General features: G+C 33.6%; 2 protein-coding genes and 2 long non-coding RNA genes across 7 annotated transcripts; 2 read left to right on the forward strand and 2 right to left on the reverse strand.

Annotated features, from left to right (window-relative positions):
• The first annotated feature begins 18,667 nt into the window (after positions 1–18,667).
• LOC135148244 (uncharacterized) lies at positions 18,668–19,821 on the forward strand. Its single transcript, XR_010286189.1, has 4 exons — positions 18,668–18,919; positions 19,002–19,120; positions 19,198–19,395; positions 19,507–19,821. It is a non-coding gene; the product is annotated as an uncharacterized LOC135148244 (long non-coding RNA).
• A 1,233-nt stretch (positions 19,822–21,054) lies between these two features.
• LOC108198296 (putative F-box protein At1g32020) lies at positions 21,055–21,714 on the reverse strand. Its single transcript, XM_017366056.1, has one exon. The coding sequence runs from the start codon at positions 21,712–21,714 to the stop codon at positions 21,055–21,057; it is 660 nt and encodes a 219-aa protein (XP_017221545.1).
• A 1,186-nt stretch (positions 21,715–22,900) lies between these two features.
• On the forward strand, positions 22,901–30,502 carry LOC108198604 (uncharacterized). Of its 4 annotated transcripts, XR_010286185.1 has the most exons (13): positions 22,901–23,156; positions 23,267–23,487; positions 23,569–23,618; positions 23,710–24,345; positions 24,443–24,502; positions 25,031–25,144; positions 26,586–26,644; positions 26,720–27,065; positions 27,196–27,273; positions 27,377–27,693; positions 28,498–29,738; positions 29,898–30,100; positions 30,207–30,502. It is a non-coding gene; the product is annotated as an uncharacterized LOC108198604 (long non-coding RNA). The 4 variants fall into 4 exon arrangements; XR_010286183.1 differs by having other exon boundaries at positions 26,720–27,429; positions 27,611–27,693; positions 29,533–29,738; XR_010286182.1 differs by having other exon boundaries at positions 26,720–27,693; positions 29,533–29,738.
• Positions 30,503–40,791: 10,289 nt separating this feature from the next.
• LOC108198681 (F-box/FBD/LRR-repeat protein At4g26340-like) lies at positions 40,792–44,008 on the reverse strand. Its single transcript, XM_017366459.2, has 2 exons — positions 42,834–44,008; positions 40,792–41,061 (listed from the first exon to the last, which is right to left on the reverse strand). Exons 1-2 carry the CDS (start codon positions 43,947–43,949, stop codon positions 40,900–40,902), a joined length of 1,278 nt encoding a protein of 425 aa, XP_017221948.1. The 5' UTR covers positions 43,950–44,008; the 3' UTR covers positions 40,792–40,899.
• Between the last annotated feature and the right edge of the window lie 27,541 nt (positions 44,009–71,549).

Below are 71,549 nucleotides of genomic sequence, written 5' to 3' on the forward strand. Positions count from 1 at the left end.
CGAGGAGAAGTTGGATATTCCTTAGCTCATGATAACAAGAGTTTATGTTTCTGCTGTTTGTTTGTCTTTGTCTTGTCTATTAATACTAGATTTCTGATGTACCCATAACTCCACATGAACATGAGATAGGCTTTTTTCTCTTTAAATAATATGGAAGCAAAATAAAAAGAAGAAAGAATATAAAGTTGGGTGATTTTAGTTCTAATCTCATACTCTTCTCTTCTAATATTATATCATAATAATTGTTAATTATGTACAATTTACACAAGCTTACCATTCTAATAATAAAAGTTCAAATCCACTGGATGAATTTGTCTCTAAACATACAAGGAGTTTATTTGGCTTTCATCTTGCAACATGTGCAAACAATTTAACATTAATTAGTCACTCCATATAAAGTTTTCATATGTAAAATATATGTTAATTATAGATACATTATGGTTTTAATAAGATAATATTTTTATTTTTGTTGTACATTTTTATATATATGGCAAAAAGTTCTATCGAGTTTCACTCTCCAGAAGTTTCACAACATTTTCCCATACTTCCAAAAAATCTATACATTCTTCACTCCATCATTACATGGTATCAAATATCTTGCAAGAATTTTCCTCGCCAAGTCTAATATTCCCATTCATTACAAAACCAATACTTTTGGCCTTCAACCCCACCTCGCACTAGACATGATCTTTGACAATCATGAGTCACGAGGGTCGGCCGAGAATGAGACTAGCCAGCCGGGGTTTGTCTCCGGCTCTTAGACTTGGGGGTTTGTCTCCGGCTCTTAGACTTAGAAAGAAGTGAAATCCCGTCGTCTTTATTTTAATCTTGGTAAAACTGTCCTCTCGAATTAATCCGATCTTGTACAATGGTGCAGTGTGTTATGTTTTGTGTTTTCTCCAAAAGATGTGTATAAGTATTTTCTAGTTCAATCATAGTCACCTTATGAAATTTTTTAATGATAAATTTATGTTTATATTCTATTTTATTCATTTTATGCAGACCTTCCCTAAATAATGAAGAAAATGCTCCAACAAGAATTTGGGTCTCAGCATTCCAGGCACAATTTTTTTATATATGCGGCGTTTAACGGTATTTTCTTTGTATTTATTCTTTTATGTAGATTATAAAAACTTGTGATGTTTGTTATTAGTTTTTTTTTTGAGTAATGTTTGTTATTAGTTGGTAATTCACAATATATGAACATATTTACGACTTAATATTTATCACTATATTCACAATAGCCTGATTCTCTCAATTGGGGGCACCTCTGCTGACCTGAGGACCAATTTAAATAATATGTGGCAACCTTTATATGTGCAGTGAAGTAGCTTGCAAGTTATAGATAAGGAAAACAAAGTGTGTAGAGTTTCAAATGCATTGGCATAATTATATAGATGAGGAACAAAGTATGAAGGACTAAATGTGTTGGGATAACTATCTCTCACTTAAGAGTGCCTCAATATCTACCCCATGTGATAACTCCAGTAGAAAAAAGATTTAATGACCCAGCTCATCAAAAATCATTGTAGTTTAATCTATTCTAGTTTATGCTATCTACTATATAAAAAGTACTAAACCAGAAACAGAAACAGGTAACTCAGTCTAGTTTATGCTGCCTATCTTTAAAAATGTCACCACCAAGATGTATAACGTTGAAGCAGTATGACATCATAATAATTTTGAGAAAACATATCAGAAATCTATTGACCACTAGGCCCTCTACATGTACATATAATGGCTAGAGAAATATTTATATAATAAATTCTAGCAAATACTAGATAGGTTCGAATTAGGTTCATGGCCTACGTGCAAAATTACAACTTAAAACACTAATAAAAATTTATTACAACAAGTGAACTGTTAAACACAAAAGTCAGAATGGAAACTCGACTCTGTGTGGTTTTTAAGTCTAATATAACATCAACTGCGCTTAGCCAGTGATACTTTGATTATGTGGACCACGACCACCTAGTTGCTGAGGAAATACAGCTTGGTTGATTTTATTCTAGTAGTAGTACTTACATACTTGACGGATTCAGATGTTAATTCAGCTGTTATTACAAACACACTTACTGATGTAATATGACAGGGTACCTACTGTCTGAAAATTAAATCAAATGATATGAACCGCTTAAGTTTTTTTGTGGACTTTCTTTTACGCTGATTTAAAATAACTATTTGTAGATTTATTATAGTGATCAGATACTTAATTAAATTTAGAGATGTGATTTTTAGCTGCCATTATCAAGTTTGGTTGCTAGATTTACGGGATTTGATGGCTTGAAATTTAAGCAGCCAATTCACAGGCACGTAAGAGCTTTGTGGAAAACAATTTACACAAGACTTCGCCTGTAGCCCCGCAAGGAGATCCTCACTTGGTTGACGGGGGATCACACATAAAATGAGGTTCAACGAGCAGTCAGAGTGCCAAGACATTTTTGAAGACAAGTCAGGCTCCAATAGGGATGCAATCATGCAATGCTGGAGCTTCTAAAGAAACCCAATCAACTGTTTGTGAACCATCTGCAGGACATGCAAGAGTCATCTTCTAGATCTGTTTGCAGTCACCTGACTATTCCAAAGCAACCAGCCCCTGAGAAGTATCAAGCTAAAGATCTAAACATTCGGAGAAGTACTTCCAAAAAACATTACACTGCCCTTGAGCAGACATATGAGCATACCATTCCGACTCGATCTTCTATCCCTGCAAGTACTCAGAATCGTCCCAAGCCATCAAAAATTGGCGGTGACAAGAAAGATACTTCAAGAATTGTAATTTCGAAACCAGACTACAGAATGGCACAGGATGCTTGTCACTGCGCGCTTTTCATCACATGATCCTTTTGGTGCTAATATCCTCGTAGTAGGAAATCTGAAGGGTAACAAACGAGTGATGAAGAAGACATTCTCGAAACATCAGATTTTTTTGATACCCTATCATTCTCAGCATCTCGAGTTAGAGAGACTAAAACAACTGGCAAAAAAGTGGTCAAGGAATTAAGAGAGCCTACACAAACTATGAAGGCAAGAGAATCTAAAGAAGCTGCCAAAAGGTTCAGTGGAGAATTGCAAGAGGTCTTTAGGCGCATTAGAACTGATTTTCCATCATATGTTAAAGAGATACATGGTACAGGGGAACTTCATGACTTGTCAGGAATTGATATACAAAGTGAATCATAAGTAATGAAAATGACATCTTTTGATTCAACAGAATCATTTGTTAGCAGGCTGGCCAATAAGAGACTGCTGGACAGGTGGAGAAGGGCTCAGAGGTATCAACATGCGAGAGCAGGTCGCAATGATAGCAGGCTCCGTGAAATGCTCTGTACTCCGGAGGAGAGGATGAAGAATTTGAATGCTGCATTTTCAAGGGGAAACATATATCGGAACCAAAGTGTAGTACATGGGAATTTTGATAATTAAGAACCAAAGTGTAGTACATGGGAATTTATTATCAAATAAATCAAGATCTCCAGCAAGAGAAATCAGAGTCTCGTTACAAACGTGCCTCTAATGCCTATGCTTTACTGGATACCATATTATTTGTAATGAGGTAGACATTCTGAAGAAAGGCTCTCCAGATGAGAGGCCTATGGTTCCTCCAATTCCAACTGTTACTGTTTCGTCTGTATCTCCTGATGCATGTTACCAGGATTCCCCTAATGAAATGTAGGTGAAGCTTTACATTTTTAACTCAAGAAAAGTTGGGTGGTTGAGCATGGTAGTAAAAATCTGACCAAAGATGAGTGAAGTCATCAAAGATCAAGTCCACACAAGATGAATCAAGCAACTAACACAACGAGGAATAAGATGTATTTAATTTGGGAGGATAGTTTTACCAAGTTTAAATGAAAGATGGAAGAGATATGATACCATGTAATGATGGAGTGAAGAATGTAAATAATATTTAAAAGTGTTGAGAAACATTTAGAAACATTAGAGAGTGAAACTCAATAGAACTTTTTGACACATGCACATATACTAAAATTTATAACAAAACTAAAAATATTATCTTTTTAAAACCACAATGTAATGATGGAGTGAAGAATGTATATAAAGTTTAAAAGTATTCAGAAACAAGTCATAAGGGTTTGTAAAATTCATTTTAAATGTTCTTGGTCTTTTGTTCGTAAATTATGAGCCTACATAAATTAAGAAGGCAATAGAATCTAAAAAAGCTGCTAAAAGGTTTACAAACCTATATGGCTTGTTTAAACCAGTATAAAGACTTCCTCCATTTCAAACCTCGTATTCTTCTCTTATAATATTATATCATAATAACTGCTTATTATGTACAATTCGCACAAGTTTACCATTCAAAAATAAGAGTTCAAATCCATTAGATAAATTTGCCTCTAAACATACAAGGAAATGAAACTTTCATCTTGCAACATGTGCCAACGATTTAACATTAGTCACTCCAATAAATTTTACTTAATATTTTCCAATGAGAAAAAGAGGACCAAAAAAATACTTAATATGATTATTCATAAGTTTTCGTATGTTCATGATAGGTACATTATCGTTTTAAAAAGATAATATATTTATTTTTGTGATACAATCAATTTATATATGTGGCAAAAAATTCTACCGAGTTTCACTCTCGAGAAGTTTCTCAATGTTTCCGGACACTTCTAAACACTCTATATATTCTTCACTTAATCATTACATGTTATATCAAATATCTTCTTTTTCCTCGCCCAAGTCTAATCCCATTCATTACAAAACCAATAATTTTTGGCCTTCAACCCCAGTTCGCACTCGATATAATCTTTGACGATCGGGAGTCAGGTGGGTCAATCCAGAAAGAGACTAGCGGGTCGGGGTTCGTCTCCGGCTCTTAGACTTAGAAAGAAGCGAAATCCTGCCGTCTTTCATTTAATCTTGATAAAATTGTCCTCTCGAATTAATCCAATCTTTTCCCTCATTCGGTTAGTCTCTTCTTAATTCATCTTGTGTCGGCTAGATCTTGGATGACTTTACCTATCTTTGGTCAGATTTGCACTGCCATACTCGTCTCCCTAACTTTTCTTGAGTTAAACAGGTAAAGCCTCACCTATATTTTTCATTCTTCATAGTTGGATACACAATTACGCCTCTGGATTAATTCAAATAGCTGTCATTTTAACGTGTTTTCATCTTAGTAGTTATCTCTCTATTTTTATTCCAAGTTTGATTAAATATTTCATTTTATGAAATGTTTATAATTATATTTAATTTAATTTATGCAGACATTCCCGAAATAATGAAGAAAATGCTCCGACAAGAATTTGTGTCTTAGCATTCCAGGCACAATTCTTTTTTATTTATGCAGCATTGAGGGGTAATTTCTTGTATTTATTCTTTTGTGTAGATTATAAGTTGTAATGTTTGTTATTAATTGGTAATGCATAATATAATAAATATATATTATACCACATAATATTTATCACTATATTGACAATAGCCCAATTCTGCATCCCTCTCAATTGGGGGAACCTCTGTTGACCTTGGCTATTTCCCCATTACTAATGTTGTATATTAAAGAGGACCTGTTTAAAAGAAAATGGCGGCATTATTTTTAAATAGTGTTGCAATGTGTTGCAACCTTTACATGTGCAGTGCAGTTTAGCTAGTAAGTTAAGGTAGCTACGCTGAGCTCAAACATGAAGGACTAAAATGTGTTGTCATAACTATGTCTCATTTAAGAGTGCCCATGTGATAACTCCAATGGACAAATACATTAGCATACTTATAGTGCTCAAATACAAACTCCTTACAGTACAAAAGTACAAAAAATTACTAAATGTGTTGAACAGAATCACTAAATGTGTGAACAGAATCACTAAATCCACTAGGGGGTCTGATGAAGAGATAAGGGGAGGGGAGCACTTACGGGGCGGCGTAGCCGTGTGGTGGTGCAGCGTGATCGGCCGCAGCCGCGACCTGCAGTGCTAGAAACACGATTGAGGGAGAGAGACATGATTGAGGGAGAGGAGGATAGCAGTGGTGATATTGTCTGCGTGTGTATAGCACTGGTCGAAAAAGACGAACAACCATCGATGGTGGCGGCGGCGAGGGACAAGGGAGGGAGGGAGGGAGAGATGACTAGTGTTCGGCAGTGGCGCTGGTGTGTGGCGCTAGTGGGTGATGGTGGTGGTTGGTGGTGGGTGGGGTGATGGTGGTGGTGATTGAGGTGATTGTGGTGGTGATGGATGTATGTATGTTTTTGTCTAATCACTAAATATCATTGACATAATCACTGCTTTGTACCAGAAGGAGTTTGTATTGGAGCAGGACCATGTACAAATATATACATTAGCATGTGTGTGTATATTGGTACATATTATATAGGTAATAATCGTAGTGATATTTATAATTTTTGATTATTTTTGCTTTATCAATTTTATCTTCTTTTTTCAGATGCATGGCCGCCTTAACGGAAATAAATTTTGTGTTTGATGAGCTAGGCACACATGTGGACTCTCTTATACTGGTATGTTTTTTTATTTATTTAGTAAAATTACACTTGTGAAATAAATTATAGTAACTTATATTTAATACAATGCACATTTTTGACATTTTCAATTTTCTTATATATTACAACTTACTTATCTATATAATTTTTGATCTAAATAATATCGATATATATATATATATATATATATATATATATATTAAGAATAGTTATCTTTATTATAAATAGGAGGAGTTATTGGAGTTACTCTATTTATCAATTTAAATATTTTTAGAGAAAGATAAATACACAGGATTAATTTTATAAAAGCGATTAACGAGTAAAACAAAAATTTCAAGTACCTACCAATTATGAAATTTTAAATATTTTTATTTTTATTAGATATTGTTATATGTCATATATTAGCTGTATTTTGGTTGTGAGAATGAGAACAATTGTTCTGCCCTTCTTAGAAAGTGTAGAACAATTGTTTTGAAAAAATTTTCACTTTTTGATTGTTGTATTATTAGTTGTAAAAACTGTTCTCCACTCAACATGACCCTATATCGCCCTAAAAAGAAAATAGAACTAGATGTTTGCTCCAGAACCCTAAATTTTAAATAGTTTTTTAGGAATTTAAACACATTCTTTTTTTCATGTTTTTTCAATGTTCTATGTGTTCAAAAATATTTTTAAATATAATATATAGATATTGACATTTTTCGTATGTGAAGTTCTGCCGCAGAACCCAAACTAATACTAAAAATAAGGCAGGGTTCTATGGGTTCCCTGTCTAATGGTTCTCTCTTTAACATGACTCATATATATATTCAAGTATAATTTGTCTTAAACAATCTAGATGTATGAGTTATTTTTTCCTATAAAGGAGTTTAAAAATCTATACTGCTAGAATAAATTATTGAGCAAATAGATGGTTACAAATTTTATCATAAAATGAACAAGTCTAGTATAGATTAGCATTAATTATGGGTTTGTGATTTTTCTAAAAAACATCCAATAAATACTTATGTTATTATCTCAAATCTTGTTAGAAGTGTCTACAATGCAATATCTTTATATCTAATTTATTAATATTATATAATTTGATTCATATGCAGCTAGAACTGAAAGTGCTTGCTAAGTAGACCAACAATCATAGAAAGCAATGCCGCAAGAAATACGAGAGGATGCTACTTTTACATCGTGTGCGTTCAGCAGTTTTGGAGATTTCACAGTCATGCATGAATCAATGTCCATGGGTGAAGCCAGTGTCAGCTCAATAGCAAACGACCTGCTGATGGAGCTTGTAACGGAATTGCAATTCCATGTGTAGTGTGAGTCATAGGACTGGAGTATATTTGTAAAACCGAAACAATGAGATAATTAATTCTGGGAGGTGAATAGAAAATTTGAGAAAAAGTGTACAGAGTTTACTGTACATATAGGAAGGCTTGTAAAGTTTTGGGGTTTTGATTCTATTGAGTTGATGATTTCAATCATATGGTGTGGTTCCTTTCATCCTCGTTTTGATATTCTATGATCTTGTGTTTATCTACTTAAAAAATAAAAGAATTTAAATATTGTTAGAGATGAGATTCTTTCTCGCCTTGTGGTTTCCAAGTCTTATCTAGTTTGGATGCTTGAGCTACCTCTATGTTAGTCTCAAGTGTTTCGGTTAACAGGTTTGCTGGTTTATGTTTGCACAAATTTCACAACACCATAGAATGCATATGGCAACGCCCAAAAAAAGCTGCTGTAGCTTCATAATTTGTTGCCACAGACCAAAAATCGATCAAAGGCAACATATATAAGCGTTGCATTTTTCGATGTTGCCTTTGCTGTTTATGGCAACACTGCATTCTTCTATGCCAACACCAAATTTTATGTTTTATTAGGCTCCAGCAGCAACGTTTCAGTTAGCCTATACCAACACAAATATCTGTTGGCGTTGCGTATATATTTTTATAAAATGACGTGGGCCCCACATGTGGGGACCACTTTTGCTACGTCAGTAGGTGTGGGGACCATAAGTGCCACATCAGCAGTTGTGGGACCCACCACTGCCACGTCAGCGGTGACAGGACCCTGATGCCACGTCATCAGCTGTGGGCCCCACATTTGCCATGTCATCAGCTGTGGGCCCCACAATGTGCCACGTCATCAAAGCTGGGGCCCAATTGCCACGTCATCATGGTGGGTCCCACCCTGCCACGTCAGCAGAAGTGGGGACCAGAGGTGCCACGTCATCATGGTGGGTCCCACACTGCCACATCAGCAGCAGTGGGGACCACAGGTGCCACGTCATCAAGTAGGGCCCACCTCTGGTCCCCAGTTTTTGCCACCATATTTTTCAGCAATTGCAACATATTTTAGCAACATTTTTTAGATAAATTTGTTCTTTTTGCCAACAATTTATAATAGCAATGCCAACAGTTTTAGATTTCAAAAAATGAAATAGCATGTTTGTAAGTGGCCTATCCATTACACAACCAACTGCATAATTACCAATACAACATCAATACACAACCAACTGTATATAGCATCTACAAACTACAATTCTCCAGAATAACCCACCAACTCCATAAAACCACCAAAAGAATCCACCAACTCATACATCCACCAACTACATAGATTCACCAAAATAATCCAACAACTACATAATATATCCCAGCCAACTACAGGAAATCCACCGAATTAATTTACCAAGTACATACCATTCAACCATAGTTAATGCACAATGTCTACGTTAGAATATTATAAGCAAAAGATAAATTCTCTAAAATAAAACAGAGATAATTAACTAAGAGCTGGTGCCACCAGTCGTAGGAGTGCCATTTTCTTGGTCACTCGAGACCGTCGCGCAAAGCTCCCCAAGATCAATGTTGATATTTGGGTTTGCTTCACCCAATTTTTTAAGCATATATGTCAAGTTTTCCTGAACTTTTTTGTTAACCTGGGCATCCATCTCTAATTGCAATCTCTCATTCACTTTTGCCTCAACTTCTTCCACCAGACTTTCCCTTATCTTGCTTGTGAGGTCCTGCACATACGTCTGTGTTGGAGCAGCGGCAGGAATTTTAGATGGCTCCACTGATCTTCCTACAAGCCAAGACGAACCATGTTCTTTTCCATCTGTGATCAGCTCATCAAGGCACTCTTCCGCTGTGCTGAGCTTCTTCTTAATTTTATCCTACAAATTTAGGAGACCGAAACCAATATATCAAGTTCTAATTTACACTAGTAATTCAATTACATAACATTTAGTTAAAAAAATTAAATTCTTACAATTCTGTATTACAGAAGGATTAGTCATATATGTGCGTCCTGGATGTCGTTTACGAGTTTTAACAAAAATTTTCCCATCAGATGGTTTACCCGCATCCGGCATAGTCTGCTGCATCTTCTTTTGCTAGTAGAAGAGACATCAACATCGGATCATATTATCTAATACGTATGTGCAGGACCGAGTTTCACTCTCCAGAAGTTTCACAACATTTCCCCATACTTCCAAAAAATCTATACATTCTTCACTCCATCATTACATGGTATCAAATATCTTGCAAGAATTTTCCTCGCCAAGTCTAATATTCCCATTCATTACAAAACCAATACTTTTGGCCTTCAACCCCACCTCGCACTAGACATGATCTTTGACAATCATGAGTCACGAGGGTCGGCCGAGAATGAGACTAGCCGGCCAGGGTTTGTCTCCGGCTCTTAGACTTGGGGGTTTGTCTCCGGCTCTTAGACTTAGAAAGAAGTGAAATCCCGTCGTCTCTCCTTTAGTCTTGGTAAAACTGTCCTCTCGAATTAATCCGATCTTGTACAATGGTGCAGTGTGTTATGTTTTGTGTTTTCTCCAAAAGATGTGTATAAGTATGTCTCACTTAAGAGTGCCTCAATATTTACACTAATTTTGTCAATAAAGTCCGGGATCACCTATATATGGTTCATCTGAATGAGTTTCTATTTTTCATTTGTTAGGTGCTGAAGCAGGATCCTGAGGAAGCTCAAAGGAGGTTGACCCGAGTAAAATTTTAGCTCTGGAAATTCCTTCCGAAAAGGATGTGTCATTGACCTGGGTGGTAACAATTAAGTTCTTGCCCTCTGATTTTTTTTGCTAGTTCTAAAATTAGTTCTATGTTTTGAAAGAAAGCTTACCTAAATTACAAGCATCGGAATTAAAAGTGGTCATGAAAACAGGGACGAGTAATGGGAATTCAGCAAATCAAGAGAATGTGAAGGTTGATGTGGAGGTCGAATCAAAGGATTTGCCACCTATGCCGCCAGGATTTCACTTTGTGCCGTCTTCGGCTGTGTTAATTCTGGAGTACTTGGTTAAAAAAATTGTGGGCGTTCCTTTGGCTTCTGATTTGGTCAAGGTTAGGGATGAAGTTCAGGTTCTCGATCCTGAAGAACATAAATTTGGTGAGTTTAGTTTATTGATCTACCATCTGTAACATTTTTTAATAACAGTGATTTGGTTTTGGATTTACTGTGATTTATTCTTGATGTAGCTTACTTGTTCATCCATTCTATAATATAGTTTTGTGGAATTTCTAGACATTTTATTCTATTAATTATACAAACTTGCAGCTGAAGTATTTGCTTCATAATTAAAAGTGTTCATGAAAACAAATATTTCAAAATACTCATGAAAAAAAATTAAAAATAAAAATTATAGGGTGCAAAGTGTAAACCCCCCACATCTGTTAACTTTAACGGTCAATTAAACGGAGAGTAGTCAAAAGGGTGCAAAGCAAAGCGTTTTTCAAACTTTAGGCTGCATATTGCCAAAAAAAAAAATATTTGAGACCAAATCGAAAAAGCGCCTAAACATAAGGAGTGCAAAGTGTCAATTACTCTAGATTATACCATCTGGTTACTATAAATAAAGCTTGAGCTAATCTGATAGTGGACAAATTACAAGATGCTACAACTTGACTCTGCAATTATAGTGAGGTGACTTGATAACGTTGGCCATATTTTGTGAAGACCGTCTTCACATATTTTCACTTGAATGAGAAACATGTGTAGGACGTCAATTTCAATATTGTGTATATTTTGCATGAAATAGTCAGTGTGATCTGAAGTTTCCTCTCTGAATTTGATGACTTCTGTCACTTGTATTGAGTGCATTAACCATGTATCCTCCTCTTTAAGGAGTGTGGAGTATCTATGAAGTTATGTTCAGATTAATTTTTCTGGTGAAAGTCATTAATTGTTGTTAAGGAATGCAGGATTTGACTACATAGCATTGGATGTTAACGAGCTAGTGGGTTCTCACTGCTGGAAATCTTTCTACTTTGCTGATGTATTAACTGAAAGTGGTCTTTATGATATGGACACTGACACATTCATGCCAAGTTCAAATGGTGTGAATCCCTCTTGGGTCTTTGCAATATTGGTTTATCATTCATAATTTCTACTTGTGAAGTGGTGAATTTTCAAAAAATTTAATTTGCACATTAGGTCACAAAAAAGTGGACTTCTCTTGTGTGTTAAATTAAGATACACGTGAATTCACGTCTTCAAGAATTGCTTTTGGTAATTAATGGAACTTACAATGAATAGCATCAACAGATTAACCTTATTACTAGACTATACTGTGTATTTTTTATGTCTATGTTCAATAGATAGCAACAATGTGAAAGACACTAACTTTTACATTATAGGTTGATCTTTAATTCCTTATCAATGTTTGTTTAGTAATGCTTCTCACTTTTTGCAGCTTAAGTGCACTCAAGTTCCTGCACAGGGGGGTGCTGCTAAAAGAACTGCAGCCCCATTATTAACAAGGAGCACAAAAAGTCGAGGAAGTTGGTGGAAGATAGCTGCGAGGAGCACAGACCTAGTTACTCAGCAGCACCAGTTAAGGGGAGTTTCATCAGTTATTGGAGACATAAGAGATCCAACAATCATGTTGCTGTTCGGACGACCCCAAAGAGGTGTGTGAATCCCAACTCCTCTGGTACCCTCCCATTTGAGTTCCTGCACAGCTGGTATGTATCTAATTTTCTATCATTCGAGCATCAAATTCTCATCAAATTAATCATGTACGATGTACGTCTTCCTGATAGTTTTATTGTTTGACAGAATTCAGTGAAGAAATTAGGCAGCAAGCCGGCACATCTCGAGAATATCTATGTTGATTCGCATTCAAAGTGCAAGAATGACAAGGGTTTAATGATTTGTACGAAGGCCAGGCCTATAATGGTGATGAGTTACCGTTAAGCTACTCTGCATGATACTACCATTTCTTGTTGCTTCTAAATAAGGTTGAGACGAAGTACTGTGATGAGTCATCTGCACCTAAATACGAGAGGATGCTACTTTTTGATCGTATAATTTCAGCAATATCGAAGACTTCACAGTCATGCATGAATCAATGTCCATGGGTGAAGCCAGTTTTAGCTGAATTTTGTTTAAAGTGGCCAAAATGTAAGCTGAGGAATGAGCTTCATAAGTTGCTGGAAATCCAAGATGCAGAAGTCGCAGAGTTAATATCGGGAAAGGTAATAGATAAGGTGACATATTGTGGGGATCTACGAAACTCAGTTGACATGATAGGTAAAATAATGTAGAGGTTGCTGGCAAACGACCTGCTGATGGAGCTTGTAACGGAATTACAATTCCATGTGTAGTGTGAGTCATAGGGCTGGAGTATATACTGAAAACGAAACAATGAGATAATTAATTCTGGGAGGTGAATAGAAAATTTGTGAAAAAGGGTCCAGATGTTACTGTACAATGTACATATAGGAAGGCTCGTAAAGTTTTGGAGATTTAATTCTATTGTGTTGATGATTTCCATCATATGGTATATATGGTTCCTTTTATCGTGGTTTTGATATTCTATGATCTTACTGTGTTATCTGCTTCAGAAACAATAAAATTCAAATATTGTTAGAGATGAGTTACTTTCTCGCCTTGTCGTTTCCAAGTCTTATCAGCTAGTTTGGATCTATGTTACTCAGACTCGGCTAGAAGTGTCCGACATGGATACATGTCCGTGTGTCGGACTCGGTAATATTTTGAAAAATATCCATGTTTTTGGCCTAAAATAAGTGTCTGAGTCCAAGTGTCCATGTCCAAGTGTCGTGTGTCCGACACGGGTACTTGGAGGAAAACTGAAGAGTCCGAGTAACATAGGTTTGGATGCTCGAGCTACCTCTATGTTAGTCTCAAGTGTTACTATGACAAGTAACACCCTCATCAAATCTGAGCAGTAGGTAGCAGTTGAGAAGTCAGAAGAGTACTATAAAACATCACTGAATTTAAAATGGATATAGCAGAACAATAGTTCAGAATTTCTCTGTACTCTATTTCATACCAGTCATACTAGAGTTTTATCTGTTAGAGAAGAAAACTTCCCAAAAAATATATTTTGTGTTATTCTGTCAATATTAAGTTTCCATGTAGAATTTGAATGTGCTGATATATACACAAGGGAATACACAACTCCAGGGAGATTGACACCATCTTACATGGTATCAGAGCTAACTCTAGCCTCTAGCCACCAATTTTTTTTCTCAGCCTTCTGAATCTGTCGTCTTCACAGAACACAGAACAAAATAAAAAAATAAATTTTACAAACCCATATGGCTTGTTTAACCCCTGTAAAGACTTCCTTCATTTTCAAAACTCATATTCTTCTCTTATAATATTATATCATAATAATTGTTAATTATGTACAATTCACACAAGTTTAACATTCAGAAAATAAGAGTCCAAATCCATTAGATGAATTTCCTTCATTATGTGCAAACGATTTAACATTAGTGACTCCACATAAATTATACTTTATATTTTCCAATGAGAAAAAGAGGACAAAAAATATTTAATATGCTTATTCATAATTAATTTTTCGTATGTTAATGATAGGTACATTATTGTTTTAAAAAGATAATAGCTTTTTTTTATACATCTTTTATATGTGTGGCATAAAATTCTACGAGTTTCACTCTCGAGAAGTTTCTCAATGTTTCCGGACACTTCTAAACACTCTATATATTCTTCACTCCATCATTACATGGTATATCATATATCTTCCAAGAATTTTCCTCACCCAAGTCTAATCCCATTCATTACAAAACCAATAAATCTTGGCCTTCAACCCTAGTTCGCACTCGACATAATCTTTTGGCAATCGGAAGTCGGGAGGTGTCGACCGAGATAGAAACTAGCGGGCTGGGGTTCGTCTCCGGCTCTTAGGCTTAGAAAGAAGTCAATTCCCACCGTCTTTCGTTTAATCTCGGTAAAATTGTCCTCTCGAATTGATCCGATCTTTTTTCTCATTTGGTTAATCTTTTCTTAATTCATCTTGTGTCGGCTAGATCTTGGATGACTTTACCTATCTTTGGTCAGATTTGCACTATCATACTCGTCTACCTGACTTTTCTTGAGTTAAACAGGTAAAGTCTTACCTATATTTTTCATTCTACATAATTGTATCTACAATCACGCCTCGGAATTAATTCAAATAGATGTCATTTTTATGTGTTTTTCATCTCAGCAGTTATCTTTCTATTTGATTCCAAATTTGATCAAATCTTTCATTTTATGAAATTTTTTAATGATAAATATATGTTTATATTATATTCAATTCATTTTATGCAGACCTCCCCTGAATAATGAAGAAAATGCTCCAACAAAGAATTTGGGTCTTAGCATTCACAACACAATTCTTATTTATTTATGCAGCTTTTCAGGGTAACTTTTTTGTATATATTCTTTTATGTAGATAATAAGTTGTAGTGTTTGTTATTAATTGATAATTCATAATTTATTATATTATATATTGTACCACACGATAATAGCCTAATTCTGCATCCCTCTCAAGTCTCAATTGGGGAACCTCTGTTGACCTTGAGTATATATATATTTAAGTATAATTTGTCTTGAACAATCTAGATTTATTATATTTTTCTATGTCGCGCGAATCATTCTTTTCCATGAAAGATACAAGGTGTATGAGTTATTTTTTCTATATAGGAGTTTAAAAATCTATATTGCTGAAGTAAATTATTGAGCAGATAGATGGTTACAAATTTTATCATAAAATGAACAAGTCTATAGTATAGAATTCTCGAGTTTCTTCTTATTCTAAAACACAATCAATACATACTTATGTTATTAATTATCTCAAATCTTGTTAGAAGTGTCTACACTGCAATATTTTTATATCTAATTTATTAATATTATATAATTTGATTCATATGCAGCTAGAACGGAAAGTGCTTGCTAAGTAGACCAACAATCACAGAAAGCAATGCGGCAAGTAATAAAATTTTAGGATAATATTTTCTTATAAACTCTCGGACTAATTTTCAATTCCTTGTAAATACGAGAGGATGCTACTTTTTGATCGTGTACGTTCAGCAGTTTTGGAAATTTCACAGTCATGCATGAATCAATGTCCATGGGTGAAGCCAGTGTCAGCTGAATTTGGTTTGAAGTGGCCAAAATGTAATTAAGCTGAGGGATGAGCTTCATAAGTTGCTGGCAATCCAAGATGCAGAAGTCGTAGAGTTAATCTCGGGTAAGGTAATTGATGATGAGGTGACATTTTGTGGGGTTCTACGAAACTCAGTTGACATGATAGTTAAAACAGTTGAGTGGTCGCTGACAAACGACCTGCTGATGGAGCTTGTAACGGACTTGCAATTCCATGTGTAGTGTGAGTCATAAGGCTGGAGTATATATTGAAAACAGAAACAATTAGATAAGACAACTAATTTGGGGAGGTGAATCGAAAATTTGAGAAAAAGTGTCCAGATGTTACTGTAAATATAGGAAGGCTTGTAAAGTTTTGGGGTTTGATTCCATTGAGTTGATTATTTTTATCTTGTGTTTATCTGTTTCAGAAATATTAGAATTCAAATATTGTTAGAGATGAGATTCTTTCTCGCCTTGTGGTTTCCTAGTCTTATCTAGTTTGGATGCTCGAGCTACCTCTATGTTAGTCTCAAGTGTTTCAGTTAACAAGTTTGCTGGTTTATGTTTGAACAAACCTGAAGATAGTAGTTAAGAAGAGTACTATTAAACATCACTGAGTTTAAAATGGATATAGCAGAACAATAGTTCGGAATTTCTCTGTACTCCATTTCATACCTTTCATTCTAGAGTTCAATCCAGATGAACAAATTTTCTGGGGCTATTGGGATAAAGTTCTGTTTTTTTTAAACATTACGGCACGAACCTTTTTACAAATAATGTATCTAGTCTTGCATATTCTTGCAGAATAGACCATACTCCATACTGATTCATCAATTCGATAAATATATTGGATCAAATTTCTACTATTTTTGAAATAGTTTGGTCCAAACTCCATTTATATATATTAGAATCAAGCACAGCTAAGGCAATTATAATGCCTTACTCAAATGGGGGAACCCCATGTACAAAAACCACACCAACCGAATAAGCCAAATACATAATTTAATGCTTAGGACGTGTGTATGGACACAAAAATTGTCATTATTTTTCTCTCAATAAAATATTTTAAAAATAAAAATGATATAACTTCCCAATAAAATAACTATAAGTGTTAGCTTTGTATGTTGTTATGAAAACTATCAATTATTAACTAGTAGTAAACTAGTTATAAATAAAGTTACAGCCTACATGTAAAAGTGGAGAATGATTTTAAAATGGAGAAACAACGACCGGGGAGTATTGTATTTTAAATATTAACTTAAATTATAAAATTATTATTTCTAAAATATTTGTTTTAGCAGTTCGGTTCGGTAATGTCGATCGGTTTGAAATGAAAAATTAAACCAAATCAAAAAATTTCGATTTTCTAATTACAAAAAGTCAAACCAAACCACACCATTTAGAAAACAGAGCACCGCCTTGTGCGTTGCTAGAAGCATTGAGACCATCGGTGTGTATAGCTGCAGTAGTCTGCATTCCACTATGTTCTGTTTCTAGTCACAGGGTCAGGGTTTTGAGTCTTCATTTTCTTAGCATCATCCTAGAATGCATCTTAAAATCATTCTAGAATTTTTATAGCTGAATATTCGCAATGAAATTGTGTTTATAGATCTTTCTTGAGCCAACAACATTGTCAAGATTTAACGCATCTTTTTGAAACGATTCAAAGTTAAGCATAGGTCCTTCAGCAAACACATGACAACAAGAATTCCAAGTAACACAAGCAGTATTTACAATAGCAATCGAGTGTTTACCATAGCTAATATCATTTGCAGTAACTAGATCATTCTTTGAAACTAAAGCTAAAACCAAAACTTTTGTCACATAACTACGGTGAGATCTACCATACCAACATTAACTTTGAGATGCGGGTTCTAATTTCCAACTCCAAGCATTCTCTTAAAAGGAGACATTTCTTGGACATATCATGTATATCCAAATCAGCAATAATACAGCTCAATGATGGTCATTAAGTACCTACAGAGCCACCCACAAAAACCAGTACTTCAAAACAACTAACTATACAGAGTTGATTTTTTTAAAAAAAAAATGCTAAATCAAGTGTACTTTTCAAGAAACATATCTAAATTTTATAATGTATCTAATAGAAGTTTGCTTTGATTGCAGAATACAAGAATGCATGCATTTGTGCCAGCTAAATGCGCTGATGAATTTTACATGATGTTTACTGTTGGGAATGTTTATAGCATTAACAAGTTCACAGTTTAGCCATACAAGCCAGAAACTAAGTTTCTTCCAGTACGAAATGACTATCAGCTGGTGTTTAGTAACGACACAAAAATAAAGACATTGGACGTCAATGACACTGAAATCAAAGAAAATAGCTTTGATTTCTATGGTCACGGAGATCTTTTAAGCATGTCAAAGCAAACAACTTACTTAGCAGGTATTATACTTTCCTCTAAGACAAAAAATTGTAATTTATGTTTCTAATATTTTATGTATTCAACACTCTAGATGTCATTGGAGTAATAAAGAAACTCCCAGAAGTATCAGACTTGGTTAACAGACATGGAAAAGCACAGAAGCAAACAAAGTTCTCTATCAGTGATGGAAGGTTAGATTCTGCGAATCCTTAAAGGACATGGAAGCTAGAACAAATAAAAAAATTACAGAATCATCTAACTGTTTGCAGCTCTATTGTAAATGGCACATTCTGGGACAATGATGGAGTCAATTTCTACAAGGCTGTGAAGGAAACAATGGAATATCCTGTAATCATTATCCTGGCAAGCTACTACAGATTTGATGCAAGTGCAAGATATCAAAAAACTAGACAAGGAACATAACGAGGTAAACTCTCTTACTATATTAAAGTTAAGTTTATTATCTAATGTTACTACTGCATGACTGTTGGTAAATGCAGAACACAGTTTTAGCACATGTGAAAATTAAATCTGTACAAGAAACAAAAAACTGGTTCTACAATTGCTGCACAACATGCGACAGAGCCATTCAACTGGAGAATGAGTTCTTCTTCTGTACACACTGCAACAGAATCATACCACACCCTGATAAGAAGTACACTCATAAACAATAATTTGATATTCAATGTGAATATTTTAGCAACTCAAAAATTGATTAAATGGAAATATATTCACAGGTTCAAAATACAAGTCCAGGCTTACAATTCTACAGGAGATATAGAAATTGTTCTCGGTGATCGGCACTCTGCAGATTCGTACTATAATTGGAAAAAGAGCATATAATGTCATCAAGAAGGTATGCTAGCTCTTATACATTTTTTAAAAATTTGTACGAAAAATTATTAATTGTTATTATTTGTCTTTCAATTTTAGGATGGTAATGAAGAAGCTTTCCCACAAGAGCTGAGAACTATAATCAATCAAGACTATAGTGTGATTCTAAGGATTACTGAAATTAACACTGCAAATAAAATCAACATCTACTCAGCAACTAACATATGCAAAGGCTTCCAAAAACCTGAAACAGAAGTGGAGGAAATCATGGAAACCAGTGAACAAATTGGAACTGAGGTACAGTGGCGGAACCAGAGGGGGGCCACTGCTGAGGTAAGAAGAAGATGTTTACACTTATTGTTCTGTTGCAAATGATAAATACTGATTTTTTTCCCGTATTTCTTACAGGCAACAACTTCAACATACCACCTTGACGGAATTTCAACACAAACAACAAGGACCTAAAGCTATGGTGGATCACACAGCAGTCATGATTTTTTGTCATATCTCTTTAATCTGTCTTCAAAAAATATTTGTGCTCAAGAATGTAATATTGTAAACTTTGAACTTATCAAGATCACGGCCAAAATGGTTTTTTATTGTTGATATCAGCTCTTCTTAGTGCTTTTTATGTTATATATGGTTTCACATATTGATTTAATATGTCATTAAAATATCAATGCAAGTATATATAATGTAAAGGCCCTGCACCGCGGGCACAAATACTAGTATATATATGACAAGTAAGAGTGCACCAAGTCAATTAGTAGAGTGTGTAATAAAATACCTGAGGCATTGGTTTGACAATGCTGGCACACGGAGAGCCACTGAGTAAGTAGTTCCTGACAGCACTAGATACACTTGATTCTTCGCATCCACGTGGTAGCTTCAAATGCTTTAAGTTATAGAATGGACAATGCCAATGTGCAACAATGTCTGGATTTTGAGAAAGTAGCTAGAGAAGTCATACAAAACTTGATTAAGATATTATCCAGTAAGCCTTAATATAAGTGAACTAATAATGATTAAACACAAATAGTCGGGAAAACTGGTCATCAGCTATCACTCTGCACCATATATTCCCGGGGAAGAAGAGCATTCTCAGAAGAGACAATACTTAACTTTGATCAAGGCAGAAAACACATTGCATATTGTTTTTACAAGATCAGTTCAATATTTGGTTAGTGGGTGAATATGCAAAATCAGTTCTGCAGTTACCCTGTGTTGTTTTTCGTGCGTAAGTCAGAGTGTCATCAAAATTTGGGACTCTGTACTTTGCTTTATGTTTTACAGAATAATGTGCAGTTGTGCTCTACCATACCTTGAGTTATAGTTATATTTAACCGACAGATAATAAGTAACAGAGCAAAATTTTCAAAAGATGCAAAATTTTCAGATGTTGTATCATGTCAACGACACATGAGACTATAAGAGGGATTATGCCAGAGAATAATTTTAAGTGCAAGGCAACTGAATAACATAAAGATATTGGTAATGCAAATTCCTGAATAACAATCAGTTTAGATATAAAGTTACCTGAATGGTCACCAAGTCAAGACTAAGAATCTTGGCGCTACCGAGCTGGGAGAACATAGTTTCAATCAGATCTTCATAGTGTCTCCAGGCCGTCGAGCTTAATGGAATATCCCAATATTTAATAATTGCATTCTCCAACTGAGAACCTTCATAGACCATCCAAAAGAAACCAATAGCTTCAAAATTGCACAGTTTGGGTGCCAATACCACAATTTTGTGCTCAAGTATATATACAGAAGATATGCTGACCTTAATTTTTAGATTCACCAAATAGGAGCTGGATATAACAAGACGTCGGAGATATTGCAAGGCAAAATCAATGACAAGAGTCCTTAGACTGGCAAGTGCGAGAAAGTAGTCAGTCATATCCTCAGGAAAGACCATATCAGCAAGCTGTAGAGTTCGTAAAGCTGGAAGATCTTAAACCTTTTGGGGCAAAGTGCACCGTTCCAGACATAGCGTAGTTAACATTGGCAGACTGAACAATTCAGGCAACTCACAGTATGTAAGATCTAGAGTTGTCAAGGCAGGCAGGTTCAAACATGATTCGTGAACCTTAAGTTTGTAATTAAAACGATATGCACTTCTCTTCAAATGGAGGGTTGTTAAGTTGGGTAAATTCCAACAATCTCTTTTCGTAACATCCTCAGATTCAAACGGCATTGTAAGTTTAAGCTCTTTTAAGGTCTTAGAGTTGAAGGAAGATAATGAACAATGATGGTCTGATTCAACAGTAAGGTGTTGGACATCATGTGAAACTGCGTAATTAATATACTTTTGAAACAACCAGACATTAGTACGAAACAAGTGGAGTTTGAGTATCCCAGATAGATGGTCCCGCCTTGCGAAGACGTGGTTCATGAACTTGCAATATATGAAGTCATACTCACAAAAATTGAGAAAAGGGAGAGTAGTCCAGATAAGCTTCCATCGTTTCGAGAGAACGCTGGTTTGAACTGCTAACCGAGCATCCAAATAAGACAGTATCTGATGAATCAGATCATCTGACAGCTTGCTTATTCTATCTTCATCTACTGTTCTAGCATTCTTCTGCTCATATTTTATACGTGAAACCTCCATGAATAATCTTGACCGGTTTGAGCGGTTTTAAAGGTCTAAACCAAACAAGATTGAATGGTTTTGAAAATCTAGAAACCTAATCCTAATATAAAACCAAACTGAACCCATTCTTAGTTTTTTTTTTTTTTTTTTACAAAATGCAGATTTATTACTCAACCAAATCATTCCAGATACAATTTTTAATCTTGATTGGAACAGAACTCCAATCAAAAGCACGATCAGGATACATATGAGACACCTGAGCTAATTCATGTGCCGACATATTCGCAGACCGTTTAATAAAATACAACTTAACGTTGTTATGCTCACGAACAAATCCTCTACACTCCTCGATCACCTTCCCAAGTCTAGACCGCATCGGGGTTGTACTTCTGATAAGCTGAATCACCACTAAGCAATCTGACTCGATGATCACGGTCCTATCATTCCAGTCCTTTAGCCAGCTTAATGCTTCTTTGACAGCCAAAGTTTCAGCCAAACCCATTCTTAGGGGTCATTTGGCAAATCTGAATTAAAAATATCTGATTCATTATCTTATCTGAATGAGCTGAGCTAATAAGTTATCTGAATTCAGAATCAATAATATCATTTGACAAATAAATTTGAAATATCTGAATAAAATCAATTTATAATAATCTTATTAAAAAATAAAGTAAAATATTTCTATAATTTAATAATATTATAGTTAAATAGAACACCGTATTTTAATTGGCGTTAAAACAAAAAAAATTAACTCCACTAAATGATCATTTTGATATTATAATATTATAAACAATATCGAAATATTATACATAGCCCAGTGTCTTAAATTTTTTTGATACCTGTGCTTATTTTGAATATGATAATATTTTTCACCAAGCCTACAATACATGTAGCCTTGCAAACAATGTGCTGAACCGTTTAGTCACGAACTCAAAACAGAATCACTCAGCACTAACTGATTCATAGTGCTTCTTTGAAATTTAGTGACAAACAGGATGAATGGCTGATGCGGTCAGCAAATTATTCATTAAGCATTAATCAGAAGCAAACAAATGACTTCTTAGTTTTAACTCCGATTAATGTATGAAATTTAAATATTTAAGTTTATTTATAAAAATATTATTTATAAAATATGTATATCTATCTGTATTCTATATAATTCTTAAAGTATGAGTCATTTTTTAAGGCTGGAATGATAATTTCATGTTGATCAACCCATTAAATTCTAGATCGCCTCATTCAAATTAACACTAAGGAAAAATATTTCGGATCTTTTAATGACCCGACCCGGTAAAGACCGGATATGCAGTATGTTCTTACCAGGTCAGTAGCTGCATTGAATGCAGTCTCTTCGATCAAGCCACTCATTGCGATTTCTGTTTGGCAAGTCTAGCCTTCATCAGTCTATCGAACAGAAAAATCCAAACGTGTTCCTGCTTGCTCGCATCCATGAAGATCAGGTTTTGTTTTCGCCTCCTCCTTTTTCCAATGTTTATGTTATTCTAGCCTTGCAACAGGTTCTAAAGAGATGGCATGCCGGGTGAAACAAATATGTATTCTGTATGTGCAGCTTTTGTGTGGACGAAGGCGTTGTGTTCGATCATATGCTTATACGATGATCGAGCTGTGTTTTTGCCGAATAGATATGACTGCGTTTAGCCATCCATGCGCGTCGTTCATGTGAAATTTTTGTTTCATAATTAATTTTTGGTTTGAAGATGGATTTTCTATCTCTGTCGTGCATAGCGAACCAGATTGTCTAATATCTGACGTCTCCCATTGATGCAACAGGTACTATTCTTTTACTGGTCTTTTTACAAATAGAGTTATTCAACGATGTACATCATGATGCATAAATGAAATCTACACCAGGACGCAAGCGGGTTCTGACCGGATCAACTCTCCAAATGCTTCACGTAGTTGTACGCTTGATCTCTGACCTGCACCATTTCATACTTACATACCAAAATTATGTTTCTGTAAGTTGCAAATGTTGTGGTTCTGTTTGTGCAGCCCAGCGGCGTAGGACTGCTCGGACCATGTCAATCTTCATCTCTTTGATTATTTGCATACAGGTCCACAATATATATAAATATAATTGACTGATTTCAATTTTCTTTTGTTGAATGTATGCAGGATTATAGGTACGGATGGACTAAGTTCATAACATTAGAGTAAATGAGATCATTACTACTGGTAGTGTTGTTATTTTTCCGGGTTTCATTATGTACTCCATCACTGTTTTTGACCTCAGTGCTTTGTTAACACCTTCTTCGCAAAGCCATCTCGGAACCCCAATTCTTCGCAAAGCCACCTTCTTTTGTGTTCTTCTTTATTATTCATACTCATATTCTTTGTGCTGGATTTGTCAATTTAACCTTTTGCTTTCTTCATCCTTTTATTATATAACTCGGGTTTGATATGTTTAAACTTATCTTGATACTGATTTGTCATGACTTTTTGAGATTGTAAGTGTCGAGCAGGCCACAGAATTGTTGATGGTTTAGATTCATCAACCCAAATTCGCGATCCTCATTTGGGGTGAAAGAAAATCATGATGCTCTACATTGACAAAAGAAAATTCACATACCTCAACTGTGACCATAACCTCTTGACGGAAGAGCATATACATCCCAAGGTCTTCACCAGGTATTTTATTTTGTAGTACATAGAATAAAATTCTTAAAAAAGTATTATTTTGCACCTCTGTTGTGGTAGATAGTGTAACAACCTTTTATTTTGTCAGATGCTTCTCAAACCACAAACTGAGTTGCTACCTCTCAATTCATAAATCTGACTTGGTGAGGTAAGGAATATTTATTACTGCTGATCTTTTATTAATATCCAGGTATCTACATAGCGTTACATGTGTATTTCTACTTTATTTATGGCATCTGAACTTTTTTGTTTATTATTGATTAGAGTGATAGATCGACTACAACTCTAAACTAAAAGATATACATTTTTCTAATAAATTTTGTTTGACGTTATCAAATGAATTAATGATTAGTTTGCATCCTTATCGTATATGTTGGTATCTGATTACTATTTAATCACCAACCAGGAACCAATACTGGTAGGCACTGCATAAGAATTTGAGCAAACATCACATACAAGTCGTTTTCTTAAACAATGTAATAAAGATTTAGATGTGATTGGTCTGGGTATAAACAACCTGAGTTCACTTTGGTATCATTTCGAGTGCTCTGGTCTTATGTAGTTAGATGTGATTCTATTCTTTAATGCTCAATGATATATACTTTCTGTATTCTTTTAAAACATTTAAATCAATCTATAATTTAATTATATCTGTGAATTATTTGATTTTACATAGTTCTTATCGATCGTGGTAACCGTTCACCTTTCGGATCAAGTATTCCTGTGGACAAAAAGCTTAATTTCTAGCTTCCGGCATAAAAAATACTGCCTTCTGACCAAGACTCTACTGGTACGTTGTAGTTTGTACACATGTTATATTTTTCTCCAGAGTCTTCTGTTTATCTTTATTTTATCTGGTAAAAACTATTCAACATGTATGATATCTATTTCTATGGGTTTATTAATCTTAGTTATTTGCATTTACTGATTACAGTCCATGGATCAATACTGATGAGAATATAACCTTTCGTTTACAATCCTCAGACTACAATTCCTAGATAAAAGCATAGTGTCTGTAATTTCATCAAGCTCCATTGCTTTCTTCCTTTTATACTGCTTTACTTGAGCCGTTTAGCATCCCTTTTGATATTTTTAAAAAGGTGCATAAAATCAATATACAGCGTGCATTTAACATATGCATCAACTACTTTTTTTAAAAAAGTTGCAGTAACTATAGTTTGATAATTAAGCTTGTACCCCATCCACAAGATAAGGACTTTGCTAGGAAAAGATAATATAGTTCAAATTGGGAAACCCCACGTATTCATTATACCACTGCCTAATATATACTACTTGACCAGTGTATGCTCATCCGTCCGAGTCAAATAAATTACTTATTCCTGGCTCATAAGATTATGTAAATCCAACAATAATGCAGATTGAACCAGGAGTTCCCCACTTAGTACTACTGCTAAAAATGCTCTGTCAAAAGACCAAGTCAAAATTGCCCTGTAATGAAACTTAATATGCTTTTATCAAGTGTTTTTTGCGCTCACACTTGAACTTGGAGAATAAAGAAATTTTAGTTGCTCAGCTGGTGCCGCTTATGCACCTTGAAAATATATAATATATGTACTACTACACTAATAAGATAAGTATTAAACGCAAAAGAAAATTAAATGCAGGTCTTAGCTAAACGAATAAGAAAATTAAACGGGGGCACATAAAGAGATTCAAACCGATATAAGAAAATGATGAGAGATGAATGAAGTAAAAGCAGAAAGTAGTTTAAGCAGACTAGGTATAATTAAATTATAGTTCTGAGATTGAAGCCTCCGGCTTAATATGGTGTGGTCGTCGTCTTTAGACTAATCTGTCTATAGGTATTCAGATATAGAAAGTTCTTGGATGCTAAATCTCTCACAGAGTTTTGGGGCAAAATATGTTTTCCTTCCTTAGTGCTTATAAGATGGTTTTGTGATGATAAAGTATGCTTCTGTATATAATTCTCAGGTTCCACCTCTTCTAAATAACTGTACTTTGATTTCATTTGTACACCAACTAAATTTTAAACTGCATTCCACTTCTAATAGAAATTTTAAATTTTAAATATCTATAAACAAGAGTGATTGTTAATTCATGCGGCGATATTCATATTAAAGTGGTGGATATTGTTGCACTTTATTTGGACTTCAAATTAATTTTTCATGAGACGCTTATCCATAAGGATTTGCGTTTTACCTTTTCTGCTGAAACTTTGCATTTATTATGTGTCAATATATTATTTTCAGAATCATGTGAAAGATTTGCGTAGACCAGTCCGGTGATTAATTAGTATAACCACTATCAGGTGTGTTCTATAAACCAGAGTCAATATTATGCATTGGCTTTGTGCTTTTTAACTAACGTTTCTTCTTCCTATCAGAAGGACCAGTCAATTAGGATTGCAAAGTGGTAAAGGAACCCAAATCATCAGTCCAGATTGCAATCAGTCAACCTTGATGCATCTCAAACTACCTTGATGCAAGACAACTCAAATTGCAATCAGTCAGGTCGTTAACATTTCTTTATTTTGTTGATTCCTATTTCTCATAGAAAGTACCCAGTGTATTATAATCAGCATGATTCTTTTTTAAAACAGATCATGTACTTCTATGAAACATGTATAATTAATAATTCTTCTCTGTTGTTAGCAAGCACACGTCACGAACGAATTCCAAACATCAATCATTTTCCAATATCATCACATTTTCCTAGCATTGGTTTATCAGGTTTGCTCTAGCACTATTAATTGTATAGGTAATGTAACATGTATTTTAATAGTTGTGAAATTTTTTACTGGAGTTTGATAATCGTATATAAATATCTGGGATTTGGAAATTAATGTGTTTTCTCTTTTAGCAACCACCCAAAAAATGGCGGCCACCATTAAAAACCAATCTTCAATGACATCTCACTTTGCGATGAACAGCTCATCAGGTTCTACTGCAACTTTAACTTCTTGAATATAAAATTTAATCTCTTACACACAGGTTTGGTATATTGCATTCCTAATTAAATCTTATTCTCATCGTGCTTCTAGCTTTATTCGGCTCCAGGGGCCAACTACTTTCTCAACTGCACCAGAATATCATTGTAGGTTCTCAAACCACTTACTCAACACAGTCTTATGAACCGAAGATTGCTGGCTACTCAAACCGCAATCAGTTTTATACATGCAGTTATTTTATACTCTATTTAAGTTTCATTTTTGGCTAACAACCATTCTTAATGCACATGATCCCAAATTCCTAAGATGATATATTCTTTACTGTAGATAATGACCAATACAGTAAAGTATCAACATGGCCTGCCTTATGTCATGCAACATATTTAACACCGAAGAAAATGTATCGTGAGGTTAGTGTCGAAAGTGTTTCTACTCAATATAAGACATACCTTGCAATTGGCCAGTAACTAATCAATAATGCTACAGCAGTCTCAAACGAGTTCCCATGGGTCTGGTATTAACTCTGTTTTTTTAGCATAGAATGGTAAAACATATGATCGATTTCTGATCCTTTTTTATTTGATCTTTCTTATTTCTTACTAAATAATTATTTTGTTGTAGCCCACAACATTCTTTTGTACTTTTCTATTTAAAGTGCTAGATCGCACACTTTGTCTTATTCAAATAAATTTATTATAGATATTCATTTTTATCTAATTAGCAACTTTTATTATGTATATAATATATTATTATAAGATTATAGAGAGTATTTGCCCAGATTCTCTGCAACTAATTTTTTTTTTTTTATCATAGTTCTCCTAATTTATCATAGAGGTTATATGATGTTAATTTGTCGGATCATAGAATTATATATGATGAAGATAATATAGCGTGTAAGTATACTGCAGTTGCCTTGAATTGCCTTCTTTAGTATTCTCTTGGTCTCTTCTATTTCCAAAATTTCACAAGTAGAGCAACCTATATCTTGAAGCAGATTCGATGTGAAATAGGTTCAAAAAAGAAAGGTTTTGTATCTGAATCTTTATGGTAATCATTCATGTTCCTTTTTTAATAAGATGCATGATTTTTGGTCCTAGATGCATTGCTATGTATTACTATCATATAATTATACTGTTTATGCTTTGTGTAAGATTTTTAATACTAATTACTTCTCGGTGATCATTTCTAATACAAGCATGTATGTATCAAATTAGGAGCAGAAGAAATGATTATGTATCCCTGACGTAGAAACTAATTTTTCTCTCTCTAAAAGGAGATTGCCATGGCAAGGCTACTAATTACGTAAATCATCAAGATAAATGGAAAGAGTCCACTTCAGCTATGTCCTTCCCCATATATGCATCTCTTTGACGCTATTACAAATGTAAAATTTGATGGTCAAACTACTCCAAGCTAATTTCCTCTTTATTTTGAATGACAAGGCTGTGAAAAATTGAGGGACGTTGTTTAATTATTTAGAAGATGAACAACCCAAGAAAAAGTTACAGTTATGTAGTCATGCAAGCCTACGTATTTCAGTTTACAATGCTGGGCATCACTTGAATCATAGATAAGTTTGCATTTTTTATAAGAAAGTTGCTTAGGTATGTTTCTTAACACAGTTTCATTGTTTAGAATCACGATAGGTTTTGTTGATATGTATATATCTGAAAGGGGCTTGGCTATTCTTTATGTGGAAATAACTTTTTTAGGTTTCCCTATAAGATGGTGTACACAATGCAAGGCAGCGAGGACTTCTGTGGTTTATTAGGATCTGAACCGGTTTTATCATAATTTAATTTTCTTAGAAAAATCTCATTTTATGATCGACTCGGAGAGAATACGCAGGCCTTCTTAATTAGTATTATAGCACAGATAAAATACCAAGTGTTGTGATATATTTGAACTTTTAGTTTTGTTTGAAAAATACTAAGTATTATTTTACTCCTTGCAAGATTACAAGTGCATTTTTATGTCTTTCCAAATTGATATATGTAGGTGGATATACTATGTAGAATTAATTTACATCTTTTTAAATGCAATCATGCATGGTCTAATCCAACAAGAATCCTTTAGAAAATAAAATGTGGACTAAAATTTAGGGGTTGTGCAGGGCCTTTCAGGATGAATAGATTATTGTCATTCTCAGTACAAACAACCTAGATGAACTCATTCTGCTCACACATTATATGGAATATTGGCCTTGAAAACCTATAATGAAATTCATGATGATAATTTAGAACCTGCAGATTTCTTGACCACTGATGGGGTTTCCAGAAGCAGAAGGCTTAATTTATTTGAAGTGTCATGATACAACAGAAGGATAGGTTAAAATATAGCAAGACTCGAGCAAGATTGTTAGACTCTACGAAGATCTAGGCCTCATGCACCCAACAAGACATCATAAATCATTACTGCACGTATGTTGTGACAAACAGTATGAACTTTGAGAAAGGTCAGAGATCTATAAGTTGTGCAGCATTTTATTGCCATTCTTTGACACTTGACACCAAACAAATAATTATGCTATACAAGACACAATCTGAAACCAAGTTAGCCATATAGTGTATTCTGCAGATTGAATACAAAAGGCATGATCATTCTCTGCTTATAGGTCTCCTCTCAAGTGATAATATTTGCCGCTGAGTGAAGAGCAGAAGGCGGAACATTTGAGGAAGTTTCTACTGGTGATTCAGTACGTCTAAGTTTCCTGTTACTCTGTCAGGGTCGAGCTTTTGGGCCAAGATCTGAGCCTAGAGCAGGTCGTTTTCTTGCTATCTTTGGAGGCTGAATGGCACATGTTTCAGTTGGGTTAAGGTATGATTTCAGCTAATTTACAATTTTTCTCGGACTCGTGTTGTTTGTCTGCATCATTTTTAGAGGTTGACGAGCAAACTTTTCCATCTTTCTTCTGCTATACAAGCCGTTGAATGAAAATCTCAATACAAGAAGGTTTTTGCTGCATTAGATAATGAGCAAGAACCCTCAATAAGAGGTATTGCATGTTGGAGAAGTCTGAATGCAACTGGGATTGTTAAACTGGAGGGAATTTTAAAGGAGGCAGATGAGTATAACCTGGAGATATAAAAAGGAGTCTTATGTTCTTTTCACTATTCAAGCATCAGGCCTGCACCAATTATTACTATTTGTAATAATACAATTTGTAGATTGATCTTTTCGTGTTGATGTTTCCTTAATGTCTACAAAGACGTTTCGGTATTTCTATTCTATTATAAATATAGTTGAATTATATTTTTTTCTTATAATGAAACATAAATAATTTTAAAATTATAAATATAATTGAATTATGGTAGTGTCGTGCTGATACAGAGCCTCTTTGTCAACCTCACATCATAGTGTCTTGATTGCTGCATAAATTGTAGCTAAGTTGCCATCAGGGATAAACAAATATTTAAATAAAACTATGATGAAGGAGCATATTTTCATTTAAATTTTAATTATACAGTCATTACTATTTTCATGTCTTTTATAAATATTTTAGAAAATATTACCTAATATTTTTTATTATTTAACTATACAATTAATGATTTCATAAGAGATCCGTAAACTTATAAATTTTCATTCAAAACATGAAATATTATTATTATATTAAATTTTTGTTTATATTGATGATACCAATGAAAAATCTATTACATTATAAAAATCAATACAAAATCTATTCGATTATAGATATTTATCACATATATCTTCTTATAATCAATTTTCAATATAGGCAATAATTGTACCATATAATTTTAGTAATGTAATTGAATTATGACTACATATGTATTCCTTTTGTTGATGTATTCCTTTAAGGTTAATTATTTCTTAACCTATTTATCAATTTTTTATTAAGGACGGAAGAAAACTTTATCATCAGCATATTCACCTTAATTTTATGATTAATGAATGCATGGAAACTTTATAATATACATAATTAGGTTAAATTTATAATTATTTATGTTTCCAAATACAAAGATTTATATAGTCCGTGTCGTTATAATTTCTGTTGCGTGATTTTATTTTTTCAATCAACATTCGTATATATTATCTTTAACATCTACAACGTACTGATTGCCAATAACATAACTCGAGTATTTTGACTCTTACATACATTACCTTTAATAACCTATATCTCATATCATATACTGTTTGTTCATAAAAAATATGTATGCTCTCAAAACAAAAAAAAACAAAAAATCATACCCGTGGCGTAGCACGGGCCAACATGTTATGAGCATAATTTTATTTAAATAAAAATTTGATGAATGAGTATATTTTCATTTAAATAACTTAACAATAAAATATTTTACATATAGTTTATTATAATTTTTTGTTATTTTATTTAAGATACAAGGGGTCACCGTTAGGCGACGCCGAGAAATTTTAATTATACAATCATTACTATTTTCATGTCTTTTATAAATATTTTAGAAAAAAAATACTTTTTATTATTTAACTATACAAATAATGATTTCATAAGAGATCCATAACTTATAAATTTTTATTCCAAACATGAAATATTATTATTATATTAAATATTTGTTTATATTGATGATACCAGTGAAAAATCCATTCCGTTATAAAAATCAATATAAAATCTATTCTATTATAGATATTTATCACGTATATCTTCTTATAATCAATTTTCAATATAGGCACTAATTGTAGCATATAATTTTAGTAATGTAACTGAATTATGACTACATATGTATTCTTTTGTTGATGTATTGCTTTAAGATTAATTATTTCTTAACCTATTTATCAATGATTTTATGAAGGAAGGGAGGATACTCTATCATCAACATATTCACCTTAATTTTATAATTATGAAATGGATGGAAGCTTTATAATCTGCATAATCAGGTTAAGTTTATAATTTTTATGTTTCTAAATAAAAATATTTATATAGTCCGCGTCTTTATAATTACTGTTGGGTGATTTTATTTTTTAATCGACATTCGTATATATTATCTTTAACATCTACAACATACTGATCATCAATAACATAACTCGAGTATATTGACTCTTACGTACGTTGTCTTTCATAACTTATATCTCATATCATATACTGTTCGCTACTATAAAATGTATAGGTTAACTAGATAAAAAAACAAAAAATTCATACACGTGTGCGTAGCACGGGTCAAAATGCTATGAACATATTTATTTTAAATAAAATTTTGATAAATGAACATATTTCCATAAATAGCTTTATAACAAATTTTTTACATACAGTTATTATATTTTTTTTGTTATTTTATTTAAGATACGAGGGGTCGCTGTTAGGCGACGCCGAGAAATTTTAATTATATAATCATAACAATGATCGCCAATAACATACCTCGAGTATTTTGACTGTTACGCACGTTGACTTTCATAACTTATATTTGATATTATATTGTTTGTTAATAGAAAATGTGTCGGTTAGCCAGATAAAAAACAAAAAATCACACCCGTGTGCGTAACACGATCCAAAATGCAAATAAACACATAGAATTTAATAACTTAAAACTCATAATAAATAGTTTGACTGCGCCGATTACCTGTTAGATTTGAGGTTAATCACGACACAAAGTATAGGTTTAATTGATAAAAAATCAGAGAATCAATATCCGTGTGCGTAGCACGGGCAAAAAAAGCTAGTTGTATTAATGGTCAGAGTAATTTTGATACCTAAACCAAAATTTTCAATTTTCTAATTACCAAAAAAGAAATCAAACCAAACCATTTAACAACCTGAGCATCAGCTTCTGCGTTGCTAAAAACATTGTGACCATCGGTGTGTACATAGCTGCAGCAGGCTCCATTATCATCAAAATTTGCTAGAGGCATATCTTACATAAATTACATAGAAATCCGACGATCAAACATAGGATTACAGTAACATTCTATCAAGGTCTTTTTTAGTTCTTACAGTATATCATCTCCAAGGTAGCCAGCAGTAACCGCAAGGCTGGTACCCTTAGTTGGAGAGCTTTCTGAATGTGTCATTCTCTCGACACGAAGAGTCTGCAGATCCTGTAATATACTTTTGGCCTCATTAACGCGAGAGTCAATTGCATGAAGTTCGTGAAGTGTAGTCTTTGAAAGCAAGAGTTGTTCAATATAGTTCAGAATTCAGATGGTTTATCAGCCAATTTAACTTGAATCCCCATCCCTGCAAGTCAGTAAACAGAGCCCGATACTCACAGAGCACCTCAGCATTTACCTCAGTTTTGGGGGTTCTGGCAAAGTTGTTGACTAAGGAGCACAAGGTATTCAGCTTCATTGTCCAAATTTTTTTATTTTTCGTCATCAACTGCCTAAAGGTTTCTGGGTAGCTTTTCATAATCCGGTCGAGCAGGCCTACAAACTCAGAGTTAATCTCGTGGCCCTGCCATAACACCAAATTACTATTATCCCTTACAGAAGTTGCTGGAACATTGCTTGCCACTGCAACTGGATCTTTAATCTTTTGCACCTTGCCAGTGCTATTATTTGTAATATCACTCAGCTTCTTGGTAGGTGTTTGCAAGGCTTTTTCTTGCATCACATCTTGAGCGGACAGAGAAATAGCTGGCGTCATTTGAGTAATGACATTGTCCTGAAAAAAATTGATAACTACGGTGAGATCTACCATACGAACATTAACTTTGACATTCGGGTTTTAATTTCCAACTCCAAGCGTTCTCTCTTAAAAGGAGATTTTTCTTGGACGTATCATATATATCCAAATTAACAATAATACATGGCAAGCTCAATGACGGTAATTAAGTACCCACAGAGCCACCCTTGGATATCCTGGCAACCATATCTCACGAAAATTAGTAGTTCAAAAGAACTAATTGTACGTATTCAAAAAATTATAAGAAAATGCTAAATCAAGTGTAATGTTCACTGAACATATGACAAGTAATAAACAGTGCACCAGGTCAACAAGTAAAATACCTGAGGCATTGGTTTGACAATGCTGGCACCTGGAGAGCCACCGAGCAAGTACTTCCTGACAGCAGGAGATACACTTGATTCTTCGCATCCACGTGGTAGCTTCAAATACTTTAAATTATAGAATGGACAATGCCAATGTGCAACAATGTCTGGGTTTTGAGAAAGTACCTATGGAAGTGATACTAATAATAATTAAACACAGATAGGCGGAAAAACTGGTCTTAGCTATCACACTGGACCATTTATTCTCGGGGAAGAAGAACAATCTAAGAAGAGACAATACTAAACTTTGTTAATGCAGAAAACAGATTGCATATTGTTTTTACATGATTGGTTCAGTAATTGGTTAGAGGGTTAATATGCAAAATCAGTTCTGTCAGTTACCCTGTGTGGTATCGCGCTTAAGTCAGCGTGTCATCAAAATTTGGGACTCTGTACTATGCTTTATGTTTTACAGAATAGTGTGCAGTTGTGTTCTACTATACCGATGAGTCATAGTTATATTTAAACGACCTATATAGAGTAGCAGAGCAAGCAACATATAGTTTATGACGAATGAAAGTGATTTCTGTTAAACAACATGTGAAATATTGAACCTATAGACTCCACATTTTGTTGCATTCTTGATCAATTTGATATATTTATATGCAAAATTTTCAGATATTGTATACTGTCATCAACACAACACATGAGACTATGAGAGGGAATATGCCAGAGAATTTTTTTAAGAGCAAGCCAACTGAATAACATAAAGATATTGGTAATGCTAATTCCTGAATAACAATCAGTAGTTTAGATAGAAATTACCTGAATAGTTACCAAGTCAAGACTAAGTATCTTGGCGCTACTAAGCTGGGAGAACATAGTTTTAATCATATCTTGATAGTGTCTCAAGTCCGTCGAGCTAAATGGACGATCCCAAAATTTAATATTTGCATTCTCCAATGCAGAACCTTCATAGACCATCGGAAAGAAACCAATAGCTTCAAAATTGCACAGTTTTGGTGCCAACACCACAATTTTGTGCTCAGGTATACGTACAGAAAATAAGCTGACCTTTATTTTTAGGTTCACCAAATGGGAGCTAGATATAACAAGATGGCCGATATAATGTGTGCCAAAATCTATGACAAGAGTCCTTAGACTGGCAAGTGCGAGAAAGTAGTCACTCATATCCTCAGGAAAGACCATATTACCAAGCTGAAGAGTTCGTAAAGCTGGAAGATCCCAAACATTTTGGGGTAAAGTGCACCGTTCCAGACATAGTGTTGTTAACATTGGCAAACTGAAAAATTCAGGCAACTCACAGTGCTTAAGATCCAGAGTTTTCAAGGCAGGCAGGCTCCAACATGATTCAGAAACCTTGAGTCTTTTATTAGAATGATATGCATATCTCTTCAAATGGAGGGTTGTTAAGTTGGGTAAACTCCAAATATCCGCTTTCATGACATCCTCAGATTCAGACTGCATTGTGAGTTTAAGCTCTTTCAAGGTACTAGAGGTGAACAAAGATAACTTACAATAACGGTCTGACTCAACAGTAAGGTTTTGAACCTCATGTGACACTGCGTACCTAATATACTTTTTAAGCGACAGTAAATGAAGGCCATTGGTCCGACACAAGTCGAGTTTGAGTATCCCAGATTTGTGGTCCCTCCTAGCGAAGACATGGTTCATGAACTTGCAATATATGAAGTTACGAAGTTCCTCCTTGTAATGTATGTTGTACTCATTGAAATTGAGAAAAGGGAGAGTAGTCCAGACAAGCTTCCATCGCTTCGAGAGAACGCTGGTTTGAACTGCTAACCGAGCATCCAAATAGGACAGTATCTGATGAATCAGATCATCTGACAGCTTGCTTATTCTATCTTCATCTCCTATTCTAGCCTTCTTCTTCCTATCTTTTGTACTTGAAACCTCCATGAATAATTTTTGACCTTCGATCTCTAACTTGCTAAAACTAAGGCTTTTGGTTTATCATATTTAACAGGCGTAATCTATATCTCTCGGAGAAGTTGTACAGGCATGTACTTTGGAATTCAAAGAATCTACTTGAACCATTTTGAATTTGGGCGCTGATATCTGTAGACAGATAATTTATTCTTGGAAAAGGCCAATTAAATTTATAGGGACAGTAAAAGTAACTTTGCATAGAAATGGGTAACCAAGGTGAGTCGAATATTTTCGAGTTCAATTACATAGTTCGGGCTCGAGTTTGAGTTAGAACTCCATACTTCACTGAGTCACAATTTTTGGTTTCATATGAGTTTAATAATCTCAAACTCGGCTCGAAAGATCAATTCAATTTAATTTTACTCGATGAAATCAAAAGCTTGAATTTGATAAGTTCCATTCAAGTTCTACTCAATCAAATATATAAAATTTACTCAAATATAAAGTACATATTTAATAATATTTGACTAATATATAAATATTAATAAAAGCTCGATTATTTTCATGAGTCTAACGAGTCAAGTAATGTGAGGGTCTAACTCAATTGAAAAATATCTTTAATAACTCGAGTTATGCTCAATTAGTGTCGAATAGAATTCAAATATTTTATGACTTGAATTCGAATAAAACATGATCGAACAGATTGACCAATTTACACCTGGACATAGTACAATCAATCTTTCCATATAATTTTAATTTAGGATATATTCTTTCACGTTTTATGAGTTTTTTTTTAATTTCTAATATAATTAACCTTACAAATTTTTATCTCTGAAAAAAACATATACAGTAGTATAATTGTTCAATTTGACAATCTTCCCCCCATAAAATTTGCTCTTGGCCCTAACAACCTCATTTAGCGAGATGTATGTGCTGTGCCTGTTACTAGTATTGAATGCAAACTCTGTCCTTCAAATTGTACTACTCCGTGTTCAATATTTACATGGCACGAGTCAATATAATTTTTAAAAATCCTAATTAACTCCAAATTCTTAAAAATCCTAAATTTTTTACAGTAGCCAGCAGTGACAGCAAGGCTGGTGCCGATAGTTGGAGAGCTTTCTAAATTTTGTAATTTTCTTTTGGCATCATCAATGCTAGAGTCAATTGCATGAAGCTCGCAAAGTCAAGAAACAAAGAGCTGCTCAATATAGTTCAGATGGCTCATTAGCCAACTTAAATTGAATCCCCATCTCTGCATGTCAAGAAAAAGAGCCCTATACTCAGCCAGCATTTCAGTGGTGACCTCAGTTTTGGGGGTTCTGGCATAGGCATTTACCAAGAAGCACAATGTCTGCAGCTTCACGGTCCAGATTTTCTTGTTTTTTGTTGGCAACTGCCTAAATGTTTCTGGGTGTTTTTTTTTGATCAAGTCAAGCACAAACTCAGGGTTGATCTCATGGCCCCGCGATGACATCAAATTACTATTGTCCCCTGAAGTAGTTGCCGGAGCATTGCTTTCCACTGCAACCGGAGCTTTAATCTGTTGCACCTTGCCAGTGATTTTAGTTGTACATGTAGTATCAGTCAGCTTCTTGGTTGGAGTTTCCGAGTCTTTTTCTTGTACAAAATTTTGAGCAGACAGAGAAACAGCTCGCATCATCTGAGGAAATTTTTTAAAATATTTAATTTTCAAGTGTAATTTTCTATGAACATATGACAAGTATAGTGCACCAAGTGATTGAGTAGTGTGTGTGATAAAAAATACCTGAGGCATTGGTTTGACAATGGTGGCACCAGGAGAGCCACCGAGCAAGTAGTTCCTGACAACACTAGATATACTGGATTCTATGCATCCATGTGGTAGCTTCAAATACTTCAAGTTATAGAACGGACAAGGCAAACGTGCAAGAATGTCTGGGTATTGAGATAGTACCTAGAAAAGTCATTAAACACTTCATCACAATATGGTCCACTGAACCTTGCTATAAGTGAACTAATAATGATTCAGCACAAATTGTTGCACAACAGGTCATTAGCTATCTCTCTGGATCATTTGTTCTTGTCAAGAAGAGCACTCTAAGAAGAGACGCTACTTAACTTTGGTTATGGATGAAAACAAATTGTTACAAGATTAGTAATAAGGATTCAATTACCTGAATGGTCTCCTTGTCAAGACTAAGAATCTTGGCGCTACCCAGCTGCAAGAACATAGTTTCAACCACGTCTTGGCAGTCTCTCAAATCCTTCGAACAGAACAAATGCCAAAACTTAATATTTACAGTCTCCAACTCGGGACCTTCATATGCCATCCGAAAGAAACCATTAGCTTCAAAATTGCAGAGTTTTGGTGCCAGCACCACAATTTTGTCCTTAAGCACATGTACAGCACAGTAGCTGACCTTAATTTTTAGGTTCACCAATTGGGAACTAGATATAACAAGACGTCCTATACAGTGTCTGCCAAAATCAATGACGAGATTCCTTAGACTGGCAAGCGCGAGGAAGTAGTCACTCATATTCTTAGGAAAGACCATATTGATAAGCTCTAGAGTTATCAAAGCTGGAAAATCCCAAACTTTTTTGGGCAACGAGCACCGTTCCAGACTAAGTGACGTTAAACATGGCAATCTAAACAATTCAGGCAACTCGCACTTTTCAAGACTCAGAGTTGTCAAAGCAGGCAGGCATATCAAACATGATTCTGGAACCTTGCAGATTTTATTAGATTCATTGCTCTTCAATGTCAGAGTTGTCAGATGAGGTAAACTCCAACAATGTGATTCCATCACATCAACAGATTTAAGTTTCATCGTCAAATTCAGTTCCTTTAACGAGGCAGAGCTAAACGTAGATAATGAACAATACCGATCTGATTTAACATGGAGACATTCAACATCATGTGAAATTGCCTGCCTAACGCACTTTTTCATCAGACTTAAATTAAGGCCATCACTAGGACACAGTTGGACTTTGAGTAACCGAGACTTATGGTCTCGGCGAGAGAAAACATGGTTCATGAGGTTAGAATATAAGAAGTTCGAAAGCTTTTTCTCACGATGTTTGTTACATCCATAGAAATTGAGAAACGGGAGAGTAGTCCAGACAAGCTTCCATCGCTTGGAGAGAACGCTGGTTTGAACCGCTAATCGAGCATCCAAGTAAGACAATATTTGATGAATCACATCATCTGATAGCTTGCTTATTCGATCTCGATCTTCTAGTTTAGCCTTCTTCCGACTTGAGTCCTGCATGAATAATTTTTGACCCACTCCCTCTTCGATCCCTGACATGCTAATAGTATGATATACAACGAGTGTAATTTGTTTTCTCTCGAAAAAGTCAGGAAAACTCTATTAAATATTTTTGGCTGCCCTGACTTGTTTAATGAAAGGGTGACTAAAACCTCATTGAACATAATTTGTATTGAACATTGAACGTGATTTGTATGGAAAAGGGGAGCAGAGAGTAAGCGTAATCAAACTGTTAATAAAATTTTAATTCAGTATTTTATATCTAAGAGGGTACGATCAAGAGGCAATTAAAATTTGGATTAAACACACTAACTTGAAACTATACACATCTATGTAGGTGTATGTGTTGGAGTAGGTCAAAAATAATGTTTTCAAGTTGGATTCATAAATAAATCTCCAATCGCATCTCATTGTCAGATTGAGTTCTTTCAACGCCAAAGAGCTGAATGTAGATAATGAAAAAAACAACAATTTAATTGATCACATTCTCTTGTTTTCTGTAGGTAACTGCTCAAAGGTTCCTGGATACCTTTTCACCAGGTGATCAAGCAGGCCTGTGAATTCAGAGTTAACCTCGTGGTCTGGATTCCAGTCCTTGGAACGTGATCCGAAAGAAGCCAATAGCACTGAAGTTGCAGAGTGTAGGTTCCAACACCTCAATTCTCCAGGCGGATGCATTAGCACTATTCAAAGGGGCCTTGATTCCAGAGGTTCACCAATCGCGAACTAGATATAACACAACATCCTATATCCTCTCTTTCAAAATTTATAGCAAGATTCAAGAGACGAGTAATGACTCATATTCTTAGGAAATACCACACTGCTAAGTTCAAGATTTAATAAAGCTGGAATATCCCAAATACTTTCTGGCAAGATGCAAGATTCCAGAAACAATGTTGTTAAAGAAGGCAGACAGAAGAATTCAGGTAACTCACAATTCTCAAGACCGAGAGTTGACAAGGCAGACAAGCATACCAAACACGACATCAGAAATTACTAAGGTGTTGTTTGGAAACATGAATTTCATTTGAATCCAGAATTTTAAATCACGGATTTGAATTTCAGAATTTTAATTCCAAATTCTTAGTTTGGTAAAAATAAAAATTTCAATTCCAAGTTTTTTTTATGTAAACATTATAATATATCGAGAAATTTTTTTCTTATAGACAAATTATTAGATAAAATATTTTGAAGAAATTTATCAGAAACGGACAAATTTCTTGAAGAAAAAAAATCTCTTCTGCATACATAGTACCCACAGAGCTACCATTTAATGCTGCTCTGGCTCTATCAAACAGAAATCATAAACTAGTAATCCAAATTCCAAAGGAATTATGCATGCAGAAGAGATTTTTTTCTTCAAGAAATTTGTCTGTTTCTGATAAATTTCTTCGAGATATTTCAACTAAATACTACGTACATAAACAGTCCTGATAAAAATAAACTACATAAACTGTATTTTGTAATAATAACAATTGACTACACCTCAAGTAATTGAGGTGTATAGTATATGTGTCAAATGTCAATAAGTAACTGGTACTATGTTTTAACAATGGTAGCACTTGGAGAGCGGCCCAGCAAGTATCGTCTCACTGAACGAGATATATATGATTCCTCGCATCCACGTGGTAGCCTCAAATACTTCATGTTATAGAATGGAGAATACAATTGGTCAAGAATCTCTGAGATTTCAGATAATGCCTAGCAACAATGAAAACATACATATTAGATTATATATAAGAGTATACATTTAAAGTTTGAAACATGATATTATAATGATATAATTATAGTATTTAATTGTATCACATGATTACTTTAAATTAATTTATTTCTGGACTGATTGAAACAGAATTGCTGGATGACCATAATAACATAGGCGATGACGTAAAGAGGATTGCAGCCTAACAAGTATGTTCCTACATTCAGTGGTTATAAAATCAACGGACCAAGGAGAGCGATGATAATCGAAAAGGACAGTGCGGTGGTATTTGTGTTGTTGCAAATACATTAATGCTTCTTGAAAAAGATAAAACTGTTGGATGAACGATCTCTCTCACAATGTTAATAAGCATTGTCTATCAACTTTCCTTCCAACAATGGTATTTATAATATATTGTGTGATGTTCACTAGAACATCAGTTTTCAGTAAATATTTGTCTGACTTAGACAATGCCTTTGTCTAAAACTGTTGTTTCAAGATAAATGAATTTATCTACATACAACATTTCTACACCCTTATGTTAAAGAGTTCTAAACAACAGAGCTCGGAATAATTGTTGCCTATTTAAAGCAATGCACACAACTTAGACAATAGTCTGAAAATGACCTATAAATATTGTCTGAGGAACACCCAGACAACAGTCTTTCAAGAACAACAAAACCCCGTTTGTTAATTTGGAACAATATGACTTTTTTAACAGTTGTTTAAGTACTGTTGTGTGATTGCAAAATTCTTGTGGTGTCAAGTTGACCATAATATAAGGAGTTATTTGCAAATCACATCCCCAAACTTGGGGGCAAATGCACTTTAGTTACTATACTTCCAAATTACATTACACATCCCTGACAAAATTTTGCTGCACTGCAAACCCCTTGGACCAGCTTCCGTTAAATCTCAATGTTACTGTTCATTTTTGTCAAGACAGGAACCCATATATAGGAAACCATCTGTTTTTCTGTAAACCACCATTTGTCTGCAATTTGCATTTATGACAAATGGATATACTTATATAATATGATGTCGGGGGATGTGTAGTACAGTTATCAAAAGTAAAGTAACTAAAGTGCATTTGGCCCTAAGTTGAAGATGAGATTTGCAAATAACTCTAATATAAACGATTAAAGACATACAAAAGTTCATGAACTCTTTTCTCAAGTACACATTTTTTGAGAAGAATATCAACCCAGAAGTTAAAAAGAAGACGTGATGCTTCAATTGGTTACTAAAATACTTAACAGGGGAATTTTTTCAAGCGAAAAATTCAGTTTTTACATATGATGAATCAATTACTCAAAGTCAGCTTCTAAAAACTGCAAATATGGTTTATATGATTGTTGGAGCATAACTATAATTTTAGGCTTGGTTTATTTTGTCAATTTTGTGATTACAGATATAACTAGTTATAGTATCATGAAAGTAAACTATAATTTATAGTTCCTAGCCAGGAATTACACTTCTAATGTTTTGTTCAAAACTATGCAATTAGAAAGTACATAAAATCTGTTTGATAATCGTGTTATGCAACTTGTGCTGACCACAGGTTCCTTGATAACCTGGTCCCCTTATTTTAGAGAGCAATTATAAGTACTGCACGACTTACGTAACTTTTGACAGACCATAAGATCCCTACTGATTCCCTTTTAAGAGTAATTACAAGTTTAGGTGAACTACAAGTTATTTTGGGTTACAGGGGAACTAATAATTATAGAGTTGGGTTATATTGAAACAAAAGAAGCCTAAATATTAAAGGTACCTGAAGGATCACCAAGTCGACACTAAGAATCTCAGCACTTCCCAGTTCTGAAAACATCGTCTCAAACAGGTCTCTATGTAGTTTCAACACCCATGACGGCGTCCTTTTGCTTGGGTACATAGTTCGATCCCAAAATTTGATATTTACTCTCTTCAACTCATCACAGCCTTTCAATGTTGCCCAAAAGAACCCTACAGCACTAAAATTACAGAGTTTCGGTGCCCACACCACAATTTTCCCCTTAATTGCATTGGCATCATTCAAGATGGCCCTGATTTTCAGATTCACCAGCTGGGAGCTTGATATTTCACAATTACATCCTATATCATTGTTACCAAAATCTATTTCCAGATTCCGTAGACTGCCAAGTGCAAGGATGTACTCACCAAAGTCCACAGGAAAACGCACATTACTAAGCTGCAGAGTTAACAAAGCTGGAAAATCCCACACCTTTTTGGGTAAATTACATGACTCTAGACATAGAGTCTTCAAATTAGGCAAACCGAAAGAATCAGGCAACACACATCGGTTAAGCACAAGAGTCGTCAAGGCAGGCAAACACATCAAACAAATTATCGGTAACTGGCAACTTTTCTTATGACTGTACGATTTCAAAGTCAGAGTGTTTAAGTTAGGTAAACTCCAACAATCCAATTTCATGACCTTAAAAGTTTCAAAATTCATCGTGAGCTTAAGTTCGCATAGCGAGCTCGAATTGAAAGTAGATAACGAACAATAACGATATGATCTAATATTCATTCGTTCGACGTGGTGTGAAGTGGCGTACTTAACGTACTTTTGCAGCTTCCGTGCAGTGAGGCCAATAGGAGGATGGAGATCGAGCTGCAGGATTTGATATTCGTGGTTTCGATCAGCGAAGACTCTCTTGTGAGTGTTGTAAAAGGCCAGTTTGTTAGGGTAATAATATTTGTCGTAGCTATTGAAATTGAGAAAAGGGAGAGTGGTCCAGAGAAGCTTCCATCGTTTCGAGAGAACGCTGGTTTGAACTGCTGATCGAGTATCTATGAAGCGCATTATTTGGTGAATGAGTTCATCTGGCAATTTGCTGATTCGATCTTTTTCTTTACATCTAGCCTTCTTCGTACGCCTAGCCATTAGATGATGTTCTCCGTTCTGTGTGTGGTCTAATTAGGGTTTGATATCTCCCTCGGTAGTCAGGCTTGTAGCACGTCTACGGGTCGGGTATAATTTTTTCAGATCCAAACCCGATTCATATATATCGAAATAAACATTCAAATTCTATATATCGGTAGGGTTTTTTCAAGTTTCGGCCCTCTTGGATTCGGGTTTAATTCGAATACTTAATAAATAAAATGAAAAAATTATATACCTATAAAATATGTGATGATTTTTTTTTAAATTTAGGAATATAGAAAAAGGGGCTCATATGTTTCATCTAGTGCAATAAACATGTGAAACATTCTAAATATAGTTGTTTACAATCATTCAACTTATCGTTTATATTTTAATTATATTTTGATTAACATAATAATCAAGAAAAATGTAATATTGGTGAAATGAATGTAAATTATGTATCACCCATATACAATTAAGTAAAATATTAATATATTATATATGTAACTAATAAATCATAATATTTCAATATATATAGCATACATTTAACACACATATATAAAGACGATCCAACCCGACCCAATACTAATTTATATGAGTAAATGTCATTTTATTTTGACTTTTCTAAATTGAACTGACCAGATCATATCCTGTGCTCAATGGCGCGTCTTCGAAATCCTATCTGACTCGTTCATATATTTGTATTTCACCTTCAAGCCGTTACTTGGCGCGTCTTCGAAATCCTATCTGACTCGTTCATATATTTGTATTTCACCTTCAAGCCGTTACTTGTCCTGTGGTCTTTATTTAAGACTTGATTTTAATTTTTGATATGTATTTTCAAGTGTTTTGACAAATAGTCAAAATTATCGTTTTCAGATTTTTTCTCATCAAATATATATAATCCAAATTTTAGTTCAAAAATTCACAAATTATCAATATCACAGAATTTTATAATACTGAATTTAAAAAAAATACAAAATATCCAAAAATGGGTGTGAAAATTATACATCAAATAAAAAAAAAGAGAGAATTAAGACAAAAATACCTTAACGTTCTAAAGCGCCTAGAAGTTTCAAATAGTTATTGTGGAAGCTTATGGATGAAGTCGACTCTTTGACTTACAAAGAAAATAAATAGACCATAATTCTATTTTCTTTGTAAGTCAAGGAGTCGACTTCATCCATAAGCTTCCACAATAAATATTTGAAACTTCTAAGCGCTTTAGAACGTTGAGGTATTTTCGTTTTAATTCTCTCATTTTTTTTTGTTTGACGTATTATTTTTACACCCATTTTTGGATATTTTGTATTATTTTTTTAAATTCAGTATTATAAAATTATGTGATATTGATAATTTGTGAATTTTTGAACTAAAATTTGGATTATATATTTTTGATAAGAAAAAGTCTAAAAACAATAATTTTGACTATTTGTCAAAACACTCAGAAAATACATATGAAAAATTAAAATGAAGTCTTAACTAAAGATTTATTGACAATAATCTACAGTTAACTATATATCAACTATATATACATATTCTTCATGTAATATTTAATATATTCATTCAAATTTTATGACCATTTTAGAATGCATGGTTCGCCCACTTACTCCTTTTTATATGCAAGTAAATTCATTAATTTTGTAATTCATATATTACATGTAGGCTTATATCCAATATGGTTCATCTTTAATATTTAAGGTTTATATATAAGAATTTTCAGTAACATTTATTGTAAAAGATATTCTTTTCATAGTAGGAATACTTTTTCAGACGATGAATCTTTTATATAGCCCTTAATTATGTAAAATAGATTTATTGGTGATATTTTTGAAATAATATATTGTTATTCATCTTGATAGAATTACTTTTAAATATAAATAATAACTGTTTGATTAGTTTTAAATATGTGACTTAAATAAAAAATGAATGATAACCAAACGTTAGATATTATTGAAACACTTAATCTTTTTTAGATTTTTTTTTTAAATTTCAAATTGAAAGACTCTTGAGAACTTGAACTTGTTATCATATTATTGATTATTTGCTTGTAAAAATTATCTTGTAATGTGTTGTTTGTTTTTGTGAAACAATACGTAAAATCATCATATGGCTTTTTAAACAATATTTATCAAAATTTAATACAATACCATATAATTTTGCATATACAAAAAGAATATAATGACGTTAAAAAGTTTATTATAAATATGCTCCCTCTATCCTAGCAGGTTTTAATTATATTATTTTTTGACATGCATTTTGAAACTTTTATAGTTTCATAATATTTTTAGATTTTTTTTAATGGAAGTGACATTTAAATTTTTCTCCGAAAAATTAAAAATATTATGAAATTATAATTTATAGAGCCTCAAAGTGCAAGTAGTGAACGTAAACTATGTGTCGAGACGGAGAGAGTAAAATTAAATACTCACCCCTGTTTTGCACGACTTATCTTTTAAAAAAATATAAACAATTAAATAAAAAATAAGATACCGACCAACATGTTATATATCCCTATTTTGCTCGGGTTATTTTTATAAAAATATAATTTATTATATAAAGAATAAGATACCGACCAACATGTTAAGAAGACGAGAATCGACACAATCATTATATAACTCGAGGACAAGACTAACATGACACTCATATAATTCTTCTTAACGATAACAAACATAAAATATCATCTGTAACGCATTTTAACTCTAACATTGTCCAAAAGAACATGAAGTTAATCAATGATAAATAATTTGTTTCTAACAAATGAAGATATATAAAATAAGAAAAATGTGATTTAAAATAATCTTCAAACATATCATCATATATTGATATTATAAAAAAAATTCAGGTATATAACAAAAGTATTCGTTGTTTATATTATTGATTATATATAAAAGAATATTATAAATCAAATTTTCAGAAACACACATAATCAATGAATAAGGCGGAGTGCCAACCGTTTTAAACCAGTAACGACTGAAATATGCGGCCGTTTGGGTGAGTTTAAAATAAATGTTTCCTACTTTAAATAAAAAAGTGGAGCAGAAGTTAGAAGCAAATTGAGAGTTATAAGTGATTAAAGTTTTTGGAAAAGAAGTAGAAGCCTGAAAAAAAAGCCATACCAGCGTAGATAGTTCATAGTAGCACAATTGCCTCCCATATGTCACGTGTATCTCACTCTCTCCCTTCTCTCTCTTTCCTCTCCGTTTAGATAAGTCTTAAATGTTGATCCTCCTTCTCATTTCTCAGTCTCTCTCTCTCTGAGTAATTTCTCTCTCTCTCTCAATCTCTCTCAGTCTCTCTCGCGGAGCGAACTCTCTCTCTCGATCCATTGTTTTCTACTGCTCCTTAGTAATAATCGCTCTTGACTAGATTACTACTGTAAGTCGCACTCCCCACGTCCCTCCCAATCAGGGACGTATCTAGGATATGCAGCTTATGGGGGCAATGTATATACTCCACGTGTCCCTCTCATTTCTTTACATTTTTTTAAGACGCTTTTCATAACTCTTTTTTTAGAAATTTTTCTTTTTGATATAAAAATTAGATAATAAATATATATTCGGAAGAAAAAATTTAAAATAATAGCATTAGAACGTGTGCCAAGACATTTATATATTTGTTATGTTTTTTTATTTTGTAAAAGAGGAGAGAAAGCAGAGCTTCTGCCCATTCAATTCTTTAAAAAACGAAGTGCAGCTGTGAAGGGGGTCAAATACTATCCAATGCATTAACTTAGCAACACTAGAACCATGGGGGCAACCCTTAATTGGTGAAAATATTGTAGTGCTAATTAAAGTGAAAGAAATATATTAAGAAAGCTACGAGAGAAGAAAGATTTTTGGCAGAGAGTTTTCCACACCTCTCCTGCAATGTGTGTGGTCTTATTTATAATCATTTTGTGATATGTACAACATATAGAAAAACTTATCTCAGTAGAGATAACTCTAAAGTATAACAAACAATTGTTACAACTGATTAATAGAATTTGTTTCAAAACCACTTCCTTATCACTTATCTTTGTGCCGAGTCTCCAGTACTTCAACACCCCCCTTCAAGATGATGGTTGGACAGGGACGAACCATTAACTTGTCTCTCAACATTTGAAATCTCGCCGTGGACAGACCTTTTGTAAAGAAATCAACAGTTTGATCAGTAGTAGGGACAAAGACAATCTTTAACGAACCACGCATAACACGTTCACGGAGAAAATGGTAATCTATCTCAATATGTTTCGTGCGAGCATGTAGAATTGGATTGGAAGCCAAGTATGTGGCGCTAATGTTGTCACAATGAATGATTGGAGGATGAGACAAGGAGATCCTGAGCTCCCGGAGAAGAATGGTAAGCCATTGTAGATCAGCAGCTGTGTGCGCCAATGCCCTATATTCGGCTTCAGCACTTGAGCGTGAAACTGTAGGCTGCTTTTTACTAGCCCAAGTAATGAGATTTGAACCAAAATAGACACACAAGCCGGTGGTGGAGCGTCGATCATCTAGAGAGCCAGCCCAATCGGCATCTGAAAATCCTCGCAAGTGCTCATCGCGGGATTTACGAATATGTAGTCCAAAATGAGGTGTTTGCTTGATGTAACGCAGAATTCTTTTGACAGCGGCAAGATGAGACTCATGTGGTTGATGCATAAATTGACACACCTGATTTACTGCATAAGTAAGATCAGGACGTGTGATGGTGAGGTATTGTAGGCCACCAACAAGACTACGATACGAAGTTGCATCAACTGGGTTGCCAGCATCGTAAAGAGACAATTTAGAACCTACAGCAACTGGTGAGGAACATGGTTTGGCCAGAAGAAAATTGGCTTTCTTGAGAAGATTAAGAGCGTACTTTGTTTGACTCATTTGTAGACCAGAAGAGTCTCGGTGGAATTCTATCCCGAGAAAGTAATGCAGGGGACCAAGGTCTTTAACTTCAACACGTGTATGCAACTCTTTAATAACCGAAGATATAAATATATTACTAGAGCCAGTAATGAGAATATCATCAACATACACAAGCAAAACGGTAATAGCAGAACCTTGATAGTGAAGAAACATTGACGGATCTGCTTTGCTTTGAACAAAACCCAACTGGAACAACGTTGAACTAAAGCCATCAAACCATGTCCTCGGTGATTGTCGTAAACCATATATAGATTTATGGAGTCGACAAACATGATGTGGAAATGCTTTATCCAAAAAACCTGGAGGTTGCTTCATATAAACCTCTTCAGTAAGAATGCCATGTAAAAATGCATTCTTGACATCTAGTTGACGAATCGACCAACCCCTATTTATGGCAATAGAGAGTACAAGACGAATGGTAGCAGGTTTAACTACGGGACTGAATGTTTCCTGAAAGTCCAGCCCGTACTTTTGATTGTATCCTTTCGCCACGAGGCGTGCTTTATAGCGTTCAACTGAGCCATCAGCATTTTTTTTAGTTTTAAAAACCCATCGACACCCAACTACGTTTTGAGCTTGAGATGCAGGAACCAAAGACCATGTACGTTGGCGAATGAGGGCATTAAATTCCTCAAGCATTGCAGTGCGCCATTGAGGATGTTTTGTTGCTTCAGTATAACAAGTAGGTTCTTCATCATTACTCGTAAGTAGACTCTGGAGAGAGGTTGGTAACTGATGCTTACTAGTGAGGCATGTAAAAGGCTGTTTAGGTTTTCGAATGCCATCACGAAGCCGAGTCACCATAGGATGTATATTTTTAGATTGGTGTACTGTGGTGTTGTCATGCATTTGGTCAGTAGTTTGTAATGGTTCATTGTTCTCTGGAGTTGAGGTTTGAATAAGACAGGGTGATATTTCAGGGATGTCCGGCAAAGGTGGCGATGAGAGATTTTGTAGTATTGGTGTTGTGGATGTGAGGGTAGGAGATGGTGGAAGGAGTGAAGGTGGTAATAGTAGACCATGATGAACAGAAGATGTAGTTTCCACGGGTTCAATCCAAGCTTCAAGAGGAATATATGGTTTAAGATAACCATGTGTGAGATGTTGAGCAAATGGGAATACCTCTTTATTAAAGCGAACATGACGAGAAAAATATATTCTCCCTGTCTTAAGATCAAGACAACGATAACCTTTATGTGCAGTGCCATAGCCCAGAAAAAGACACGGGATTGACTTGGGAGAAAGTTTATCTGCCTTAGTTGCTCCTAGAAACGGAAAGCATTGACATCCAAAAGTGCGCAGTGTAGCATAATCTGGAATCTGATTGTAGAGTTTCTCATAAGGAGATTTATTTTGCAGACCCGGAGAAGGTAGCCTGTTCATGAGATACACTGAAGTAGAAAATGCCTCCATCCAGAATTTTCTCGGCAAAAAAGCATGATGACATAACGCAAGACCATGTTCAACAATAGTACGATGCTTCCTTTCGGCTTTACCATTTTGTGCAGAAGCATGAGGACATGTGATGCGGTGTGAAATACCGCTATTTTGGAGAATATCTGCAAATAATTTGTTAACATATTCTGTTCCTCCGTCAGTTTGAAGATACTTGATAGTAGTGCCAAATTGATTTTCAACAGCAAATTTAAACTTACGAAAATAATCAATAGTTTCAGATTTTTTAATTAGAGGATATATCCATGTATAGCGAGAAAAATCATCCACAAAAATTAGATAGTATCGATAACCACCATGAGATAGTTCGGGAGCAGGCCCCCACAAATCTGAATGAATAAGATGTAAGGGACCTGGAGATTGAGTAACAGAACGCAAAAAAGGCAAGCGACAACTTTTATTAATTGAGCAACTCAGACAATTAGACAAAGTTTTGGTTCCAACAAAATCCAAACATTTATTTTGAACTAAATGATGCAACACATGAGGACCAGGATGACCGAGGCGTTTGTGCCAGTTGTCGAGAGAAGTATTTTTTCGAACCATGGCTGTGACAGGATTGGGAAAAAAAGATGACTTGCGACGGTGTGCTTGCAAAGGAAACAAAGAATCTTTACTGGGACCTTGATGAAGGACTTTCCCTGTTCGACGATCCTTAATAGAGAAACCATCACAATCAAAAGAAACGGCACAGTTATTATCACGAACAAAACGAGACACAGATAGTAAGTTTGCTTTTAAATCTGGCACATACAAAGTATCTTTCAATTTAAATTGACATGGAGTAGAAATATGTATATCACCAACAGAATGTATAGGTAAAGTGTTACCATTTGCAACGGCGACCTGATCTGAACCTGTATATGGTTGTTGATGCACCATATTTGTATCATCTGGGGTCATGTGATTTGTAGCACCCGAGTCAGGAAACCATGTACAATCAGAAGGAGTGGAGAGACTCATAGCTGAAAATGCAGAAGGAAGATCATCAGCCTGCTGAGCATAATTGTGGCGTTCACGACAAGTCAATGCACTATGACCCATCTTATCACAGATCTGGCAGGTGACATTCCCATTATAGTGTGAAGATTTAGTATTGCGACCTCGTCCACGACCACGACCACGAAAAGATCCCCTGGTGCCACGAGTGTTATGATAATTCTGCCGTCCTCGTTTTTGATCACGAGTGTTTGAGAATCCATGAGCATGATTATTTGGAAAGTTATTATTACGGCGATTGCTGGAAACAAAGAGAGCTGCGGCTTCACGATCTGGACTTGGTTGGTGATAAATCTCTAAACGTTTTTCACGATTAAGTAGCATACTGTACAATTCTTCAAACGAAGGAGGCTCAACCATAGTTTGGACAGAATTGACAATGACATCATAGTCCAGATTCAACCCATCAAGAACAGTTCCGATTAAATCTCTACTTGTGAGAGGCTGTTGGATAAGTGAGAGTTCATCTGCAAGCATTCGAATACGATCCATGTATTCAGTGATCGATGAAGCTCCTTTCCGGATATTTGAAAGCTCATGCTTGATTTGATAGTATCTTGCATTTGTTTGTGACATGTATGCACGATCTAATGCATTCCATGTCTCTGATGAAGTCTTATAACCGACGACTTGAGCAAAAATTTGGGGAGTGAGTGTAGCATGTAACCAGCTAAGAAGAATTTGATCCTTTTTCTTCCATTCTAAATATGCTGGGTTTGGAATGACAATAGAGTTTTCTGTGATAGTGGCTTGCGGAGGTGAAAGTGTGCCGTCAACCATGTTCAACATATCAGTCCCATAAAGTATGGGAAGCAATTGACTTCTCCATAATACATAGTTGGATCTGTCAAGCTTAATGGCTACCTGTGCCAAATTAGGTATGCCTGGAATAGGAGACGGGATTGATTGAGTTGGGACAGATGATGAGGAAGAAAAGACAGTGGTTGAAGAATGAGAATCACCGGCCATGTTTCCGAGGTGTTTGGCTCTGATACCAAGTGAAAGAAATATATTAAGAAAGCTACGAGAGAAGAAAGATTTTTGGCAGAGAGTTTTCCACACCTCTCCTGCAATGTGTGTTGTCTTATTTATAATCATTTTGTGATATGTACAACATATAGAAAAACTTATCTCAGTAGAGATAACTCTAAAGTATAACAAACAATTGTTACAACTGATTAATAGAATTTGTTTCAAAACCACTTCCTTATCACTTATCTTTGTGCCGAGTCTCCAGTACTTCAACAATTAATAAGATCTATGCATGGCACTGGGGGCAAGTACCCCCACTGCCCCAGTGTAGAGTCTCCAGTACTTCAACAATTAATAAGACTAGATTTCTAATAAATCATAGACTAGTTATTCAAGTTTGTGCTGTTCAAGATAACAAGAGTTAAGTTTGTGATGTATGTTTATATTGTCTATTAATCCTAGATTTCTGATGTACCCATATAACTCCACACATGAACATGAGATAGACTTTTTTCTCTTTAAATAATATCGAGGCAGAATAATTAAAAAAAAAGAATAAAAAGTTGGTTGATTTTAGCTCTAATCTCCTATATATATGCTCACAAATTCTTGCTCGGGGATTTTGGACTGCATATTCTGTCTTCAGACTTTAGACTGTTATGGTCTGTTTGCAGCTCCGTGCCTTATCTTTTGTAAGGGAGATATAATGGTGTTGCGTATTTTCATATCAGGAACCCAGTTCGCCAAGAAAAGTCTAAATCAAAGCTGCCATAATCAAGTTTGGGTGCTAGATTTATGGGACTTGATGGCTTGAAATTCAAGCAGCCAATTCACAGGCAACATAAGACCTTCGTGGAAAACAATTTACACAAGACTTCGCCTGTAGCCCCGCAAGGAGATCCTCACTTGGTTGACGGGGGATCACACATAAAATGAGGTTCAACGAGCAGTCAGAGTGCAAAGACATTTTTGGAAGACATGTCAGGCTCCAATAGGGATGCAATTCAGGACGTGCAAGAGTCATCTTCTAGATCTGTTTGCAGTCACCTGACTATTCCAAAGCAATCAGCCCCTGAGAATTATCAAGCTATAAAGATCAAAACTTTCCGAGAAGTACTTCAAAAAAACATTACACTGGCCTTGAGCAGACATATGAGAATACCGTTCGGACACGATCTTCTATCCCTAGAGCTGTTCACGAACCGAGCCGAGCCGAGTTTTGACCGAACCGAGCCGAGCTTTAATTTTTTTTCTGACGAGCCGAGCCGAGCCGAGCTTTTTAATCGAACAAAAATTGTGTTCAAGCTCGGCTCGTTAACTAACGAGCCGAACACGAGCTTGTTCGCGAACAAATACGAGCCAAGCCGAGTCGAGTCGAGTCGAGCCGAGCTAGAAAAAAAATAAGGACAAACCGCTAGTTGACTCTTAAAATAGCTAACCTAATAATTTCAATTTTTTTGAAACTTTGTTTATATCACTAAAATGTATATATGTTAACATCCATACAGTTGGATCGGTAAAAAATATTTTTTAAAATATTGAAACACTAAATTAGGATTAAACACTAGTTAGCGGTACTAGTCAAACTTCTACTTGCCTGTTAAAAACCAAATAAAATTATTATTTCCTAAAATTTTGTTTACATCACTAAAATATATATATATATATATATATTATGTTGAATTCTGAGTCCAATAACATATATAAATTATAAAAAAACCCCGAAAATATTACATTTTTTCGAGCTTTAACGAGCCGAACTCGAGCCGAACGAGCTCGAGCCGAGCTCGAGCCGAGCTCGAGCCGAACATACTAAAAGCTCGGCTCGAGCTCGTTTACTTAACGAACAATTTTTTGTGTTCGAGCTCGAGCTCGTTAACTTAACGAGCCGAGCCGAACGAGCTCTTAACGAGCCGAGCTCGAGCTTGTTCGCGAACAGCTCGGTTCGTTAAACAGCCCTATCTATCCCTGCAAGTACTCAGAATCGTCCCAAGCCATCAAAATTTGGCGGGGACGAGAAAGATACTTCAAGATTTGTAATTTTGAAACCAGACTACAGAATGGCACAGGATGCTGGTCACTGCTTTTCATCACATGATCCTTTTGGTGCTAATATCTAGCTCTCATAGTAGGAAATCAGAAGGGAAACCGAGTGATTGAACAAATGATGAAGACATTCTCGAAACATCAGATTTTATTGATGCCCTATCATTCTCAGCATCTCAAGTTAGAGAGACTAAAACAACTGGCAAAAAAGTGGTCAAGGAATTAGGAGAGCCTACAAAAATTATTAAGGCAATAGAATCTAAAGAAGCTGCTAAAAGGTTCAGTGGAGAATTGCAAGAGGTCTTTAGTCGCATTAGAACTGATTTTCCATAATATGTTAAAGAGATACTCCTTCTGGTCCTTATTATAAGTCACTAAGACTTTTTACACACAATTCTAAGTGCTTTGACCACAAACTTAAAATTATTATTTTTTTAATTTTTTTTACTGAATTAAAATATGTGATATATAGTTTAATTCAGAAAAAGAAACTTTTAAAAAAAATAATTTTAACTAGGTGGTCAAAGCACCTAAAATTGTGTGCAAAAAATTTTGGTGCCTTATAATAAGGACCGGAGGGAGTACATGGTACGCAATGTTATTCATAAGTTTGATACAAAAGAATATTTTGATAAATATAGTTATAGAGACCTTTAATTTTGAAATATTTGTTAAGTCAAATTTTACAAACAACAAAAAAAAAAGAATTTTACAAACCCATATGGCTTGTTTAAACCAATGACTTCCTCCATTTCAAACCTCATATTCTTCTCTTATAATATTATGTCATAATAATTGTTAATTATGTACAATTTGCGCAAGTTTACCATTCAAAAAATAAGAGTTCAAATCCATTAGATAAATTTGCCTCTAAACATACAAGGAAATGAAGCTTTTATCTTGCAACATGTGCAAATGATTTAACATTAGTCAGTCCATATAAATATTACTTTATATTTTCCAATGAGAAAAAGAGGACCAAAAATGTTAATGATTGGGTACATTATCGTTTTAAAAAGATAATACTGTATTTTTATTTTTGTTATACATTTATTTATATGTGGCAAAAGATTCTACCGAGTTTCACTCTCGAGAAGTTTCTCAACGTTTCCGGATACTTCGAAACACTCTATACATTCTTCACTCCATCATTACATGGTATATCAAACATCTTCCTAGAATTTTCTTCGCCCAAATCTAATCCCATTCATTACAAAATCAATAATTTTTGGCCTTCAACCCCAGTTCGCACTCGATATAATCTTTGACAATAGGGAGTCAGGAGGGTCAGCCCAGAAAGAGACTAGCGGGTCGGGGTTTTTCTCCGGCTTTTAGACTTAGAAAGAAGCGAAATCCCGCCGTCTTTTCTTAATTCATCTTGTGTCGGCTAGATCTTGGATGACTTTACCTATCTTTGGTCAGATTTGCAGTGTCATACTCGTCTCCTTAACTTTTCTTGAGTTAAACAGGTAAAGCCTCATGTATATTTTTCATTCTTCATGGTTATATACACAATCACGCGTCAGGATTAATTCAAATAGTTGTCATTTTAACGTGTTTTCATCTTAGTAGTTATCTTTCTATTTGTATTCCAAATTTGATCAAATATTACATTTCATGAAATATTTTGATGATAAACTTATGTTTATATTTCCATTTAATTTATTTCATGCAGACCTTCCCTAAATAATGAAGAAAATGCTCCAACAAGAATTTGGGTCTTAACATTCCGGGTACAATTCTTTTTTATTTATGTAGCATCTAAGGGTAATTTCTTGTATTTATTCTTTTATGTAGATAATAAGTTGTAGTGTTTGTTATTAATTGGTAATTCACAATATATCAAAATATATATTATACCACATAATATTTATCACTATATTCACAATAACCTAATTCTGCATCCCTCTCTCAATTGGGGAAACCTCTGTTGACCTTGGCTATCACCCCATTACAAAGGTTGTATATTAAAGAGGACCTGTTTAAAAGAAAATGGCGGCATTATTTTTATATAATGTGTTACAACGTTTATATGTGTGGCCCAGTTTAGCTAGTATGTTAAGGTAGCTGTGCTATATAGATCAGAAAACAAAGTATGCAGAGCTTCAAATGCATTGGCATAACTATATAGATGAGGAAATTAAATGAAGGACTAAAATGTGTTGGCATAACTATGTCTCACTTAAGAGTTGCTCAATATTTACACTAATTTTGTCAATAAAGTCAGGGATTACCTATATATGGTTCATCTGAATGAGTTTCTATTTTTCAGTTGTTAGGTGCTGAAGCAGGATCCTCAGGAAGCTCAAAGGAGGTTGACCCGAGTAAAATTTTAGCTCTGGAAATTCTTTCCGAAAAGGATGTGTCATTGACCTGCGTGGTAACAATGAAGCTCTTGCCCTCTGATTTTTTTTGCTAGTTCTAAAACTAGTTCTATTTTTTGAAAGAAAGCTTACCTAAATTACAAGCATCAGAAGTTATCCTGTGCTTCTTTTTTCTCCTCCAAGGGAAGAATATGCCGCCTAGCTTAAAAGTAAAACAAAACTAAAATATAGACACTTGTGGAATTATGTACTACGTACTTCCTGCATGGTTGAATGAATCTGCAGAAAGGATCTGTCTTCGGGTGCTATATAAAATTATAAGGGCCGTCGAAAAAAATCTGCTACTGGTAGAATCATCATCTGGTCCGTGCACGACAAAAAAGATGCTTTAGAAATTTGTCCATTTAAAGTGTTGGTTTAATCTGAACTTGCAGCTGAAGTATTTGCTTCATAATTAAAAGTGTTGATGAAAACAGGGACGAGTAATGGGAATTCAGCAAATCAAGAGAATGTGAAGGTTGATGTGGAGGTCGAATCAAAGGATTTGCCACCTATGCCGCCAGGATTTCACCTTGTGCCATCTTCGGCTGTGTTAATTCTGGAGTACCTGGTTAAAAAAATTGTGGGCGTTCCTTTGGCTTCTGATTTGGTCAAGGTTAGGGATGGGGTTCAGGCTCTCGATCCTGAAGAACATAGATTTGGTGAGTTTAGTTTATTGATCTACCATCTATAACATTTTTTAATAACAGTGATTTGGTTTTGGATTTACTGTGATTTATTCTTGATGTAGCTTACTTGTTCATCCATTCTATAATATAGTTTTGTGGAATTTCTAGACATTTAATTATATTAATAATGCAGACTTGCAGCTGAAGTATTTGCTTCATAATTAAAAGTGTGATCATGAAATCAAATATTTCAAAATACTCAAGAAAAAAAAATTAAAACTATGGAGTGCAAAGTGTAAACCCCACATCTGTTAACTTTAACGGTCAATTAAACGGAGAGTAGTCAAAAGGGTGCAAAGCAAAGCACTTTTCAAACTTTAGGGTGCATATTGCCAAAAAAAATTATTTGAGACCAAATCGAAAAAGCGCCTAAACATAAGGAGTGTGCAAAGTGTCAATCACTCTAGATTATACCATCTGGTTACTATAAATAAAGCTTGAGCTAATCTGATAGTGGACAAATTATAAGATGCTACAACTTGACTCTGCAATTATAGTGAGGTGACTTGATAACGTTGGCCATATTTTGTGAAGACCGTCTTCACATATTTTCACTTGAATGAGAAACATGTGTAGGACGTCAATTTCAATATTGTGTCTATTTTGCATGAAATAGTCAGTGTGATCTGAAGTTTCCTCTCTGAATTTGATGGCTTCTGTCACTTGTATTGAGTGCATTAACCATGTATCCTCCTCTTTAAGGAGTGTGGAGTATCTATGAAGTTATGTTCAGATTAATTTTGCTGGTGAAAGTCATTAATTGTTGTTAAGGAATGCAGGATTTGACTACATAGCATTGGATGTTAACGAGCTAGTGGGTTCTCACTGCTGAAATCTTTCTACATTGCTGATGTATTAACTGAAAGTGGTCTTTATGATATGGACACTGACACATTCATGCCAAGTTCAAATGGTGTGAATCCCTCTTGGGTCTTTGCAATATTGGTTTATCATTCATTATAATTTCTACTTGTGAAGTGGTGAATTTTCAAAAAAATTAATTTGCAGATTAGGTCACAAAAGTGGACTTCTCTTGTGTGTTAAATTAAGATACACATGAATTCACGTCTTCAAGAATTGATTTTGGTAATTAATGGAACTTACAATGAATAGCATCAACAGATTAATTACCTTATTACTAGACTATACTGTATTTTTTATGTCTATGTTCAATAGATAGCAACAATGTGAAAGACACTAACTTTTACATTACAGGTTGATCTTTAATTACTTTTTCAATGTTATAATTTTAAGTAACAAAATAACTGATTATTTGCAGAATGGGGATAGTTTGTTAATTAGTAATTGCTTCTCACTTTTTGCAGCTTAAGTGCACTCAAGTTCCTGCACAGGGGGGTGCTGCTAAAAGAACTGCAGCCCCATTATTAACAGGGAGCACAAAAAGTCGAGGAAGTTGGTGGAAGATAGCTGCGAGGAGCACAGACCTAGTTACTCAGCAGCACCAGTTAAGGGGAGTTTCATCAGTTATTGGAGACATAAGAGACCTAGTTGCTGTTTGGACGACCCCAAAGAGGTGTGTGAATCCCAACTCCTCTGGTACCCTCCCATTTGAGTTCCTGCACAGCTGGTATGTATCTAACTTTTTATCATTCGAGCATCAAATTCTCATCAAATTAATCATGTACGATGTACGTCTTCCTGACAGTTTTATTATTTGACAGAATTCAGTGAAGAAATTAGGCAGCAAGCCGGCACATCTCGAGAATATCTATGTTGATTCGCATTTAAAGTGCAAGAACGACAAGGGTTTAATGATTTGTACGAAGGCCAGGCCTATAATGGTGATGAGTTACCGTTAAGCTACTCTGCATGATACTACCATTTCTTGTTGCTTCTAAATAAAGTTGAGACGAAGTTCTGTGATGAGTCATCTGCACCTAAATACGGAGGATGCTACTTTTTGATCGTATACTTCAGCAGTTTTGGAGATTTCACAGTCATGCATGAATCAATGTCCATGGGTGAAGCCAGTTTTAGCTGCATTTTGTTTAAAGTGGCCAAAATGTAAGCTGAGGAATGAGCTTCATAAGTTGCCGGAAAATAAAGATGCAGAAGTCGTAGAGTTAATCTCGGGAAAGGTAATTGATAAGGTGACATATTGTGGGGATCTACGAAACTCAGTTGACATGATAGGTAAAATAATCGAGAGGTCGCTGACAAACGACCTGCTGATGGAGCTTGTAATGGAATTACAATTCCATATGTAGTTTGAGTCATAGGGTTGATATTGAAAACAGAAACAATGAGATAATTTGAGAAAAAGGGTCCAGATGTTACTGTACATATAGGAAGGCTTGTAAAGTTTTGGAGTTTTGATTCTATTGAGTTGATGATTTCCATCATATGGTATGGTTCCTTTTATATATCCTGGTTTTGATATTCTATGATCTTGTGTTATCTGCTTCAGATCTAAAAAATAAAATTCAAATATTGTTAGAGATGAGTTTATTTCTCCTTGTGGTTTCCAAGTCTTATCAGCCTGTTTGGATGCTCGAGCTACCTCTATGTTAGTCTCTAGCCACCAATTTTTTTTTTCAGCCTTCTGAATCTTTCGTCTTCACAGAACACAGAACAACATAAAAAAATAAATTTTACAAAACCATATGGCCTGTTTAACCCCTGTAAAGACTTCCATCATTTTCAAACCTCATATTCTTCTCTTATAATATTATATCATAATAATTGTTAATTATCTACAATTCACACAAGTTTACCATTCATAAAATAAGCGTCCAAATCCATTAGATGAATTTGCCTCCAACACAAGGATTTACTTGGATTTCATCTTGTAATTATGTGCAAACGATTTAACATTAGTCACTCCATATAAATTTTACTTTATATTTTCCAATGAGAAAAAGAGGACAAAAAAATATTTAATATGCTTATTCATAAATTTTTCGTATGCTAATGATAGGTACATTATTGTTTTAGAAATATAATAGTTTTATTTTTTTTTATACATCTTTTATATGTGTGGCATAAAATTCTACCGAGTTTCACTCTCGAGAAGTTTCTCAACGTTTCCGGACACTTCTAAACACTCTATATATTCTTCACTCCATCATTACATGGTATATCATATATCTTCCAAGAATTTTCCTCACCGAAGTCTAATCCCATTCATTACAAAACCAATAAATTTTGGCCTTCAACCCTAGTTCGCACTTGACATAATCTTTGGCAATCGGGAGTCAGGAGGGACCGACCCAGATAGAGACTAGCGGGCCGGGGTTCGTCTCCGGCTCTTAGGCTTAGAAAGAAGTCAATTCCCACCGTCTTTCGTTTAATCTTGGTAAAATTGTCCTCTCGAATTGACCCGATCTTTTTTCTCATTTGGTTAGTCTTTTCTTAATTCATCTTGTGTTGGCTAGATCTTGGATGACTTTACCTATCTTTGGTCAGATTTGCACTATCATACTCGTCTACCTAACTTTTCTTGAGTTAAACAGGTAAAGTCTTACCTATATTTTTCATTCTACATAATTGTATCCACAATCACGCCTCGGAATTAATTCAAATAGCTGTCATTTTAATGTGTTTTCATCTTAGAAGTTATCTTTCTATTTTGATTCCAAATTTGATCAAATCTTTCATTTTATTTATGAAATTTTTTGATGATAAATATATGTTTATATTATATTCAATTCATTTTACGCAGACCTTCCCTAAATAATGAAGAAAATGCTCCAACAAAGAATTTGGGTCTCAGCATTCATGCCACAATTCTTTTTTATTTATGCAGCTTTTCAGGGTAACTCTTTTGTATTTATTCTTTTATGTAGATCATAAGTTGTAGTGTTTGTTATTAATTGATAATTCATAATTTATTGAAATATATATTGTACCACATGATAATAGCCTAATTCTGCATCCCTCTTAATTGGGGGAACCTTTGTTGACCTTGAGTTCCCCATAACAAAGTTGGTATATTAAAGACGACATGTTTAAAAGAAAATGGCCGCATTATTTTAAAATAATATGTTGCAATAATGTTTATATGTGCAGTGCAGTTTAGCTAGTAAGTTAAGGGAGCTGCACTATATAGATTAGAAAACAAAGTATTGAGAGCTTCAAATGCATTGGCATAACTATATAGACGAGGAATACAAAGTATAAAAGACTAAAATGTGTTAGCCTAATTATGTCTCACTTAAGAGTTCCTCAATATTTATCCCATGTGATAACTCCAATAAAAAAATACATTAGAAGAATATATATATATATATATATATATATATATATATATATATATATATATATATATATATATATGAGTGAGGTTCCAGAGAAAACTCAGTTATCAAGAAAACCGAGAAACCCTCTTAGATGCCGTTGATTATAAAATAGAATAATAAATTTAATTTAAAATTTAGAGGGGCAATCTTGGACATAATCTTATTTATATATCAGCATATCTTCTATTCTTGGTATGCTGCACAACTCAATAATGTCAATCTAATATCAATCAAATTCTACCCGAATAAAAAATCTAGACAATCTTGGACGGAATCTTATTCAAATATTTGCATATCTTTTATTTATGATATCTTGTACAACTCAATATCTTTTATTTTTTTCAAAAATCTGCATAAAATAGTTAATAGAATCTAGTTATATTTTATTATTATGAATATAAACATCTAAAGGAATTCAATTAGATCTTATACATTTAAAAAATCGAATTCAGTAATTTTATACATTTAAAAAGTATAATGAAATTTTTATTAGGTGTTTTTTTATTTTGCTTGTACTATAAATTTGTTGACAAAAAATATTAATTTAGAAAAAATTAAATTTGGTCAATTAAACTTGGAAGGACCAACCCACATCAAGTAACTAAGGAAATATTTTACTGAAAGATTCTTTAAGAGGAAGATCTCGTTAAATATGAAATTAATGTCATTAATTTAATGTATTTTTATGTTACAAAAAGATTTCATATATACTAGATTTGATTGATATCATCAAATATCACAATATAGATCACTATTCTACAAATTTGAGTGAACATCTATCGGAATCTCATAATATTATAATATCTTAATATTTAACTAAATGTTCACGTGTATTTTAATATTTAATATTTTATTATATTCAACCAAACATTTTAAAGAATCTTCATATAAAAAAATGATATCTTTAATAAAATCATGATCTAATTGTACTTTCTAATATGAAATAAATATTCAGAGTAATGTACAAGTGAACATCTACAAGAATCTCTACATATTGTTATGAGATAGAAGTAAGTAAAATTATAACTTAAGTCATTGTATACAATTTTTAGTAAATTTGTAATATTAATATTATAATATTAATTATTAGAATCTTAATTAATTATCACTTAATTAAATAAATTATGTTAATTTAATTATTTTTTTATTTAAAAAGAACACATATTATATATGATCAATAAACGGAACACCTAACAACTTCCAATTTAATTATAATTTTACTTAAATCTATCTATCTCATAATAGTATGTTGAGATTCTAGTAGATGTTCACTTATACATTACTCTAAATATTAATTTCATTATCATTTTTTTTGGCTCAATCATTAAAGTAATATTAAATTATTATTTTTATTACAGATTAAAAAGAATAATTAGATTATGATTTTATTAAAGATACCATTTTTTTTTATATGGAGATTCTTAAAAATGTTTGGTTGAATACAACAAAATAATAAAGATTAAAAGACACGTGAACACTTAGTTGAACATGAAAATATCATAATATTATGAGATTCCGATAAATGTTCACTCGAATTTGTAGAATAATATATAGTAGAATAGTTAAATTGATATTTTAAAAAATTTATATTATTGTGAAATGTTTGCTCAAATATAATCGAATAATATATAGTCGAATTTTTAAAAGAATCCTCATACAAAATTATAATAATATCTAAAGGAACACTTAAAGAAACCTCCTACGTCAAAAAATTATAGATAAAAATAAATACCTAAATAAAGGTGAATCTTTTGAAATTCAAATTTTGAAATTCAAATTTAAGACACACTAAATGCTCTGGCTAATTGATTGAGATACGAATAATATAGAAAAGGAAATCAATTAATTGCATAACTTATTATTTATGTTAGTCAAAAAATGTGTATATTTTAAAATTATATCTATCTCATAATAGTATGTTGAGATTCTAGTAGATGTTCACTTATACATTACTCTAAATATTAATTTCATTATCATTTTTTTCGCTCAATCATTAAAGTAATGTTTAATTATTATTATTATTATAGATTAAAAAGAATAATTAGATTATGATTTTATTAAAGATACCCTTTTTTTATATGGAGATTCTTTAAAATGTTTGGTTGAATACAACAAAATAATAAAGATTAAAAGACACGTGAACACTTAGTTGAACATTGAAATATGATAATATTATGAGATTCCGATAAATGTTCACTCACATTTGTAGAATAATATATAGTAGAATCTTTAAATTGATATTTTAATAAATTTATATTATTGTGAAATGTTTGCTCAAATATAATCGAATAATATATAGTCGAATTTTTAAAAGAATCCTCATACAAAATTATAATAATATCTAAAGGAACACTTAAAGAAACCTCCTACGTCAAAAAATTATAGATAAAAATAAATACCTAAATAAAGGTGAATCTTTTGAAATTCAAATTTTGAAATTCAAATTTAAGACACACTAAATGCTCTGGCTAATTGATTGAGATACGAATAATATAGAAAAGGAAATCAATTAATTGCATAACTTATTATTTATGTTAGTCAAAAAATGTGTATATTTTAAAATTATATCTATCTCATAACAGTATGTTGAGATTCTAGTAGATGTTCACTTATACATTACTCTAAATATTAATTTCATTATCATTTTTTTCGCTCAATCATTAAAGTAATGTTAAATTATTATTATTATTATAGATTAAAAAGAATAATTAGATTATGATTTTATTAAAGATACCCTTTTTTTATATGGAGATTCTTTAAAATGTTTGGTTGAATACAACAAAATAATAAAGATTAAAAGACACGTGAACACTTAGTTGAACATTGAAATATTATAATATTATGAGATTCCGATAAATGTTCACTCACATTTGTAGAATAATATATAGTAGAATCTTTAAATTGATATTTTAATAAATTTATATTATTGTGAAATGTTTGCTCAAATATAATCGAATAATATATAGTCGAATTTTTAAAAGAATCTTGATACAAAATATAATAATATCTAAAAGAACACTTAAAGAAACTTCCTACGTCAGAAAATCATAGATAAAAATAAATACCTAAATAAAGGTGAATCTTTTGAAATTTAAAATTTGAAATTCAAATTTAAGACACACTAAAATGCCTGGCGGATTGATTAGGATACGAATAATATAGAAAAGGAAATCAATTAATTGCATAACTTATTATTTATGTTAGTCAAATAATGTGTATATTTTAAAATTATAATCAGTATATAGAAGTTTGATTGCTGTAGTGTGAATACCAAAGTAAGATTTGGTACAAATCTTTTCGGAGAAGGAAATGTATTGATTGTATGCATTAAATACACAGTATTGACCTGTTATCGGTTATTCTTATTTTATTGGCTTATTAAAAAAAAAAAAAAAAAATTGAAGGCATTAAATATAGGTAGAAGATTACCATGCTATCCTTATTAATTAGATTTGATTAATTTTTCTGATAAATTACAATTTATAAAATCAACGGTGATTAAGTGGGTTTCTCGGTTTTCTTGATAAGCTGGGTTTTCTTAGAATCTTCCTCCTATATATATATATATATATATATATATATATATATATATATAGGCCGGGCTTTGACCATACGCGGGCCATGCAATGGCATGGGGCGTGCTTGGGGAAGGGCTTAAATTAATAATTGTGTATATGAACAAGTCTAGTATATATTAGCAATTATGAGTATCTTCTTTTTCTAAAACACAATCAATACATACTTATGTTATTATCTCAAATCTTGTTATAAGTGTCAACACTGCAATATATATATATATATATATATATATATATATATATATATATAAATTATTAATATTATATAATTTGATTCATATGCAGTTAGAACAGAAAGTGCTTGCCAAGTAGACCAACAATCATAGAAAGCAATGCGGCAAGTAATAAAATTTTAGGATAATATTTCCTTATAAACTCTCGGATTAATTTTCAATTCCTCAGAAATACGAGAGGATGCTACTTTTTGATCGTGTACGTTCAGGAGTTTTGGAGATTTCACAGTCATGCAAGAATCAATGTCAATGGGTGAAGCCAGTGTCAGCTGAATTTGGTTTCAGGTGTCCGAAATGTAAGCTGAGGGATGAGCTCAATAAGTTGCTGGCAATTCAAGACGCAGAAGTGGTTAATCTCGGGAAAGGTAATTGATAAGGCGACATATATATTGTGGGGTTCTACGAAACTCAGTTGACATGATAGGTAAAATAATTGAGAGGTCGCTGAAAAACGACCTGCTGATGGAGCTTGTAATGGAATTGCTATTCCATGTGTAGTGTAAGTCATAGGGCTGGAGTATATATTGAAAACAGAAACAATGAGATAATTAATTCCCGGAGGGGAATAGTAATTTTGCGAAGAAGGGTCCAGATGTTACTGTATATATAGGAAGGCTTGTAAAGTTTTGGAGTTTTAATTTTATTGAGTCGATGATTTCGATCATATGGCCGGTGTGGTTCCTTACATCCTGGTTTTGATATTCTATGATCTTGTGTTTATCTGCTTAAAAAATAATAGAATTTAAATATTGTTTGTTGAAATATAGCATAAGATCCATTTGGAGCTTTTATATCTTTAACACCTTAAGGTTTTAGATGGACTAGTTTTCAACATTGTTAGAGATGAGATTCTTTCTCGCTCTGTGGTTTCCAAATCATATCTAGTTTGGATGGTCGAGACACCATAAGGTTTTAGATGGACTGGTTTTCAACATTGTTAGAGGTGAGATTCTTTCTCGCCTTGTGGTTTCCAAGTCTTATCTAGTTTGGATGGTCGAGCTACCTCTATGTTAGTCTCAAGACAAAACTGAAGACTGAAGATAGAAAATGTGAATGTCTGCTTAGTAGATAGCAGTTAAGAAGAGTACTATCAAACATCACTGAGTTTAAAATGGATATAGCAGAACAATGGTTCGGAATTTCTCTGTACTCCATTTCATACAAGTCATACTAGAGTTTTTCAACCTGGATGATCAATTTTTACTATACAGACTTTAAAACAAATAAGTTTTTGAAAAAAATTAAAACTTCTCTGAATTTCAACTACTTTTTTTAAAAAAAAAATTTAAATCACTTTCTTGTTACACAAATATATATTTTTCAACCTACACTTTAAACCAGAGGTTCATAGCATCACCAAACATAGTCGTCCAACACCGTGTAAGATTGCATATCAACGAAACATTTTCATCAACCGTAGATCCAGTCGGTCAAAAGAATTGATAGCAAGTCTGGCTATCCGAGATTGATGATTCTAGTGGAGAAGACATGGCTGACAAACTTGGAAAAAACGATTTAGCACTACAGTAACATATAGGCTTAATGACCTTTTAGCCCTCGAAGTATGGGTGAATGTTCCGATGCGGCCTCGAAGTTTAAAAACGTACCTTTCGACCCTCAAAGTATCTTTGTCGTACCTTTTAGCCCTTATGGCGTATACCGGTATATAACGGGGTGGACAAAGTTGACATTTCACACGTAAGGGTTAAAAGGGGCATTAAACATGAAGGGTTAAAATGAACATCTAATGTATTTTAATGTATTCTTTAGGGGTTAAAAGGAACGAGATGTATACTTTAAGGGTTAAAAGGTACGCCCAAACTTTACCCCAAATATGAATTGTCAAGTTTATCCCCCGATTTACACCGGTATTTTTAAAAAGGGCTAAAAGGTACGGCAAAGATACTTTGAGGGTCGAAATGTACGTTTTTAAACTTCGAGGCCGCATCGGAATATCCACCCATACTTCCAGGGCTAAAAGGTCATTAAGCCTAACATATAAAGAGATTGAAATCGAGAAATCGAAGAGTATCCGTACAAACTTGCATCACGTTGAAAGCAGATATATAGGCAGTTATTAAGCACAGATAACACATGTAGTTGGTGATATCTTCATCCTCGTTTATCCAATAAACTCCAAATTTTTCAAGACATTGTGTCTGTCAATAACAATTTTGATTGGAAAAAAAAATTACATAATCCTTGAATATTTGGTACTTGATTTAAAGCCTATCGATATCTAAAATTATGGTTCTCCATGTCTAACATTAAAACAGATTGCAACAGGGTTTACACTAGTATCGAATTGCATAGTAACAGTAAACATGGCATGTGAAAAATCTATCCCGAATATTAGATTCCTTTTAGTTGCAGTGTTGTGAAGTAGTCGCCTAACAACAATTATCTCGCAAGTAATCTATGTCGATTCTTGCAAAAATAATGCTTAGAGACTTACAGTACACCATCTCCAACGTAGGAAGCAGTAGCAGCATGGGTAGTGCCCACTGTCCGTAAGCACTCTGAATCTGTCGTCTTCACAGCACAAACAGTCAACATATCTTGTAATTTGCTTTTGACATTATTAATGCGAGGGTCAATTGCATAAAGCTGGTGGAGCTTTTGAATATAGCTTAGATGACGCAATAACCAATTTAATTTGAATCCCCAACGCTGCAAGTCAGTAAAAAGAGCCTCAAACTCATTGAGCATCTCACTGTCGACCTCAGTCATCAAAGTCGTGGTAAAGGCATTTACTAAGGAACCCAACGTATTTAGCTTCACTGTTGAAATTTTCTCACTTTTGCTGGTTAACTTCTTAAAAGTCTGTGGATACTTATCCATGATGAGATCAAGCATGCTTACAAACTCAGAGTTAACCTCATGGCCCTGGCATAAGACAAAACTACTTTTCTCCCCTGTTTTCGCCCGATTATTGCTATTCCCTAAAATCTGAGCTTCAATCGGCGTAACCTTGCCCGCATCTGCTGCACAATTCTCCACCACATTTTTCAAGCTGCCTAGCCTTTTTGCCAAGGGTTCTTCTAGCACCTCATTTTGTGTTATTGAGGAACAACTGGTGCGATTTGACTAGTCAGATGAACTGATAGAAATTTAAAATCCAGGTGAAGAATACCAATATAAGCAATAATTTCAAAGGCAGTGGGGAATAATATCCATCTCCAAGCTTACACTCTGAAGATTTATCCTAAACATATATTATAATTAATTAAGGATAATGCATGGCTGGCACAATTTATCACTAAGCACCCACAAAGTGGAGCAGACAATTGATTTTCATCGTTTCCCTGTCAAAAAATCAGTAATATATAGGCAGTTCTGCATAGTTCAAAACTTAAATGGCACTCAAACTGTACTTTGCTAAAATCACATGACAAAATATAATGCACCAACTTAGTGGAGACTGGAGATTTCATCAAGTACATAGGAAATGTTTTGACGACGGTGGCACTTGGAGAACCAATGAGTAAGTACCGTCTGAGGTGTCTAGATAGACTTGATTATTTATATCCATGTGGTAGCTTCAAGTACCTCAAGTTATGAAATGGACAGCGCACATGTAGAATAACGTGGGAGATTTGGGATAGTGAATAAAACAATTCAAACAAAATCATTAGAATATCGAATATTTGTCAAATCATGACTTTTGTAATATGAGCCAATTTCAAAATAGTTGAACATAGATCAAAAGTCTTGCTTGTGAACTTTCTTCCTCAAGAATTTATCCATCGGTAGAAAAAGAAGATGCCCTACATGCCTTGCATTCAGAAAACTGATGAACGAGATGAATGTTTATATAGTAACAATTGATACAATTATGTTAATAATTGGTGAACATAGCCAAGCCAATTTTGATAGTTAACCTCTAATCATAGGATAAAACCTAACTTATACTCTTATAGGGACCTAATATAGTTGTCCAAGAATTATATATATATATATAGAGAGTAAGGTTCGAGGGAGAACCTCACTATCAAGAAAACCATTATATATATATATATATATATATATGAGTAAGGTTCGAGAGAGAACCTTACTATCAAGAGAACCGAGAGAACTCTCTTAGATGCGGTTCATTCATGAGATAGAATATATTTATTACCATTATTAAATTCAATCAGAATATATCCAAATCTAAAATCAACAAGGGCAATTTCGGACAAAATCTGTTTGTCAATATTTTCATATCTTCTAAATTTGGTATATTCCACATCTCAAGCTGTAAAGTAAATAACGCAAATTATTACAGAATCTGGAATCCAAATCTTGTATTCTTAAAATATTTTCTATTTTTGGTATTTGTGACAACTCAACGTATCCATCATCAACTTAAATCAATCCACATATTTCTATCACAATTCAGAAATAACCTTGAGATATTTTAAATTATTTTAAATCAAATTCTACCTTATTTAGAAAGAACACATAACAAAATCGTATATTATATGTTAGTGATTAAAGAAACATCTAATAAATTTTGTAGAGAATCTTAATGTATCTATTAAATAAACTTAATCAAATAATTAAGGAAATTATATTAAATTCTATATTGTTAGTAGAACCCTTATTACAATTTTAATAAAATTATTAAAAATTTATATCGCACAATTAATGTTATTAGTGAATCACTAAATAGAATCTTAATATTACTAATGTGAAATATTAATAAAAACTTTTTGTAGAATCTCAATGTATTTATTAAATAAAAATTAAATACATTAACATACCCACATATATAAAGTAGTGAAGTAATTCTACGACAAGATATTCTAGGATTTCTATAAAGCTCGAACAGAATTTTAACATATTTTAAATATGCATAATAGAACTTGATAAGAATATGCATAGTGTTAAATGCCTTTTACTAATATTAATATTTAATTATTCTATGATAAGAATTTTTTAATAAAATTCTCTTAAATCCTCTATTGATTTAAAGTACGTATTTTATTTATGAACTCATTAAGATTCTAATAGGTGTTTTACTAACTAGCGAAGCATAAGTTATATAATGATTTAAAAAATATTATTAAAATTTTACAATAATTTTTATATTCCGTAAAATTTGCTATGACAATAACATTAAATTCTAGTACGTGTTTCGCTAACATACAATATAATTGTGTTACTTTCGTTTGTGTTCTACTAAAACAAAATTTTTTACCAAGTGCTCTACTAACAACTCTACCAAATTTTTACCAATTCTAAATTTTAAGTTACTAGAATCTAATACACAATAAAAATATATTATAAATCTTGATTATCAATATAGAAACTTTAATAAATCAATAAGTAGAATCTTCATTAATGTATCTTTAAATGATTATTTTAAATAAATTTTATTTGAAAAGATCACATAACAAAACTATACAATATATATGACCAAATAACGAAACACCTAATAATTTTTTTAGTAGAATCTTAATGTACTTTTTAAAATACATTTAATCACATAATTTAAAAAATTATTTTGATTTCTGTATTGTTGATGGAACCCTTATTACAATTTTAATATTGTTATTAAAAATCTCTAATGCATAATAATAATATTTTAAAGCTCTTGCTAGGTGTTCGAATGTGTTTCATCAGATAATTAAAAAAATAAATTAAATACGCTCCAAAGTGTTTAAATGTGTTTTACTAATATTAATTAATTCATCTCTAACAAATATATTTTATTAAAATTCCCTTAAGTATTTTATTAATATAAATCAAGTATTTTATAAATTAAGATTCTCTAAGATATTTTTTTAGAACACCTTTTAGATTGTTCTAGATTCTTGAAAACTAATTTTTGGATATTCTTGTTGAAGATTCTCTAGAGTGTTTGGATATTACATAAATTAAGATGCTCTAAAGTGTTTTTTATTGAATGTTCTCTGCAGTGTTTTAGCGTAAACAATAGGAAATATTTTGTGGAATCTTATTTTATAAAATATCCAAACTCTATAAAATCTATTGTTTAAATAAGCTTAAACACATTACACATTACATTTTTTTTTTGTATTAATACGATAAAAATTCCTCGTAGAGAATTGAAAAAATTGTTATTAATGATTTAATATTTTAATTTATTGAGAGATTCGATAATGTGTTCATTACAGTGAT

The sequence above is a fragment of the Daucus carota genome, chromosome 8 (genome assembly GCF_001625215.2).
Source record: "Daucus carota subsp. sativus chromosome 8, DH1 v3.0, whole genome shotgun sequence".
In the NCBI taxonomy this organism is placed as follows: Eukaryota; Viridiplantae; Streptophyta; class Magnoliopsida; order Apiales; family Apiaceae; genus Daucus; species Daucus carota.

What these genes read in the sequence shown, in the direction of transcription:
- LOC108198296 (XM_017366056.1), bottom strand. Translation starts at nt 21,714, where the DNA reads ATGGAGGTTTCACGTATAAAATATGAGCAGAAGAATGCTAGAACAGTA.
- LOC108198681 (XM_017366459.2), bottom strand. Translation starts at nt 43,949, where the DNA reads ATGGCTAGGCGTACGAAGAAGGCTAGATGTAAAGAAAAAGATCGAATC. An exon ending in TCGACTTGGTGATCCTTCAG is followed by an intron (nt 41,062 to 42,833) that starts GTACCTTTAATA and finishes CATTGTTGCTAG; the next exon opens with GCATTATCTGAAATCTCAGA.